This window comes from Pezoporus occidentalis, unplaced genomic scaffold, assembly GCF_034315485.1.
Source record: "Pezoporus occidentalis ecotype Australia unplaced genomic scaffold, CSIRO_AGI_Poc_V1 ctg230, whole genome shotgun sequence".
NCBI classification, from domain to species: domain Eukaryota; kingdom Metazoa; phylum Chordata; class Aves; order Psittaciformes; family Psittacidae; genus Pezoporus; species Pezoporus occidentalis.
Window position 1 is genome coordinate 785,130 of NW_026914181.1, and position 72,089 is coordinate 857,218.

The 72,089-nt window shown below is 40.2% G+C and overlaps 2 long non-coding RNA genes across 2 annotated transcripts; both read left to right on the plus strand.

Moving 5' to 3' along the window:
- The first annotated feature begins 1,573 nt into the window (after window positions 1-1,573).
- LOC134165164 (uncharacterized) lies at window positions 1,574-32,435 on the plus strand. The gene is made up of 3 exons (XR_009965409.1): window positions 1,574-1,868; window positions 2,722-2,843; window positions 32,282-32,435. It is a non-coding gene; the product is annotated as an uncharacterized LOC134165164 (long non-coding RNA).
- A 20,921-nt stretch (window positions 32,436-53,356) lies between these two features.
- Window positions 53,357-58,430, plus strand: LOC134165165 (uncharacterized). The gene is made up of 3 exons (XR_009965410.1): window positions 53,357-55,412; window positions 56,726-57,247; window positions 57,488-58,430. It is a non-coding gene; the product is annotated as an uncharacterized LOC134165165 (long non-coding RNA).
- Window positions 58,431-72,089: the final 13,659 nt, after the last annotated feature.

The window sequence follows — 72,089 nt, forward strand, 5'->3', positions numbered from 1 at the left end:
CAGGTCAGCTGGGGCTCCAAGCGCCAGGACTTGAAAAGTACATGAATCACAGACTCATTAGGGTTGGTAGGGACCTCTGGAGATCATCTAGTCCAACGCCCCCAAGGCAGGGCCACCTCAAGCAGGTTTCACAGGAATGTATGTTTTGAATGTCTTCAGAGAGGGAGACTCCACAACCTCCATGGGGAGTCTGTTCCTGTGCTCTGCCACCCTCAATGTAAAGAAGTTCTTCCTTATGTTGAGGTGATACTTCTTGTGTTTTAGTTTATGGCCATTGCTCCTCATCCTGTTGCTGTGCAGCACTGAAGAGGGTCTGGCACCGTCCCTCTGGCACTCATGTTTGAGATGGTTATACACATTGGGATCCCCTCTAATGCCTAGTGAACTTCTTGAAAAATGCAATTCTTGTATTCCTGACCTGATAAATAAAGGATATTGATGAAGTTCAGAAATTTATACTAGGTGAACTTTCATCCAAGTGCCTGACATATATTTCTTTAGTACATGAAGTCTTTAAAATGTTGGACTAGGTCAGGAGAATCAGATCACTGAATCAACACAAAAAGTTTCTGGTTGTGAAAACACCATTTGAAACTTCTACCAGGAATTTAGTACTGCTGCTCATTTGCAGCTGCTGGTTAGTCAAAGGACGTGCTTAGTCATGTGTCTCTGCTACTCTGCTTCAGTCCTGCCCTAAAATAGTGTGTCACAGGATCTAGTTCTGAATCAATGACAGAAGGCACCAAACAATCCTTTCAAATTATTCTGTTGACCAAATGAAGACTTAACTCCTCTAAAGACAAGAAAACCAATGTAATGTTAAATGCTGTAATTAGCTCCATATGTTTTGAGGCATTAGGGTAGAGTGAAATGACCAGAAATGTACTAATAAATAAAGACCATATCCTGGTATTGATCTGCACATGGAACTCACCTCTGAAATCAATTGGGAGCACTGAAAAAAATCAATGGCAGGATATGACTCTTAGATAACCTAGTTTCAAATCATTCTGTCTCTCTGCTACAAAAGGACAGGTTACTCCATTATCTAAGCCCTCAAAACATCCTCAAGAAGTTTGGGAAATAGGAAAAGGCCACACAGAAGGGAACTGATATAGAAGGATTTACATAAAAAGTACTTTGTGTTTTTAAAGACCTTGATTAGTCATTGCTTTTTAACATCATCTCTCTGGATGAAACATTTAAATGGTTTCTTGTAATTGACACTGAAAGTCTCTAAGAATACCCTACGGAAGAGTGAGTGATGCAGTAAAAGGAACCAGTGTTTATGTGCACTACCTACTAGCATTATCAGTAACCTTGCCCTGCATTATAACATGGGGAAACTACAGAAATGAGGCCTTCAGACAGTTGCTCTGTATGAGAAGTCAGCCATGTGTTAAAGAGAAAATGGAGATAGGAAGCTCAAGGGATACAGCATACCTTCTTTTCTGGAATAGGGTTTTGACAGATGAGCACAGTTTAATGTGGTTATTTTTCCTCAGCTGGATATCAAAAAGGCCTGGTTTTGCAACACATAAGTTTCTTGGCTCTATTTGCTTGTCCTAGGTCAGTGCCACATAGGGTCCTCTGAAGCACAAGACTGCAAACAGGAGCCTCACTGAGGCAAGTTACAGCTCCCTTCAGGCTCTCAAACTTGATTTCTTTCCTTCAGAAACCCAGGTGAAGGGATGGGCATATGAACACCTGGATATGGGTCAAATATGGCACCAAGGCTCAGCTGAAACTTACACCCAGACCCAAGTGTGCTGGTCCTGCACATACTTTGAAGCTCCCATGACCTGAATCAACAAACAGCTTTATGATAGCTGCATGGATACTCCTCTCTCTAATTACTTTTTACTGATGTGAGTATTCCAAAGTATTTTTATTTGCTGGGAGACAAAACCTCGAGCAAATGTTCCTGGGAGTGAGTAAAAATTATTTTTGATATCCCAGAGCTTTTGCATAGGCTTACTCTGATGAACATTATCAAAGTCTATGAATTTGGTACAAAGCATGCTTAATGTCGGCTGAAAAGAATTAGCATAATATGGAGAAAATTGTAAATTTGAACCTGGAAAACAATTGAACCTGAGGCATTTACCCAACAAGCTTCTATCTTCAGAATAGCTCTCTTTACTTGCCCTTGCTTGTGCATTTAATGCACTTGAAATGATTCATGTGTATGAAATGATTCAGACATGGTATAAGCCTGCACTCAAAGCCTTGTGGACTTCTTGTTCCTAACATTGGAAGATGTAATCTAGTCAAAATCCCCCCTAGATGGCTCCTATGCTTTTATTACATTACCAATCTTAGCTTAGATCCTTGTCTGACTCTTTTTTTCCCTATCTGTAGGTTTGCTCTCATTTAAAATTGTAAGTTTGAAGGTTCCTATTTCTTTTTATCCATGAATGAGATCTATCCCAATAATACAAGCTTTTGCATGCTGCCCCATTAGTGTCTCATCTTAATCCATGCCTTGAGGGCCCAAGTCTAGGGAGGATAGAAAAATTCAGTCTCCATACAGATGTTGGACTCTTCTCAGACTGTGCCAAAAAATGTGCCAATTAAAATTGTGTTTTCATGACATTGCAAGCCTGCCCATTGAAGAGAATGTGAATGGAGAAAATGGAATTATAATTTGGGTTTCAGAAAAAGAATGATTTTTCCCTCTAAAATTATCTGACTTGTATTGTGTCATTGTTCATGGTTTAGTCAGAACCTGGAATGCTACCTTCAGATTATGGAAGCTGGCAAAATTCAGAACCTGGCAAAATGGAAAATATTCACATAACTCTCGGCAAGAAACCAAATCAAACTATTCTTCTTAATTGCAGGTGAGTAACAGCACTCTCACATTTCATACAAATAACGTCAGCACTCTCCTGCTCTGTGATTGATGGGACATTTTAAGTGCAGTGTTTTAATTCAGCACAGCTGGATGTCTCTTTTTTTGATTCCCTTCCTAGTCTAAAAAATTCTGGGGCTTAGATGTATTGGCAACAACTTGCCCTGCTAAAGCTGAAAAATATCTGTCAAGAGAATAGATGTTGAATTCTTAACTCTGCTCGGTCAATATGTCTGCTAATGAAAACTGGGGATTATTGGTTGGTTGCTTGGTTAGTTGGGTTTTTTTGAACCACTTCTCTTGGTCTTCAAGGTCTTGTTTGAGCTTTTGGATTAAATTTTCAGGCAGTAACATGTCTGTAGCCTAGGTGCTTCCTCGTAGTACTTTCAAAACGAGTACTACTTTTCCCAGGATCTCTGCCATTTTGTTGCTTGCTTCCCGTGGTTAGGATCAAGCAGCTGGCTGCAGATTTAGGAGATGTTAGTAATATTCCCCACACTCTTTTAACCCACGTGCATGACAGCTGGCTGAGGAGGGTTCCTGTGGGAGTCATACGAAAGCACTGATAGGGAAAGCCACACATTTAGCTTACACAGATGCTCAAGAAACTAGCTTAAATCCAGTGCAGATTTGGAGAAGTGTAGCACTGGTGTACTGTCCATACCATGTGCGGGCCATAGAGCTTTGCAAAGCCAACAAAGGGTATCTAGGGAAGAAAAACTAGGTGTTTTGAGAACAGAAGACTTTAAGCCATTTCTATTAAGCTCTGACAAGGAAGGTCTGCCAACTGTTTAGCAAGTGGAGCAAATGGCAGGATTCTTTGAGGATCTTGCCACACTACCAGCCATGGAGTTCATTTAAACTAGACATATATCCACTTAGTGTATTAAGTTCCCTAGCATCAGCCTCACATGGAATTATTTACAGTCTCTGAGTAGAATCAACATGAGCTTTCAGAGCACTGGAGTACATAATAACAGGAAAATCATGGCTCTAGTTAAACACATCCCCAGGGAAAGCCTGGTAAATGTCCAGGGTAGTGATTAGGAAAGGTTAACTTATGATGTGACAAGGAAAGTAGTACAACTTAGATAACACTAATAAATGACACTAGTGCCGAAAAAAGATAGATTATTCAGATGTATTCTGTTAAAAAAAAATAAATAGACCAAGCAGTTTTTAGAGGAATATCCTGAATCTGCCACTATATACAATTAATTATTATTCTAGTATATCGATTTGCATGTCTATGTGTGGAAAATATATTACAGAAGGAATTATTTAATATATAAGGACACCTTATTTAATATAAAGGTGTGTTTCATGCAGGACAGGACATTATGCAAACTTCGAATTTGTGTAGATGTCATGAGTGAGCACCTATAATGCTGTTTATATTGCAGGAAAATACCACTAATAGGAAGTATTTACTGAATGACTGAAAGCAGATTTGCAAGGGAGAGGCAAATTTCTCTTTGCTTTGGTTGGTTTTATGCTCCATATAGTGTAATCCTTAGATTATGGAGTTACAAACTGAATTGTAGGGACTTTTTGAATAGACAAGCAAAACCTTAAAACTCCCAGCATTAAAACCCCCCTCTTTTTCACGGATTAGCCATTTTGTTATTGTCAATTTTCTTATGTTAGAATTTGCACCATAAACTTCTTTTCTCTGTTTCAGTTACAGGAATTCTTAATGCTGTATTTTTGGCAAATATGTACTTTAAGACTTTATTCCTCGTTGTGTTGCAAACTGTCAGTCTTTGCACAGCCTTTGATACTCTTTTCCTCTTATACAGTGATCTGAAATACAGATTTCATTGGGAAAGTTCATAATGAAAAACATTAAGCAATACTTCAAAATTTGGGATCCAAACAGTTCTGTCTTGCTCAGTAGTTGAATAATTGCTCAGTATTTACAACTTCCGGTTACTCTGATGGACTCAACTGTCCTTCAGTGCCAAGGAATATGGTGCACAAATATCTAACCTATCTGTGAGAAATCCTGGTTTGTCTATGCAGTGCTTTCTGGAAACTGGTCTCACAGCTCGAGCAGAGCCCTTCACTGGCACCAGCACCTAGTTTGGCAATTAGTTTGGCTGCTGTTTATTTGGATGTCACTGCATTATGCTCTACCACATTCTGTAGACATATTCAAGTTGTGTCTTTTAGGGGAGCAGATGGAGACATGTCTTAGCACAATGGAAAACAGAGATTCCTTATTGAAGCATTGAGATCTGTGTGTATCTGTAAAAAGCCCTTTTTGAAGGCTGAAACAGAGGTTCTATTACACTTTCACTGACTCTAAGGGAAAAATATCTTTCCCCTTCAGGAAGATGAGGCCTCCTGACAACAAATATTTTTGTTCCAAATAATATAATGTGTATACTATGGCACGTAAATAAAAAGCTACTTAAAACACTCACTAGGGAGATGCTTTCCCCACTTCTCCCACAATAGATAAACAGTATTTGCCTGGATGATGCTATTATAAATCATACATTTATTACACAATAATGTCAAAATGTTAAAACTTGAGTGTTTATGCCCAGAGTAAGCTAATGTTCAGGGAAGTCTAACACAGATACAGATCATATCATGGTCTACAAAATGTCTCACTGAAGCGTAAGCAGCTGACCACAAGGTATGTCCCAGACTCCCGTCCAGATTAGGCACCTCGTTTGATCTTGACAGTCAATGAGATTTAAAGACCTCAGGCCAAGTCTTCAAGACTTGCGCAGGCATAACAAGATTTGTATCAGAAGGAAGAAGCTGGCTACAAATGCAGTTACCAGTTGAGAAGGTCTCTGTTACATTAAAAGAGGTATGTATCTGTGGTTGCTTTCTTTCTGGCACAGTTTCTTATTGCTACTTTAACCCTTCTTTGGACACAAGGGTAAGGATTTCAGCATGTTTGCCGTGTTAATGGTGTTCTCAGTATTGCTGTATGAAGCATAAATAGGCACCTAGACCAGCCCACAGCCTTGTTAGGATCCCTGCCTTTCACACAGGCACTGCCTGAGAGGCAATGCATCCTGCTGCCATGGGAAGCTTCTGTCTTGAAGCTGCTCTTTGCCCAAGCCTCACATCCACCCGACACACAGAGAGCACAGCCAAGTAGTGTCTAACTGGGCTGCGGGAAACTAGGGCTTACCCCGTGGTAGTTTTTCCAAACATGCTCTCAGTCTATCCCCTCATGCCTAAAGTGCAGTCATTCCTCTGTTTCTTGAGCTATGTTGTCTGGACAGGGAAGACAAGCTTAAAAACAAGCTGGCTTCTTGTATGCACTCCAGGAGGCTGATAGTCTAAAATGCAAGAAGAACAAGAATAGGACTAGAAAAAGATGTGCTTTTCAGCCAACTAAAAGTGAACATATTTGCCACTGAGACCAAACAAAGCCTGTATGGTTTTTGTTTTGTGGGGCTTTTGTTTTGGTTTTTGGGGTTTGGTTGTTTGGTTTTGTTGTTTAGTTTTTTTTTAATTAGCTTTGATTACAGGATAAGTGAACAGGCTTCATTTACATAAAGGTGCAAAGCTGAGAACCAAAACCAAATCAATTCTGTATAAACTTCTTAGGAAAAAGATACCTTTTCACTTTTGCTATATGATGAGACACTAACTAAACCAGAGCAAAACACAGAAAAAGGATGCACTAAATGAAATCTGAGGACAGTTACTGTAATGCCCTAGCTTTTCCTTTAATTCATTTAATTAAGACAATGTTTGTAGTGTGTAATATGATAATTTTTTCCTCAGCTGGCTGCAGTCAGAGCTATGACTATGCAGTGAACTGAAGCTGGAATCCTATGTGGTTCAGCCAGTTAAAAACACTAAATTGCTTTCTTCCCTCCTGCTCTTCCAAGCTTTCTTCTTTGCAGATGGCAGAGGACAATATGCTGGGTCTGCAATAACACTGACTCAAAATTCCTTGCTAATTGTAAGATAACTTCCTAAAGACTGCAAGCAAAAGGAAGTCAGAGAACAAAGTAATGTCAAGTATGCACATGTCACAACACAATGTGCTGATTCCAAGCCTTTGGTAACATGCTGAAAGACATGTCTGGTGAAAAAAAAAAAAAAAAAAAAAAAGGAAGTGCTTCCAGACAGTTTTTCAGCATGAAAACAACAGCTGAATGTGCCTGTTCCCACCAGGAAAAAATACCCTGAAATAACAAAAGGTGCTGGAAAGCTAGAAATGAAATCATCAGATGGCGAGTACACTCTTTCATCTGTTCCTAAAATTGACACAGACTGTATTTCCACTACACTGTTAATCAAGGGATCAATCTGGAGTAGTGTTTGACTGTGAGATGCCAAGAAGACCAAGAAAAATGGAATGTATAAACACGTCTCCCTTTACAAGGAAGGACTAGTTGAACAAAACAGAAGTAAAGCAAACAGAGGGACACAGTTTCAGATAATGCATCTGGAGGAATGCAAACTCTGTGCATTCCTCATCACTCCTGTAGGTACAAAAGACACACTCTTGAGGAGAATGGCATACACAGTGTTTCTTTATGAAACAGAGTCTGCACACGTTCCCTTCATGACCACAGGTAAATCTTTGCATCATCGGTGTACTCTAAAGATGGAAGTGTGTTCAATTAGGTCTGTCACTGTCGGTCTGTCACCTTATGATCTAAGGGATGAGTAAATTCCCAGGGAAAATGATGGGATCTCAGTGAAAGATGACATGTACAACACAAGCAAAACACTGTCTGCATCAGACTTAAGATGTTACAAAATATTGCTTCCAAAACCAGATGGATAGAATATATAAATACAAATGAATGAAGCATCATTCTATGATGTCTATGAACATTCAGTAAAGAATAATGATGTGACTAGGCATTTTCCTTTCAAACATGACAGAAGGAAATAAAATTATCCCTAGTTTCTGCAGGCAGAAACAAATACTGAGATGAAAAGCAAGTCGCCTAATATTGCACATCAGCTCAGGAATAAATTTTCCATCTTTAGATTCTCAAGTAACTTTACAAAACCGTTCCTTTTAGTTAACTGCCGAGCCCTAAAGAGCTCTTGGAACAAGTGCACCTGAAAAGCTTGTTTTGATTCAGTGCTTCTAGTTGTGCTTCCAGGGATACATGCCATAAAATGACCCCAGAGCTTGTTAATGTTTCCTACATTGGGCATTAGATGAGTGAAAGTGAAAACCCAACCTTACTTTAAGCAAAAATTGTATAGGTACATGTTACCAATATTTTCCAGAGATACGTTAAAATCTAACATAAATGTTTCTGCCAAATACAGAAACATGAACATGAAATAAGCTGAGAAGGTATTTACTTCCCTTGGCTGCAAACTGTAGTATCTATCTCTCTCGAACCTATGTGTTAGATATTTCTTGTCAGTGTATTTCTGGGAATTCAGGCCTTGCTGATTCTAATTTGGACTCCAACTGTATGAAGCTGCCTTTAAATTGGTGGTCAGCTGTCTTCTCTACATTATAATTATCTTCCTTCATGGGCTAAACTGAGAATATCTGACTCTGAGTCTCACTATAGCGAGTTCATGGAAATGTGGCTTCATTTGAGCCACCATTATTTTTTAATTATTGTTTGTATAAACAAGAACATGACCAAACTGAGCTATGTTATTTTATTATTATTATTATTTATTTTCTCTGTTTGCAATACAAGCTAGTAGCTTACTTTTCTGAATTGTGGTCTGTAATGGCTCCAGGACCTTATGTCCACATTGTATCTATATAGACAATAAAATCTGCACCAGTTGCCAGTCGTGGGCAGGCACAATGCATACATAGAGGAGACTGGTGTCTGCACTGATGGATCACTAGTGCTCATGTGTGCAACTTCACCCTGCCATCACAAGGCAAAGAGCTTTGCACCAGCAGTGAACTTGAGAGAGTGGCAGAAGATGCCAAGTATAGACAACTGGGCGAATTTAAACCAAGAAGAAACCCTCTGCCACAATAAATCACTATTGTAGATGTCCTCTGAGGCTGAAACTGTGCCTGACTAACACAGCCAAATGAGGGAGTGAGATACTCTTTTACTGCTGTGCATGGCCATGTAAAACTGGGGAGCTGGCAGGAGCAGGTGGATAATAGGCACGTGAAACTGTTAGGCAATGAAAGGAGAGATGGGAATGCAGCTTAAAAGAGGTTTGGGGCTATGCTTTTGTTGGGCCTGCCTGAGGTTTTGAAATAATGCAAAGCATGAGCCTGTTGTCCCAGGTAGAATATAGTAGAAAATTACTTTTCCAGGACAAAGACAATAGTGTCTTTCATCATAATTCCTCTTCTCAGACCCCTGAATAAAGGAATTGATGGCTAACTTCAGCTTATAAGAAATCAGAATAATTCTTAATAAGAAAAAAGAAAAAGAAAAAAAAAGAAAGGAAATACAAAGGTTAAACCCAAGCATGACTATACTGCCCAAAAGGCTGAAGAGATTGTAGCAGGTGGTCCCACCACCTGTGCTTGTCTGCTGCCATTCCAAATAATCTCCTTATCGAATGCAGGGAGGAGCAGACACCCGGGAGGGTCCCACAGGAAGAGCACAGGCTGAAAAACAGTGACTAACCAGAGAGATAGGAACCTGAAGTGCAGGGAATATAAAACTTGAGGAAAGCAAAACAAAGTGAAAAACACTAGAGCCAGATCTTTATCTCATTTACAGCTTGTGTATCTATAGCAAAGCTGCTGGCTTCAGGGGCAGCCCTTCACATTCATGTCGTGTTGGTAATGGATGTGAGGTAAGAGATATTGCAATTCAAATCTGTAAGCTAGCATGTTCTAATGGCTTGCAGAGTGAAAGGCCAATCAAACAATGCTTTTAGAATACCAACTATTTTCTTTATCCTTCCTCAATTGCTACAGGAAATGCTTTAATTTAATAGAGTAAGCGGATGCATTGCATGAATTCCAAATGGCACACTAAGAGCATAATGATCCCTAGCCTCCGCATTGCAGGGAGGACTGTGGTTTGTTTCTCAGTGGGCTGCACCTAGAATAGCTTTTTATGACTGTCAGACTGACTAAAAGAAAACAAAGGGCTGGCTGATAAAGAAGTAACAATAAAACCCATTCCTGTCATGTATCTGAACATTCCCTTTCACTCATTTTTTCTGTGCATGAAATTCCTTAGGTAAATATAGCTATAAGGGAAAAGGTGCCTCAAAGTTGCCCGTTGTTGCCAGCATGTATCCTCACATTCAAGCGAGATCTTTTGAAGTGAAAGCATTCTCAAAGCTGAGGACTCCTGTGTCAAGCTGCCTGCTGGGCACAACCCACACCCTGAAGCTGACAGCTCTACCTTTTCACAAGCTGCTCTTTAGCAGAGTGAAGTTCTTGTTCTTCATGTGGCAGCCAGTATTTCCTTTTCATCTGGTCTGCTTGCTGTGGTGCAGCATGGCACTGACGTGGCTAAACAGCTTCTCAGGTGGGACCCAGCTTGGTACCCCTTTTGCCATCTTCCACTTTGCTCTTCGTGAATTTTGTATTTAGGACCAAAGGCTTCCAGAGTTTCCTCTCTGCACCATGTAATCTAGCATGCTTTGAGATAACCTCTTCTGAGACTGAGGATACAATCCTCGCCACTTTTCTTCCATCTGTTCCTCACTGACAGGACATTTTTCTGCCCTGTAAGGATCAGTTTGGTTACAGCGCTGTTGCTAGATTTGCTGTTCTGGGAGGTCCAGCTGTTAGTCCTGGACTTTTCCTAATCCCTCCTCTGTTTTAGTAACACAAGAAGATATGGACAAAATTGAGGCCTGTGGAAACACATCAGAAAGGTTGACTGGCACTGTGGGTAAAGGTGACAGGCCCCAGGAGCCACATTTTCCATCATGATAATGCTCCATTAAAATGAGCACTGTAGGAGAGCTAATCCCAAAACACCCAGTATAGCTTCTGCAAGCTTTAGTTGTTTGTCCCGTTGTAGCATTGCTTTGTACTGTTTTTTTTTCTTTTCCTTGAAGGTTAGTTCACTTTGGATTTAATACTGTAGTCTCAAAGTATTGTTCACCTTGATAGCTATTTGGCTGGTTCATTTTGAGATGCTTGAGTGAAATATTCTGAGTTAAAAGATCAGTATTGCAGTTTTCTTTCATGAATCAGAAATAATACTTCCATTTCTTGCATGACGTTGTCAAGACGACAGTGTCTTAATTGCACCTCTTTACTGTTTGCCACAGTATTTTGGAGGACACAGTGTTGGAGAACATCAATGTTTTGGAGCAACTTTGGTTACGGAAATATTTCCAAACGTGAGCAGCCATTTTTTTTCTTATTATTCTTTTTTTCTTTTTTTTTCCTTTTTTTTCTTTTTCCCTGAAGTATTTAAAATCTGAAAGTAAATATTTATTCCTGGTTAGGAATTACGTGACATTTACGATCTGGAGCAAGAGGCACTTTTTGTTCAGATGAATCTCAGAATAGACAAGCTTTATGCTAACTTTTCAACCAAAATGCCACATATGCAGCAGAAGGGCAATGACTGTATAATTTCATTTACTTACACAGTGCAGACATTTTTATAGTAACTTTTCATTCATCAATTTGGCACGTTTACAGTCTCAGCTAACATTGCACTTAACACACTTTTTTAATATTTGATTTTCTTGACTAAATCCATAAAACAAAGACAAGAATGATTGAAATAGCTAGAACTACATTAACCTAAATTGAAGTCAAAGTTTATGCTGGCCTCTGCTGTGTACTTTTAACAGAGAAACAAGAAGTTTGTTGGTGAATGAAGTAGTGGGAATACTTGTGCTCTCCATGACTTGTGAAAGGGTAATGTCAGAACAGGACAAGCCCAGAAGAACTCGGCATGAAGAAGTGGCAGCAGTTTTGGTGGAAGCTTCTTCACACACCAACCCCGCTTCCTGGAAGTCTGTAATCCTGTTGAATAGAAGGGCTTGGGTAGCAATACTTAAGGTTCTTGTCAGTATGAATCTTCCTTAGAAATTCTGATCAGGCTGTCAAGACTGGGTAGGAAAAGACAGTTCAAATGGCTGTGAATCTAGCCTAAGGACTTTGATAACTAGAGTAATTAACAAAAACAGAAAAAGGGGTGCAGTAAGATTCAGATCAGGGCAGCAATAATTTTTGATTCATTGTTGTTATTTCTATAGCGGTCACAACACTGGCCAGAAAACAAGGGAAGAACCACCAACTTTAGATAATGTTTCTGCTGACTCCACCCCAGGGAAACAGCGATTCTCCTCATTTCAGGAAGAGCAGCCTTTTCCAGATGGCTCCTAATATCCTTCTTTCTTCATCACAGGTAATTTGAAAGCTGTTCTGTAGAAATAAAGGCTCAGTAATTACACCAGCATTAATTTTCACCTATATTTAAAAGGCAGCTGCAGATGTCACCTGCCAGAAATTCTGTGCTCAGGCTTCAAAGCCCAGAACTTAAATGTTAGGAAATGCCTTATTCATAGCTGCCAACAGAACCTTTATTCAGCTCCTTTCTGTATTAAGATACAGTCTTTAATTGCATAATCACATACTATTTTTTCCACAAGACCTCTGTCTCACTCAGGGCACAGGACCTACCAGAGGGCTGAGTAGAGGTTATGCAGGCACACATAAATCTGCCACTTCCTAATTTAGCTGTTCTTGACTTCCCAACCTAAATAATTTTGTTTTCATGGAGATAGATTTTTTTTCCTTAAATCATGTTAGAGGAACATTCTGTAAGTGGTTTCCTTTGGTGGGATGTGTGACATCAGTTTGCAAAGGCTCTTAAAGGAGACATGGTTAAGAAATGGATAATCCAGTAAACACAGCCTCCATGCGTTTTAAACATGCACAGAGTAACACTTCATTTGCTCTCAGTTTGGAGTGTCACATGGTGTTTCAAGTGCTAAAGGATTTACTATGGTTTATGGCTCAAATATTTCTAACTCAATTTGTCGTTTAGCACCAAACTCCTCTGTTCTGCAGCACACTCAAAGGCTAAAGGGCATTGAAGCACTCTGCTGCCTAACTACCAATGGACTGGAATCGCTCTCATGACCTTTCTATTGCTCTTGGGCTCTTTGACGAAACCAATTATTTAAATACAAGGCCTCAGGTCTATCTGTGACAAAATGCTTGACGGTTTCAGTGCAAAACCAGATTCCCCCAGTCACAATAATTTTTACATAGTAAACACTTTCTGCCTGAAAAGAGAGGTCCTTCACTGCTTTTTTAATAAACCTTATTACCATTTTTTAATTCTGCAAAACACTATTAACAGAGTGCATTTCCATTAAATTTCAAAGTACATCTTACTCTTTATGACTGGATGGTACTTTTAAAACATGCCTGTTCTGGCAGGTATGACCTCGGGTGCAAACATAACTTTATTTGGTAAGAATAAGCTATTTAGCTATGTAGCTTTGATTATGGTTCCATAATTAAAGTGCCTGGACACTACTGCAGTGAATGCGCTGAAGCTACAGGTATGGTGAGCCAGAAACACACACAGATAAGAAGAATGAAACCTGAGGAGCCGGTTGTCATATCCAGTTCTGCTAATCTCATAAATGGCAGATCATCTCCTCATTCATTTTGAGTCAGCCTTATGACAGGTAAGTGAGGAGGATGTTACCACAGTGGAAGACTTGGAAAGAACAAGAAGTCTGAGCAGGGAGGATTTTGGAAAATACCAACCTTGACTTGCATTTAATGTTGAGTATAACTTAGCAGTTATTAGGAGTCTTTCAGTACAAGAGGCTTGAGTTTAACAGGTGGCCAAGTCAGCAGGTTTGTGATTTGTAAGAATTTGCTACAGAATTGCCTGTCTATTGGAACAATAATTATTGAGTGACAAATGCATTTAGTGGCAGCTCCACAACTGATCCTACAGATATCTATTACAATCCAGGTTTTCATGCCTTCAGCAAAGGCTGGTTTTGATTAAAATTCAGCTGTGAAACACTGAAAACCTTCAATACAGATAGGTGTGTGCTCTAAAACAGATGAGCAATCTGAGGCAACACTGAAAGAATCCTTCATTTTTCTCTTTCCAGTTTCTCCCCATGTGGGTTTACTAGATTACCCAACAAATATAAACTAATATTCTAGTCTTCAGAGAGCTCTCCTCATGTATGGAGGAACGAGGGATTTCATAACAGTTTTATGAGATGAGTTTAGAGCTGCTTTTTGGAAATGTGTTTTTAAACAGAGCATTAGTTTTATCTTTCTTTAGAACATATTTTCTTGATTTAACTGGTGGGGTTTCATATTTTTTTGAATAATTTAAGCTCCAGGGATCCAGGGCTAAAACTGCATTGACCTTAAATATAATCCTGGTGAAGAGAATGTCAAAATAGCAAAGAAAAGTTCAGTTTTGTGTTGAACACCAGGGTCAGTGAGTAATACTTCAGCTGTTAAGGCAACTGAAAGGCTTGTATGCATTGTATTGATGTGATGTGCCTGAATGAATGCAGATGCATCATGATCTGAAGTCTGTTAAACTCGTGTTTGGAGGGGTGTGGGTATATAAGAGAGTCTGTTTCTGGGAGAAGCCAACCACTGGTTCTGGAAAGTTCCCAGCAAATCACAATGAAGTTATGCAACTAATCTTTATTGCTATGATGCGGTACAAAATAAGTTGATTTATTGGTTTATTCAGAGTTTTTGAGCACGACGGACATTAGGAGTTATCACCAGTGTCAGGACAGGAACAGGGCCCAGAAGCTGCCCTAAAGCCTCAGGCAGAAGTGTTACATGCATACAACTTGTGGCCTGTTGCAGGAGGCACATTTTCTATTATATTGGATATCTGAATTTTCTGTTAGGCTGCTTCTTATGCAGTAGATGTAATAGAGAAGCGTATGACCAACCCCAGGCCTAACAGGGCACAATGACTACAGTATCTGACAGGATCTAAGACCTGTCAGGACTGGAGACAGTTTCAGGAAAGGCTGATTCCCAGCGAAAGCACATGCGCAGGCTGCTCCCCACGGGGTGAGCTCTATGCAACGTAGGGGTCAGCGCTACCGCGTCCGACTGCCCCTTCCTCCGCTTCTCTTCCCGGGCGGGACGAGCCGGACGGCAGGCACCAGGAGATCGGCTGGAGCTCAGACAGATGTGGGCGCAGCCGCTGGGGGGAGAGACCTCTCCCGCCCCGTCTTGTTCGCCACTGGCGGTTAACGGAGGCCTGGGGTGCCTGAGGCCACCCCGCCGGTGACCCTGGGAGCGCTTCTTAGCTTCCCTGCTTTGCCGTGCCATGCCGCCCAGCCGGGTTCTCCCTGGCCGGCGCTGGTCAGGCCCGGGGGCACAGCATGGGGAGCGGGGAGCGCTGTGGTCCCCGGGAGAGCTGTGGGGCTTAGCGCGGTGCTCGGAGGTGTCGCCGAGCCTGTCGCGGTTCGGTTCTGTTCAGTTGTGGGCTGTTTTGCGTGGTGTTCTGAGGCGTGCGGTGTCCGCGCTCTCCGGAAGAGCAGCGTACCCCGGCTGGAAGCACTCCCTGGGCGGCGTTTCCCCCTGCTTCCTACACACGTGCAGGAGCCAGCGTGTGTCGGCATCTAAACACACCCTTCCCTCCCCGTGCAGTCACGCGTCCAGCTGCGGGGACCCCAGCACAAGAGCGACGGGGACTTGCTCAAGCAAATCCAGAGGAGGTCACAAAGATGCTCTGGGGGCTGGAGCACCTCTGCTCTGGAGATAGGCTGAGAGAGATGGGCTCCAGGGACACCTCAGGGCAGCTTCCAGTGCCTAAAGGGCCTAACAAGAAATGTGGATAGGGACTTTTGACAAGGGCATGTAGGGATAGGTCAAGGGGGAATGGCTTTAACCTGAAAGAGGGAGATTTAGATTAACTATTAGGTAGAAACTCTTCACTATGCAGGTGGTACAGGTTGCTCCAGTAAGCTGTCACTGCCCCATCCCTTGCAGTATCCAAGGCCAGGCTTAATGGGGCTTTAATGGGTCATGTGCTGAGGTGAGTAGCTTGAGAGAGGACGCCTTCAACACCGGAGCGGGGGGGAGATCAGCGTCCAGGAGCCTCAACTCAGAGCAGCAAGAGCCACCGAGGGAGCCTCAAGTCCTCGACAGGACCTGCCCAGGAGCCGGCAGCTCAGCTGACGAGAGCGAGCAGCTGACTCACACGGGGCGGAGCCAGGAGCAGCGGCACCAGCCCTGACTGGGTAAAAACCTGCCCCAGGGAGCGCGGCGAACAGAGCGGGTGGAGGCAGTTTGTGCGGGCAGGATGGTGAGCGCTCGGCGTGTGAGCAGGGCCCGGTCCGGGAGCTCTGCTCTGGCTGCCCCGGCGGTGGCCAGCGTAGGCACCCAGACAGAGCCGGTGAGAGGGGAGGCTGCAGTGCAGAGCTCGAGGTGTAGAGAGGAGAGTGCCTGCACTGGTCTGGTGAGGGGAGGGTGCACAATGGGCAGGGCTGTACTCGGTGCTCCCTGGTGGAGGTCCTCCTGCAGCAGGGGCTGAGCTGCGGGATGCTGTTAATAGGCTGCGAGATGCCAGGGAAGCTGAGAGTAAGCGGGAATGCTTGCTCCTGGCACAAACTGTGCAGGGGCCTCGAGATTCACCTCTAGCTCATGAAGGAAAGAAGGAGGCCGTTAACCTGGGAAGCTGGGAAATAGTGAAAAAAAAAAAAAAAAGGAGGAAAAGGACAACCAAAAGCAAGGGGCTTCCCCCAAAATCCCCTGTCCCCACGCAGAACCGCTTTGCTGTCCTGCAGGGGGCTAATGAGGAGCCGCACTCGAGCCAGAAACAGCCGGCTGATGAGCTATTAAAGAAGATCTCTACTGGTGCTGCTAGGAAAAAGTGGTGGGTCATAGTAGTAGGGGACTCTACACTGAAAGGGACAGAAGCACTCGTCTGTCAGCCTGACCCAGTCTCAGGGGAGGTGTGTTGCCTACCGGGGGCACGGATCAGGGATGTGGCAGAGAGGCTGCCTGCTCTAGTAAGTCCCATGGACTATTACCCACTTCTGGTGATACATGTGGGTGCTAGGGATATAGATAGTAGTAGCCTGGGGAACGTAAAGAAGGACTACAGAGCCCTGGGGGAGATGATTAGGGGCTCTGGAGCTCAGATAGTCTTTTTGTCAATTCTCCAGGTACAGGGGAAGACCTAAAAAAAGCTAGGAGGATTAGCCAGGTTAATAACTGGTTAAAAGGGTGGTGTCATAGTCAGGGGTTTGGGTGTCTTGAACACGGGACCCAGGTTTGTAGGCCAGGTCTAGTGGGGGCTGGTGGAGCTGGTCTGATAAAGAAGGGGAAGAGCAATTTTGGTAGGAGGCTTGCCAGACTGGTCAAGGAGGCTTTAAACTAGATGTGTTGGGGAAGGGGGGCATCATTCCATCCCAACACACCCAGTCAGTTGCCAGCATCTATAGTAAATGCTCAGAGCAATGCGGAGATACTCCAGCCGGTCCAGCCAATGAGCCGGCTTCAGTGGGAGCTCAGCTCAGATGCCTCTTCAGGAACCTGCTTAGTAAGGTTCCATGGGATACAGCCCTAGAGGGCAGGAGGGCCCAAGACTCTTGGTTGATTTTCAAGGATCACCTGCTACAAGCTCAGGAGTGTTGCATCCCAACTAGAAGGAAGTGCAGCAGGAAGGCCAGGAGACCTCCTTGGATGAATAACGAGCTCCTGAGGAAAATTCAAATGAAAAAGAGGCTTATAATAAGTGGAAGCAAGGACAGGCGGCCTGGGAAGAGTACAGGGATGTTGTCCAGGAAGCTAGGGACCAGGTTAGGAAAGCTAAGGCCCAGTTCGAATTAAACTTGGCTAGAGATGTTAAGGATAACAGGAAGGGATTCTACAGGTACATAGCAAATAAAAAACAGACTAGGGAGAATGTAGGCCCCCTCAGGAAGCTCTTGGGAGAACTGGCTACACAGGACTTGGAGAAGGCTGAGGTTCTGAATGACTTCTTTGCCTCAGTCTTCACTGGCTAAGGATCTGACCACACCACAAAAGTCTTGGAAGGCAGACGCAGGGAATGTGAGAATGAAGACCTCGGGTCCACTGTAGGAGAGGAACTGGTTCGAGACCATCTTAAAAATCTGAACGTGCACAAATCCATGGGTCCTGATGAGACCCATCCACGGGTCCTGAAGGAGCTGGCAAATGAAGTTGCGAAGCCGCTGGCCATCATATTTGAGAAATCATGGCAGTCAGGTGAAGTTCCCGATGACTGGAAAAAGGGAAACATAACCCTCATTTTCAAGAAGGGGAAAACGGATGACCCGGGGAATTACAGACCAGTCAGTCTCACCTCTGTGCCTGGCAAAATCTTGGAGCAGATTCTCCTGGAAGGCATGCTAAGGCACATGAAAAACAACAAGGTGCTTGGTGACAGCCAGCATGGCTTCACTAAGGGGAAATCCTGCCTGACCAATTTGGTGGCCTTCTATGGTGGGGCTACAGAACTGATGGACAGGGGTAGAGCAGCTGATGTCATCTACCTGGACTTGTGCAAAGTGTTCGACACTGTCCCACACGACATCCTTGTCTCTAAATTGGAGCGACATCAATTTGATGGATGGACCACTCAGTGGATAAAGAACTGGCTGGATGGCCGCACACAAAGAGTTGTGGTCAATGGCTCAATGTCCAGTTGGAGACCAGTAACGAGTGGTGTCCCTCAGGGATCGGTGTTGGGACCGGTCTTGTTTAACATCTTTGTCGCTGACATGGACAGTGGGATTGAGTGCGCCCTCAGCAAGTTTGCCGATGACACCAAGCTGTGTGGTTCGGGTGATACGTTGGAGGGAAGGAATGCCATCCAGAGGGACCTTGACACGCTTGTGAGGTGGGCTGATGCCAGCCTTATGAAGTTCAAAAAAGCCAAGTGCAAGGTCCTACACCTGGGTCAGAGCAATCCCAGGCACAGCTACAGGTTGGGCAGAGAAGAGATTCAGAGCAGCCCTGTGGAGAAGGACTTGGGGATGTTGGTTGATGAGAAAATGAACGTGAGCCGGCTTCAGTGTGCACTTGCAGCCCAGAATGCCAGCCGTATCCTGGGCTGCATCAAAAGGAGCGTGACCAGCAGGTGGAAGGAGGTGATCCTGCTCCTCTACTCTGATCTTTGGAGTCCTCACTTGGAGTATTGTGTGCAGTTCTGGTGTCCTCAACATAAAAAGGACATGGAACTGTTGGAACAAGTCCAGAGAAGGGCCACAAGGATGATCAGGGGACTGGAGCACCTCGTGTGTGAAGATAGGCTGAGAAAGTTGGGGCTGTTGCGCCTGGAGAAGAGAAGGCTGCATGGAGACCTCATAGCAGCCTTCCAGTATCTGAAGGGGGCCTATAGGGATGCTGGGGAGGGACTTTTCATTAGGGACTCTAGTGATAGGACAAGGGGTAATGGGTTAAGACTTAAACAGGGGAAGTTTAGATTGGATATGAGGAGGAAATTCTTTCCTGTTAGGGTGGTGAGGCACTGGAATGGGTTGCCCAGGGAGGTTGTGAATGCTCCATCCCTGGCAGTGTTCAAGACCAGGTTGGACCAAGCTTTGGGTGATATGGTTTAGTGTGAGGTGTCCCTGCCCATGGCAGGGGGTTGGAACTAGATGATCTTAAGGTCCTTTCCAACCCTAACTATTCTATGATTCTATGATTCCATGATTCTATGATTTGTACAGCCTAGTCTAGTATGTGTCAGCGTTGGAACTGGATGATCTTTAAGGTCCCTTCCAATCCAAACCATTCTGTGATTCTATGATTATATTAACTCAGCTGGCCAATGAGACAGACAATGAGAAGGTAGGACCTAACCAGTTGCCTCTTTCTTTTCCTGTTCTGAGTTGGCTCCTTGTGTTCTCCATTAATTTCACTGAGAGCCCAGGCTTTTACCTCTTTGTATTCCATGCCCAAGAATGCACCTAGCAGACTAGGGATTATGTCCCCACATCTCTAGGCTTCTGAGTCCTTAAACGTAGTATAGCCCTTAGTGTAGGGATTCTGGAAAGCATAAGCTCTCAGAGAGTTGCTTCCACAATGTTTTAATTGGGTGGCAGTGTGTTCCTCATCAGAAGTCTGTTATTCAGAATTACTCTAGTACGTGAAAAAACATGTGACTGCTATTTAGGTAGTATTAGTCATTCATTTCCATTGATTATTAAAAACTACTCAACACAAATTGTTTTATTTTTCAAGCTGCTCTGCTGCTTGAAACAAAAATGGGTGTAGAGAAATGCTGAGATTTTTTGAAAGCGCTCTAAAAAACAATGGAGTCCTGAAAAAAATCAAACAACAATGCAAACAACAATGGAATTTTTTCAGTTCCTTTCGAAATCTAGCCTCCGCCTTCAGAGCTTTCTCAACAGTCCATATTTTTCCCAATCACTAGCAAAACAAGGGTAAAGGCTTTCCCAAGGGAAATCTGCTTAAGCCTGTTGCAATGTCTGTGAGGAGTATGGGTGCTGGTGGAGAGTGATACAGGGAGGAACTATGCTGTCAACAACAGGAAGCTGGTGAAAAATGAGCAGTGCCCCTGGGGAAGTGAATGCAGAGCAGATGGCTCTAAGTGTGAGTCACACTGTGACAACTGACAAGATAAATTCTGCACTCTTGACACTTTAAAGATACCAAAAATACCAGAGAGCACATTCCATGGCTTCTTGAAGACTTCCATATCGAGGTAGCTCTGCGGGGAGAGTTCCAGCTCCTCCTGTTTCCATCACTAAACAGCCCATAAAATTTGCCGTTGATAAGCTTCCAAGCAGCCAAGCATTCTAATGCTTAGATAAGTCACTAAAGTGAATAAAACCACTGAAGAAATAAGAAAGAAGAGGCGCAAAGGGAATTCATGTGCAGGGCAGCACTGGTTGCTTTAGATGCTGATCCTTTCAATTAAGGGCGGTGCTGGATAAGAAAAGGGAAAGTAACATCCTTGTTTATAAGCACTGATAGATTTTGAAATCTCTATTTTGTTTGGGTTTTTTTCTTCTTTTCCATCCAGAATGACTGCAAGCATTTTCTTGGTGTATTTCAATTATTGCCCGGATACAGGGTTGCAGATTTATATTGTGCTGTTTTAGTGGAATTACAAAAAGTCAAGACCAGAAACCATTCATAGTTGGCTGCCAATTTTTTATTTTGGGATGAATGCCTGGCTTGGGTGCGTCTGCAGATGTCAACTGAGCTATCCCACAAATAAGTTGTATTTGCTGTATTTGCTAGCTTGATGCAACTGCTTTAGTACCAGTAGTTTAGTACCATACTCAGGTAGTTTGTACCTTATGCAGAGCCTGGTTGTTTCACATGTGCCCAAATAACATAAATCGGGTCTTTTACTTAGATCTCAGTGCCTATGAATATTCAGCTGAGACATTATTGTTATTCTTCTGGTAACACGCAAAAATTTTTCCTGGATATTTGAGGAGGTTGGGGGCGGGGGGGGGGAGGTGAAGAGGGAGGTGCAGGGGGAAGAAGAGGAATTTCATTGCATTAGAAATATTTTTGGGAGTGTCTCATTCTGACTGGATTCAGATATCTGATGTTTTGTCATTCTCTCCTGCTTTTCACATTGTTGTTGTTTGTCAAAGTTACTAACAATGAAAAAGTGCAGCCAGTCACTTGGGAAGGCAGCTACGCTGCGCAGCTTAACAGCTGCTGCTCAGAGGTGCAGTTTGACAGCTGTTATTGAGTAAGTGGTCAGGCACTGATGTGGTGGGTTTGCTCAGGCAGGTTACACAGTTCAGCACTTCAAAGTTCAGTATTTCTGAATTGGAGCTATGTTTATAGAATCATAGAATAGTTAGGGTTGGAAAGGACCTTAAGATCGTCTAGTTCCAACCCCCCTGCCATGGGCAGGGACACCTTATGCTAAATCATATCACCCAAGTTTATCAGTTTTATTTTTATTATTAATTTGCTTTATGTTATATCAAAACATCAAAAAATTAAAACATCAGAAAATGAGCTGCTTTTTTTTTTTTTTCCTGTGGGGTACTTCTGCCATATAGAGATGCCCAAGATGAACTGAGTAAGTTACATAGGGTATAAGCAGTAGTGTAGCCTTATTGTGGTGTTCTGCTAAGGATGGCTAATTTGCTCCATTAAGTGTCTTTGTAAATTGCGGTACCTGTGATGGTCACAGCGCTTTGCATTGCACCATCTGGAAGTACCTTCCCCTCAGTACTGCAGTGTTAACATCCCTGAGGTTATGTCAAAGAATACTTCTGTTGTCGAGTTCTTTTTGGCACCAATGCAGCTTGAGATGAAAATAATTTAAATCCTTGGCCATTTTAGAACAAGAATTTCCCCTTGTAACTGCTGTCCTGAACTGACATTTGATTTACTTGCTAGCAGATATTTTATATAAGGTCAGCTGTTATTGCTACTTTTAAGATGTTATCTCTGTGAGCAGCCCAGGATTTATCAGTGATTGCAGTAAACCCACCAAAATTCTTGCGTTGTCATGCTTTAGACTTTGTAAGTTGTACAATACCCTTGTGCACTAGGGCACATTTTGTAAAATTGTCGACCTTTTTTGTATCTAACTCACAAATTGCTATGTAACAATCCTATGGGTCTCCTAAGACATGCAAAGCCCTGCCATCATTCTGTGCTATCACGACTGCTGGAGAAGACTGCTGTAATGCAAAGCCAACAAAGCCTGAGCAGGACTCGAGAAGCCCCTATTTTCATGTGTGGTGTGGATTTCAGACTTTGTCTTTTGTAGTGTTATTTTTTCCTGCTAATAGTAATGAAGAGGATAAGAAACAAGCACCATGTGATCTTCTGGTCTTGGACCCTTGGCATGGATTTTGAGATCACAGCTCTTCTGTCCTTTTACATGCTTTTGCTTGAAGAAGTTGTATGATGTGGTGGAATTTCTTTCTTCTTTGTATCTGTGTTGGCTAAAACAAGACAGAGGAGCTTGAAAAGGCTCACCCTCCTCAAGGAACGCTATCTGATTTGTAAGCATTCCTAGAGGTTAAGGCTGGTGACTATCAAGAAAGCAAATACTTCACGCAAGGGTAAGTCCTCTAATTGTGTTTGTGTTGAATAGCTGCCAGATCCCCATGTCAGGATGTCTGCAGTCACGGCTCTGATCTCACCATTCCTTCCTCTGCCATTGCACAACTGTGTTGCATGTTTGTGGTAGGGGAGAAAGTTGGAGAGCTGGACTATGAAACCATCGCAGGGAAGGAAGCCATGTTTTATTTTAGTTGCTTGGTTTGGATAAAAGCCTGTAGGAGATTGAATAACATAAAAAAAAAAACATAATGCAGCCCATTCATGGAAGCCAAACCTTGTCTTCTATACAGATATGTGAAATATGAGGTTTAATAGCCAGGGTGGAAAAGGTAATGTCAATGAAAATGTGTTTGCTGGTGTAGTAGAAATCCTAATGTATGTATGTGATAAGTTATTACTTGCTCTGCCCAGACTCTCACCTGTAGTTGCAGGTCTGTTCAGCTTAGGCTTGTAGATGAGGTGAGGCAGCTTTTGGGAAACTGGTTGTGAATCTACTCCTCTCATAGAGCACTTTAAGGATCTTTCTTGGCAGACAAGTGAGACAAAGCAGTGACAAATAACAGGCCATGAAAGAGGAAAGAAACCTAAAGGTACTGCAGGCCATGAGCTTAACAGTGAAGAGAGAAGGAAAGAATATCATAACTCCTTTCAGCCACAGCAGAAGAGTTCTGGGGACTCTCAGCACATGTAAGGGCTGAAAGCCACTCTGGTTACACAAACACTTAGTTCCTGAAAGAAGGCATCAGTTGCCTTAGCCACGGAAATGTTGGTTAAAAATATCCCAATTAGTCTCAATACCATCAGTCTTTCTCAGATGATAAAGTTGCATATTATCCTGAGCAAAGCAGATTTCACACAAGTTTAATTTTACTCCTGAAAAGAGTAAGAGGTTGGGTTAATCTATGACCACCATGTCGTCTCAGATAATAAAATCTGGTGAGTTGGAAGTGGTGCTCTAGGAGGCTGTCAGTTCCACTTCCTAAACCAGGAAGTAGAGAATTATCCAGAGCAATAAAGAGCTTGTACAAATAATACTGGGGAAATCATAAATTAACCTGAATACCAGCTCACTCAATCTAATCAGTATGAATAATTCCCTGCCAACTGCTCCATTACCTGAAACAGGGGTCAACTGATAAACATCAGTCCTCTCATTAAGAAAAAAAAGCAGAAAACCAACAAAAGACTAACAACCCCCCTTCATCTCAGAATCTCAAATTCCATAATCCTTGATAAGCACTAACCAGTTCCTCATCTCTCATTTGCAGTTCATATCCTGAGCTACATGGATTTGCTGTTAGAGATAAGGATATGAAAAAGTAAAGTGATATTAGTACACATGTTGCAACCTGTTAGCCTCTCTCAGGCTGCTGTGCATTTGAAAATAGAGGTGGTCAGTAAGTCTGCACAGAAACTTGGGAACTGGCCACATGCCATTTGTTTAACAACATTAGCCCAGATGAGTGTGTTCAGGGGAAACAGTAGGAGTCATCTGAATGGAGAAACAGATGATTGAGAAAAGAGAGCAAGCAAGATGGGAAAGAGACGAGTAATTTCAGGCTTTCCAAAGAGGTCACCCAACTGACATAAAACTGTATGTTTTGATTCTTACACTGTGCTCACCGCTGCTGGATATTTGTCAAAGTTACAGCCAAGACAGTCTTTTCCTGACTTTCTCTTTTAGCATACACAAGATCTTGCTGTCCTAAAAAACATGACACTCATCAATAGTGGCAGTAAAATACCAGTCAGTCAAAGGTGGTTCCTGAATTAGTATTCTGGTGTTTGAATCAAACATTTATCTTCAGTGATTTATGCAGTATTTTTCTACATTTTTTTGGAAGGTACAGGAATTGACTTTTTTGCTTTTCTTGGTAACTGAGAGAAAGCTGAGTGTCAGCTGCACTATAATCCAGAATTATTTCTTTGCAACAGTTTAGAAGCTTCCCAGAGAAAATAATTCTTTTCTGTTCTACAGAAGGTTTTTTCTCATGTGTTTTATATTTACAGATAAACTAGTCAAAAAACAAAGTAGAACACAACCAATATAAAATCCCCAGGTATGCTTCGAAAGATCACTGACACAACTATATTTAAATACGTTTTTTTATTTCATTATGTAATAAATAAGTAGAGATTATTTCCTCAAATAAACCAAAGTATTCTTAGCTTGGTTTCTTGACTTCAGGTTTAGCTGAAAAAATTAACTGTAATCATGTGAGAACAGTATGTCTTTTTTTATACTCTAATTGTTATTCACTATAACATTACCTGTTAGGAAAAAAAGTAAAGCCTGTTTGAGTGAGCCACAGGTAAATGAATTTTAATGCAAGTCTGTGATTGAGGGTAGAAGTCTTCTGGAGAAGAGCTGCCTGTAGCAGCTTATATATGCTGATATTTATAGTAAGTCTACACACAAATTAGAAGTAAGTCAAAATTATTTTAGTGAGATGTTTTCCTTTTAAGAAACGATACTGCCATTTTTGTCAAAGTGAAAAATAGCAGGAAACCTATTGTCGTGGTTTAAACCCAGTCAGGTAACTTGTTCACTCACTCCCAGTGAGTGGTGCCGAGCTGACAACAATCGAGGTCTGTGTGTCCCCCCCCCCCCCCCGGGGCTCTCCGCTTCCCCGTTCCCGGAGGAACGGGGAGGAGGATCGAAAGAGTGCAACTCCTACGGGTTGAGACAAAAACAGTCCAGCAACCAATGTACAACACAAATCACCACCGCTACTATCAACTACAACAATGATAAGGGAAAATAACAAGGGAAGAGAATACGATACCACCGGCCAAGAAAACGAGTTCCACCCAGAAACCCATGTCCTTCCGGGTAACTCCCAGTTACCCCCCACCCCGGGCATGACGTGCTGTGGTATGGAATACCTCCCTGGCTAGCCCGGGTCAGGCGCCGCGTCTCTGCTTCCTCAGAGCTTCCCCTCCTCCCTGGCAGAGCATGAGCCTCACAAAGTCCTTGGTCAGGGTAAACATCACTTAGCAACAACCAAAAACATCGGCTTCACCAACACTGTTCTCAGGCTGGAAGTCAAAACACAGCACTGCACCAGCTACCACAAAGGAAAAACATGACTGCTACTGCTGAACCCAGGACACCTATAAAATTGATTAATTTAGGTCATTATTTGTGGTAAACAGAGTTACTCTTTCATGTTATGTGTCTCTGTGAGTTATCATTCATTTTTCTTTCCGCACAGATTGTCCTTACACTCTTTAATTTCAAAGTGGGAAAGGAAGATGAGGTGTTTTGTTGTTTGGTGTTTTTTTTTTTCATTTGAAATGACTAGACCATAATGAAATAAAATATTCCTTGCATCCTTAAAAAGCCAGACACCTGATATTGAAGGGGAAATAATGTCACCACCCCAAAAAAAAGAAGAAAAACCCAGAGAACAGATGCTGTTAATGAGCCAGACTATAGTATCATGGGAGATTTTCAAAGCAGCAGATGAATGTAGCTGCACTGCTTCCGAGGAGTATAAATGAGTGTTGTTTACTTTGGTCTTCTGAAGTTTGAAATTATCCTCCTTAATGCAGGCTTTGGAGGGAAGTCCACTTGAAATGATTGTAGACACTTGAAATGAGCATGTCACTGCCATCTTATATGACAAGGATAACTGCCACTCATACACTGATTTTCCACAGACAAACAGTATGCCAGAGAATATTACCAAACACTGTGAGCAAGGAGGAGGAACAGCCTTGCCTTACATCTCCACTTTTTATTTCATTACTTTAATTTCAAAATTGTCTTTGAGCGGGCAGCAAGGTCTGGGCGTTCGTCCCAGGCAAGCATATTATCTCTTTTTTTGATTTGGGTCTAACAGAACCTTTACTCCTACCAACACTCCCTGTTCCATTTGTTTATCTAAACCTGTGCAGGGAAAATTACGAGTTTACAAAAATGTAACAACACTTTGCCTTGATGCATGAAATCATTGTTAACTAAAAAGTCTTTTAATCACACATACCCCTCCTCCAGAAATACACATTCATTGATACACATGCATTGATTCTGTTAGAAAACAACTTTCAGGATGTTTCAGAATTACACAAAAATTTGACATCACCGTATAATTGAAAACCTGTATCTTATTAATGGATAACTGTTGCTCGTCTCTGGGCCTAATTTACATGTGCTGATCAAAACAACAAATTAATTCAGGCAAATGATATCTGTCCTCTTATTCTAAAGCCTTTGTTCAGTGTAAGGTCTACTATTTTGTAAGGTCACTGTGGAAAGATGGTAAAAACTTTATTGATGTGATTGTGCCTTATTGTTATAATGAGAGGTTTTTTCCTTATCTGTTCTACCCTCAGTAGATCATCACCTTTCTTTGCATTCAGTATTTAAAATTGTTTTTGGAAAGTGCCTTTTAGAAAGTAGTCAGAAATGCAGACTGCTTTTCTTGGACTCTTTTTTTCGTAGTTTTACTTCCACGAAATACCTCTCATATATTCTTCCTGTACAGTGACCCACTGCATGTAAATTCAAAGTAATAACCGTGTTATTTCTTCTGTTCCAATGACTCACTTTACTTAGGAGTGAACTCTGTTGTGTTATTGTTACTTCTAAGATTATATCATACATAGCATTCCTACATAATAATGGATTTTAACTTGAAATTACAGTAAAACAAAGTGATTGAAAATAACATTGGTGATTGAATGTGCTGTGTGCAGAATCATCCTCAGGTCTGGATTCATCTGTTTGTCTTTTCTATAGATCAGGGTTTTCTGGGGGTTTTTATTTCCTCTGCGTCCTCCCCCCCCCCCCCAGTTTTGAATGCTTGAACAAATCCCTTTTTCTTCCCCTTGGTAATGTGGTTAACTGTCTGGAATGTGAGCCACTGGAAATTCTTCCCCACAGAAGAATCTCCATTAAGCTTTCAGAGTTACTTCATCCTCACAGCTGCATGGCTAGAAGACTTTCTAGTGCCTAAATGCTTACTGTATATGTCATCCTTAAATTTAATTATTTTTTTTCCAAGCCAGAGCAGGTGCTACCCTTTTGCTTCCTTTCTGCTTCCTCTGTGGGGAACGAGCTGGAAGGAGCCAACTAATTAGAAAATTCTACAGGGAAATTAATTCTGCAAACAGCTGAGGAATGGCATTTCAGTATAATGCTCACTTTGTCTGTCAGCAGAGTACTGATTGGCTTGACAAGTGGCAGTTCTCCCAGATGTTACACATGAGATGAGACCAGAACTGCATCATACATTGCCTGTCTACTAAAGACATGATGCTCTAGAAAAGTAAATACCCTAACATTTAGGACATGCTATGTCGCTGTCACAAGGGAACAGCATGGTATTTTTACATATGCTTGAAGTGTAGCAATGAACCAAATTGGTTTTAGTGAGCTCAACTGCAAATGTTGCCTTTGTTTTCATGTGGGGCTGATGAGACATGGACAGAGGGTTGAAAAGAGACATGTGACACTACTTGGTGTGAAAAGGCTGAATTGTCAGAATTAGGATTGCATATTGAGCACTTCTAAAAATACATGCAGATCTGTAACATGTCTGAGCAAAACAGTTATTCAAACATTTGGCTGGTTACATGCAAATGAGAATAGTCAGATCTGTATGCACAGGCTTCCCTGTTCAGAGACACCAGTGACTGGAAACTGTTAAAGGAGGTTTGCTCTGAAGGAGCCTGTAGTGAGACGTTTAGGGAAACAGCTCTGTCTTAGCAAAGATGATAAGAGCCTGCCCATTTCTCAGAAATATCACCACTACCAATTTTGTCATCTTAGTACTTCTTATAGACTAAAACCCATTTTGCCACTTACCCAATCTGCAATCAAGTGCAGGTTCTGTGCTTGCTTTGTGTGACAGACCCTTTGTGACCCGCAAGCCAAGAACAGTGTAAAGCTCCCAGTCCTCTTCCCAACCACATTCTTATTTGTTCCTTAAAAAAAACACCACATTTTTTTTCCTCAAGCTATTTGTAAGATGAGATAACCCTCAGTAACAAACTTCTTGTGTACACTGTTCTCGGATTTACTTGGCATCCCTTGCTTCTGTCATGCCAGGAGATGGCCCTGGGCTTTCCTTACGTGTTCAGCTGTGCAGAATTGTCCCCCACACTCCAGAGGTTTAGGAATTTGCCCTGGACTTAAAATAGAAGAAAGGACTTGTGAGTCCCCACTGAGTAATGTAAAACTGTTTTTCTTATCTTTTGGTCCAAACTTGATGCTGAAGCTTGCAGTGCTATGAATAATACCTCTTTGTATGGCAGCTGGTTCAGTTCTTGTATATCTAACTCTCCCTCAGTGGGTCTTGTATACTTGAGCTCTTTTTTGTACTCTTTTATCTCTGTTATGAGTATCTGAATGCTGTTCCTTACTGTGTCTAGTAAGAACTAATTTGTCATATATAAGAATATAAAAAAGTAGTACATTCATGTAAGTCCCGTGGAGATATTCTGTAGCTGAGGATTTTCCGAAACATTTTCCTTTTTCTCGTATTTGCTCTACAAATCTTGCTTTAAAGGATTTTTGATTTTTCTTTTTTCTCCCTCCCTTCTTCCCCCCTCCACCATGTCCTATGCTTCACAAATGAAGTAATATTCCATATTCTGTCTTGGTCAAAAATCTCATCCTTCCTTATTTTCTTATCAATCTGTTCTCTACAGCATAATTACATTACGTAACATATTACACAGTGTTGGATTTGAAGACTGTTTTTAATAGTGAACAATCTATATCCTATTACCAGTTCAGAGTTAACATGCAGACATTATTTGAGAATTATTTGGGTATGAACTGGTTTTAATAAATCAGATTTTTGCTGTGCTCATGCTGAAGCATGATCATCTTCCAGCACTAAATACTAAATAAAGGGGTTTGACGTAAAAAGAGTAATTTTCACAGATTGATATCATTTTTGCTGATGGAAATAATAGCATTCCATTCTTTTTAAGAAAAATCAAACCACTTTCTATACTGTCTGAATTTACTTCACCTGACAACAACTATAAATTTGCTAATGAGATGTAGTTGCTTAAGAAACCACTGAAATTAAATCACAGCTAAATATGGACACCTTCCCATTATCTAATTAATAAATTAAAAGAATCTCTTTGCATGTTTTAATTAATTCCTATATTTGCATACATTAACAGACTGGAAGTACTAAAAGACTTCTATCTTTGAAAGATAGGTGCGTGGATTCTCAAATACAGGCAACTTGATTCTAAAGTTGCGCTACAGAGATCCTAACGTCCATATCTAGAAGATTTAGTCTGCAGTTACCTTTTCTGAATTAACTGACTTCTTAATTTTGAGGTTAACTGCATCACTACTTGGTGGTTTTCCAAATTGCATTGTGATATTATCTAATGCATGTATTATGGAAATTTGTCAAGTGGCCCATGCTTAACACAAAGACCTGTTTGCATTTAAAACAAGAACACAAATAAATTATTAAATATTATTATTATGACACATTTTTCCCAGAATTACATTTTTTTTTATATTATGGAGGGCTTACCAACTACAGGAACACTGTCAGCTGAAAATTTTTAAGTGACTGTCAGATGGGAAATAAAATGGAAAAGTGTGCTATTTATTGCAGGTAAATGTCTCACTAGGTTGCCTTTATATGCTATCTAGATACAAGTTGTTAGTGGTTTAATTTTCTATTTATTGTCATGCAGATGTTCAAAGCAGTGACCCATCTGGCATGGAAATCTAATTTTTTCCAACTTATGATAATGGATTAAATCATTAAAAAAAAAAAAAATCTGTATTACATCCATGGAGATTCACTAGGATGATTTGCACTAAAGAGATTTTTATATGGGATTAATAATTTTTTCCAAAGTTCAGTAAGAGTCAAGATTATATCTGTGTGTGTTCAAGAACCAGAAAGGGTAAGCAAAGGGGGAAAACACATCTGTAGAAGGTATTGAGTAATTGCATGCTTGCAGTATTAGCCTAATACGATGGATCTTTACGAGTACTCCTATAGAGGATAACAGAGGTAGAGCTGCATGAATCAGGCTGTTCTCATGTGATGTAATGGTCATCAGAAAGATCAGGCATGGTTAACCCAGAAGGAAATACATCCTTGTTCTGGAGGCATGGGACTGTGTGTAGATGTGGTGTAAGGACCCCGGGGAGTTGAATTGAGGAGTGAATTTAAAAAATAACACTTTAAAACTAATTGAAATGTTTCGGTGTGTTTGAAACACAATGCTTGTTTCTTTTGGGGTAAAGTGAAATGATTTGTATGTGTGTTCAAGACAACTGAATTTCCATTTTGTTTCCAAGAGATATACTCTTTAAAAAATCAAATTCTATTTCAAAATGGTAGTACTGGTTTAAGAAATCAAAACTTTTCTTTATTTGCTTATTTCCAGTTCAAAGCAAAGTAGTTCACTTGCCCCAATTTTAGGAACAATGTTACTCACTGAAGTTGCTCTGGGTTTGTGAAGGCTTTTAGTATGACCCACACTCAATTTTCCAATTAATTTTGTATTAATCAAGAAACTTCATTTATCTATAGCACTATTGTATATATTGTTTTGCAATATTTTTACTTGGTTTTGGTATGTGTTTGCCATACATATTGCAAGAGTTAATAGATAAAACCAATTTATGACTTGTTTTGCTTGGAGAAGTTTATGAATAACAATGTTGTATATGTTTTTCATTAAATTCTTTCTTTCCTCCAAGGATGTCACTTTCCAAAACATATTGAGAATTTTGTTTAGAAAGTTTACTAACATCTTGTATTATTATGTGTATTCTTGAGACAAACTTGCATCTGGGGTAGATATTTACAAGAACGGTTTCCTAACTTTAGACTGGAAAGTTTTCAACTTTCATGCTGTCCCTGAATTTTAATATATGCCTGTCTTAATATTGCATTCTAATATTAACATAAATTCTCTGTTTTGCACAATAGACATGTCTGCAAAATGTAAACCTTTTCTAGATATATTTTTGCAATAGCTGTAGATAACATTCCTCGCTGAATTTCTAGATTGTTCAGTAAGGCCAACATTCATAAAGCATTTTATCTACCACACTTTAAAAATTTTCCTCTGTCTGCTCTGAAAAGGTAAGTGTTACTCTTTTCTCTGAAATTCCATCAGTTTGTCATTTGTAGGCAAGGCCTGGAAAGGAAGGAAGGATAAGGAGACAGTGGGAGTGAATCAATATTTTATCGTTGTGACACTCTTGTGTTATTCCAGCTAGTCAGTTTTACTTTTAACCTTCTGACTGCAGTAGTATCCATTGCAGTTGCTCAAAAATGAAAGGCTGCATCTTCTTTGCTTCTAGCTCATGTATATAGCATGGGTGAGAAAGCAGGTAGATACTTATGCCAGCTTTATTATTTAACAGAAGGCTTTGACAATCTAAAGCTGTGCCACCTTTCTCAAAGACCATGCTTGTGGGCAGTGCACCCGTGTACCAGGCAAGACATACTGACTACCTTCTTACGGTGCCTGTCCTCTTCTTCCTCTTGCAGAAATGATGCCTGCCTCACACATAATGTCTCGGGGACTTTGGTGACTTTGGAAATTTTGTGGGTCTGCTGATCTGAGCTACTGAGGAGACTTTTGCAAACATACCTTCAGATGCACATATACAGAGTAAATCCCTTCAGAACCTCACTGTTGCTCTGAAAGCAGCATGAAAAGACATGGGTCAGTGGTACAAGGAAATTAGGTGGAAGCTGAAGAGCTAGGCTACCCATTTCTGAGTCAGGTAAGCAGACCTTAGCAAACACCACACTGTTCTTGCATCAGTTTGTGGGAAGTGTCTTGTACTACTAATATCAATGCACATTTGTTAGCCTTCAGAGCTCTCTTTAGATACAAGATTTGGCACTTGTAGCTATTGGAGACTCTAAACGTTTAGAAACAACTCTAAATGTGAACACGAGATGATAATATTTAATATTACTTTGTGTTTATATGATGGTGTCTGACAATTAGGTTATGCAAACATTCTTTATTGAAACAAAAGCAAAAGGGTTTTACAGAAGAATTTTTACCTTGCTTCCAATTTTTCGTAATTTTAATTGATCATCTAATCATTCCACTGTATTTATGAACAGTACCCAGAAACACAAGAACTTAATTGTGCTAAAGATGAGTCTAAGGATGCTATTTAAACATCTGCACGTTGTGGCCAGAAAACTATTCTATTAAACTCATCTGGGGGCCTGCTGTTGGTATAACAGAAGTGTGTTGGGCTGGCTAAGGCTACCAAGTCAGGTCCTTCATGGCTAAAAGAAATTAAATCATGCATGTGGGTAAAAATTAGATTTTCAGATTTCCAAGGACCACGATTCTTACACTGTTGGTCAATAACATTTTTACTGTTGACTCCCACAGAAGCAAAGCTAGATCAGTACTGGCTGCTTCTGAAATCCCACCCTTAATACCAGCTTTCTTAAATACTTTATTTCCAAATGTTGGGAAAAACCCTGAAATCTCTGCCTCTTGGCTGCACTGAAATCAAACAAGAAGTGAAGAGGCTAGGCGGTGGTTTTTCTTTGGTGGTGGTTTTGGGGGTTATTTTTCTGTTAGGCCATCCAGAAGAAAAAAAAAAAAGGTGGAAATCAGATGAACATAAAATGAGTTTTGACACATTTGGCAAATGGCAGTGTTTTCAGGAGTTTGCTAGCAAAAACTGTTGTGTAAGCATCCAGTTGCTCAGTTTGAGAAAGACGGTTTCTTGCCAGGAAGGGTAAAAAAAAAGATCACCAGTTGGCAATATTAATCTTTTCCACTCATATTTTCTTTGCCTATGATTCCCAAAGCGTTTGGTGGAAATGGCTTGCATGTTGCTTGTGTTTTTACAACTAAAGCACAGGAGATTAAAGATAAGAAAACAGGACTGCCTGAAAAGCTACATTCCTGGAAAAGAGAGACACAGAGGAGCTGACAGAGAAACCTGATGCTCAGAAGTACTTGAAGAACCTTTGGATACTCAGCATTTATAAGAATAAAAACACTTATTTAGGAGCATAAGTTTTGCACTAAGTGACTGCCCCAAACTCTCATAACATGATATGAGAAGAGCAAGAATAAGATGAAGGTAAAATTTTCATAGTCATCTATTCAAACTACTAGACTATATATTATATTTTTTGTCTTTGATTTGGGGAAAAAAATGTGTGGCTTGATTTCTTTTTTTTTTTTTTTTATCATAATCTGACAAACCATTTTCATGCTGGGTTGTTTTTTAACTGGGTTATTGTTGAAGAATTAGAAAAATCTGCGAGACTCAAGTTTTGCTTTACACAGTCATTGTTTCAGTGCCTGTCCAATTATTTATAATTCTGTTTCATTGATAAGATTATGCCATATACAGTCATGTAAGATGTCCAGAAGTTAACATGTCCTTTCATTGCTAAAAACTTTGCTCTGGAATAGAATGAAATGAAGTCATATACAGAAAGGAAATTATTTTGGAAACTAAGAATTTGAGACCTCAGCTATCATCAGACACAACAAAACATTTCCTCTTTTTTTTTTGAAGGCATGTAAATACTGATCAGACAAAAATTGCAAAAAAATATTTCAAGAAGGTATTTGGTTTCCAAAGGCTAATTCTGATGTCAGAGTACTTACCAGACATAAGCAGAGCATCACCTTGTGATATTTTTTCTTACGTGAAGAGACGTTACAGATGTGGAAAAGGTAACATTTTGGAGCTGAGGCTGTTATTGTTTGTTTCAAGGGACCTTACCAAATGACTTTACACTCTAAAAAGCTCCTTTATTAAAAGGAGGATAAGCTCCAAAGAATGTTGGTAAACAACTTTTTTTTTCTCTGAGGTGGCTAAGATTATAGTGGATACACCTGATTATGTTATCAGAGTCTAGGAATTTTAAAATAAAATCAATTTCCAGGAAAATTCAAGCTATTCACAAGTCAAAATAACTTTCAAATACATCCTGTGAAAGGCAAATAGAGCTACGCATATGATGCTAATGCAAAGAATTTTTCAAATTAGTTGGAGATATAGAAACGTGGCACTAATTTTGTGAGTTTAATCCTTGCACGATAACAGTGCTGCTTTCAGCTAGAAACTATGAAGTCGTGCATAAAACATTTGCATATCTAAAACACATTCATAAACTAGACTTTACTGAAGCCATTTTCAAGATTTGATTGTCATTTTTAAGTTAAAATGATACATTGTGCACAAGAATATCAGAATATCAACAGTATTCTTTGCATGGATAATAGTTATGCAGAAAATGTTAGCATTCTGTTGGATTGTGGAAAATGATAATCATTTTGGCAATGATAATCATCTTGGCTATTCTTATCTGTGATTGCAGTGGAATTGTGATTTTTACCTGCATCTTCATATCTTAAAATTACCTTTAAGAATAGAATAGAGATGGTTGTTATTTGTACCTGCATCTTCATATCTTAAAATTACTCTAAAGAATGGCAAGTGAAAGCTAATTCTTAACTAACCACTATTTAACCAGTTAATATTTGAAAGGATCAGCTTTGCTTGGAAGAAGTACAGGGCTAAATCTGCAAAGAAAACAGTGCTGGCTAGTGCAACACCTAACTTTAGGGCATCCTGCCAGCTCACGGGAATTTTTGCTCCATGATTAGGAACATCTCTTCCTTAATGAGTGGAGGGGAAGAGCTAAGTCAGCTCAGAGTAATGTCACTGGAGACCAGAGAGCTGAACTCTTCTAGGTAAAAACAACAAAATCTCAGCTGTATCCCTTAGAGTAAGGCATTTAATTCCACTTAAGTTTCTCTACTGTGAATCTGGTCTTTTAATTAAACATCTCCAAACTGGTCAAAGGAAATCCCATCCCAGTATTTAAAGCGTTCACCTGACTGGTGAGCTGGTTTCAAAATTTCCTTCTGCTTTAGCTTGAAAACCTATTTCTCAGGCTTCCAGGTTCTCTTGGCTGATTTATTTTTACTTAGTATATATTGTGTACTTTGAGAGGTATGGAGGAGAGTGATCAGTCAGTTTGACAGATAGATATCCCTTGGCACAGAGGGAATGCTTTTCAGATTGCTGGTATAATGAACATTTACCTTTTTTTATGCAGAGAAGTGCTTCGGTGAGAGATGCTGGTATGTGATTGATAGTTATAAACTGCCAGAATTACTGACGGGCAGCTGTGTCAAGTAAATCAGTGCAACCAGTATTCAAACACAGTCACATATATATATGGAGACAGAATATTCAGCTAGAGACCTATGAATATCATCTTTCTTCACGTACATGACAACAAAAACTTATCTCAGAATAAAGGATAAAGTAACAGTAAGTACTTCTGCCTTTTCAGAGCTTCTTCTGTGAAATTCTGATAAATCATGGAAGATGCCATTGTCTGATGATAAAAACTTTAATAAGATTAATAAAAGGAAAAAGGTAAAACCAGCAAAATCCTTTCCTCTGTGTACTTCTTAAGGGAAGGATAGAGAAATCCACATGTGCAAAATGGCAGAGAGTTCAGATTGTTTTTTCTGTCTCTGCAGTATGTTGAGCTGTAGCCTCCTGACAGTGGGAAATTGCTGCTTAACCATATCCTTCTCACACGGAGAGGTAGCACTTTCCTGCTATTTCATGACAGAGTAAATAGATCAATATTTGTGTGAAAGTGTGGCTGGAGGGGCACCCTGTTTACAACAGACTATGGATGTCTGTGGAATGTTGCCCTGGAAGAGTTTGCATTATTTCCATCAGGAAACCCAAATGCTAAGAATATGCATTTTCTTCTAGACCTAAACTATTGTACTCTTTGGTTTAGGTTCAGACTGGCAGAAAATTTTCACTTTATTAATATTTTTAAGACAATAGTCAGAAAACAGTGACTTTTCAGCCTGGAAGCCACTGGGAAGGCCATGCAGATCTGTGTTTCTTGGAGGCACGCAGACTGCTCATTAAATGTGCTCGGTTGTCTCATTTATGCATTGAACTTAAAAACTCAAACAACAAGAAACCCAACCCCTAAAAGCAAGCATCACTCCTGCTCAGAGGATGTTTGAGGGAGTAATTCCAACTTGACTTTTCTCACATATACCCTCTATGGGAGGAAATATTTTTGGAGGAAATAAAATTAAAAAGATCACAAAGATCCTGCCACATAGGTTTCCTGGTGTTATTTTATAGAGGAAGAGGCAAAAGTTCTTTCTTCAAATTCCTTTTCTCATGTAAACAGGGGGAAGAATATTGTCTTTTGTCAACACTTTGTTTTGCTCATTTGCCATTTTCTTCAAAACATGTTCTATGACGACGCAGTTTATTAATAGTGACTGTGTTGTGTTCTATACAAGAACTGATCTTTTGGACCATATTTGTAATGCATGCTGAAACGTACTGTTTGCTAAGTGGCCTTATCTATAATTTCAATGGCCTTTACTTGCTTTGGAAGACCACTTGGCAAACTCTGTGTGAGGAAGTAATTTAGTTATATGGCTGTGTGAAGGATGAAATCAATGTAAAATTAATTAGGACTTCTAGAAAAGCAATATGAAAAAAAAATAAAAATAACCAACCAAAAAGCCAACATAAGTTCTTGGCTTTGGAAGAAGTAATTAGCCAGTGCTGCAAGAGCCTTGGTGAACATGCAATCAGATATCTTTTAGTGGATCTAGAAGAGCAATTTAAGAAAGTATTGTCCCCAGCTGGTTGTTTCTTTCTCAGCAGTTTAGATGTTGTGTGTACCCTAGCAACTACTTCTAGCCCGTTTCAGTGACAAAACAGATTAATTTAAATCACTGTTTTAGATTATTTGACGGGGGACAGAGATCAAATCACTTTCAAACAATGTGAGACTTCATTTCAGTTTGCGTCCCTGTCTCTTCTTGTTGTTGCTTCATGGCCAGAGAAGTGTTGTAGAAGGGATGTTGCAACTCAAGTACCTACGTGAAGGCAAAGCTCCAGCTGAGACTGACTTCAGTTCCAGAATGTTCATAGTGTGAATTTAGAGATTGTTTATTGCAAATGCACTGTTAAGTCTTTCTAACTGAAGATACATTCACAAGCATTTATTGCAAGTCATTTGCAATATAATGATAAATCTGTGCAATTTTATTTCCAGCTCAGCAGGACATTGGACATTGATAAACTGTTTAATGCACGTAACATGATACTCTATGATAAAAATGATGCATTAGTGAGCTAAGAGACAAAAAAGCATGTCTAAAAGAAATCCTGAAGGGTAGGCCAAGATAGTTTGCATTTATTTTAATGATATCCAAATGGTGTTCTAACTAAAGATGTTAATAATTATGATAAGCAATAAAATTCTAGAAAGAGTTAAACTTACTGGCAGGCTTTATTCTGCTACAGTGTTCTGTTAGACATAACCCCGTAACCTCTTCCTTTCAATAAATGTCAACTACTTTGTTGGTTTTTTTTTTATTTATTTCTTAAATGTCTTAGCTGTGAAGAGACAGAGCATGAAAATTGTCAGGGATAGATCACATTTTGCCTTCACATGCTCATGGTTTTTGTTAGGGTGACTGAAAGGCCAGAGAAGATGCTGCAGGAAGACTTCCAAGACACAATAAATGTGGAAGTTGTTTCCAACTCTATGTTTTGAAATGCTTTAAAAGCTGTAATCAAAAGGCTTTGCTATGATCAACTCTGGTAGAGGAATAACATCATCTAGTTCCAGCCCCTATTTGCATCAAAATCAGAATATTTCTTCTGGAAATATTCTGGTTTTGATGGTACTTTCTCTGAAAACCACGAATAGGCAAGGGCTGGATTTGATGACAACATGTATTTTAAAAATGGTATAAACTTACCTAATGGCAGGAGATTATGACAGTTTTTGAAGATCACTAACCAGTCAAGAACTGCTGGAGGCAGATGAAAAACCTCTACTGTTTTTACTCTAAAGCTCGATCAGTTAATTAGAAGGTCTGTATGATACAACAGTATCTGACACAGGAGAACAGCCTTTAGAAGGCAGAATAACATGTTTAAACAAGATCTTTGTGGTAGGTCTGCATCATCTGCAGGGACCTCTCTACCCTTAACCATCTGGCTTTAAGTGCTACTCTCTGTGGCTGGATTGAGAGTTTAGGACTGGTTTTCTCTGTCTGTGGTACTAGAGAAGCTTTTGCAGACCATGTGATTTGTAAACCTTATGAAATAATTGAATCATAATGGCCTAATCCATCTCCTATCAGGAAAACTGAAAGACCCTTAAATCTCCTCTGGGGCTGGTCAATACTCATACCCTACCTCACAATGTTTGATACAGGAGAAACAAAAAAAAGGGAAGTGAAGTGGGTACTTAGAGTTATTGACACAGATGCAAATTTGGTCTTGAAAAACTGTTTATTTTAGAGTGTAAAAAAATGGAGGTGGCCCTAAATAATCCCTTACCCTACACATCTTGGAAGAAACTAAGAGAATAATAATCTGCCATTTTGCGCAAGGATGAACAGAGGTCCATACAGAGAGTGAGTTGCAAATGAAGCTCATTGTAATCAGTGAAATCAGGTTAATGACAAAGCTATCCCTGCATGTCTTTCTCCTAAGGTCAAGACCAACAGAAATAAGTGAAGGTAACAAATTTAATCCTCAAGACAGTTTTAACAGTATTTCCAAAGGCTGTTTCAGAAAAGTTAGACACATTAAAGAATAGCCAGAAACTAATCTGCTCAGCAATCACAGATTTGTCAGTTGTGTGTTGAAGACATAGCAACCTAAATTACCCTTGAAATGACTCTGTTTCAAGTCATATGCTATTCTGAGCTATATTTGTAGAAATCTTCATACTAGTAGTACAAAAACTTATTCCAGACAAGGACTTAGCTTGGGTTTATATTAACATATAATTTGTAAAGCTTTGTAATAAACATGCCTCACTGAGACTGGCAGAAATCATAGGAAGGAAAACATCACTACTAACTTTGGTCTACTTGCTTTGATTCAGACCTCATTGTGTTATGTTTGTTATGTGAGCTTCAAAACTGCAGAGAAGTAATGAGTTGTTGTGTCACTAAGACCAAAATTTCCAAAGCAGCCTCATCTTTTTAGAAATTCTCTTTTGATTAAGGATTTTTACTTCCAATAAAAATATTCAGCAGAGGTCTGAGGCTTAGATGCACTTAGGGAAGTGCACTAACAGGCTTTCATTCAGATAAGAAGAAATAAGCAATCTGTAATTCAAGACCATAGGCCTGAGCAGGCATCCTGTTTTACACCTACTGAAGATGAAATTTCACTGTGTGCAGGAAGTACCAACTGAAGCCTTACAAGTAAACATTAGTGAATATTTATATAAATATGGTAAAGAGAAAAGAAAAATACCAGTGCGTATGCTGGTGGTCAGTCTGAAATTACTACTCAGGCCAGTTTTTCTGTCCTTTAGGATAATAGGGCCATGATTATTTTTCCAATGTTTTTCAACTCTTGGTAAGAGAGAGTTTCCCCTCTGTTAGTCACGCAGACTAAAAGCAGGTTTGTAGTCCCAGTTTAGCTGCACTTGGAAACTAATCTAGTTTGTAAATAATGAAAGGAAGCCAGGCAGGAACCTATTTACCGAGTTTCTCTGTAGAAGTATTCAGTTCTTCCAATGTCACTCCATACTAACCAGCATCTCTGCACTGGATAAAGTTTTGAATCACTGGTGTCATTGGTACAATTCAGGAGTTCAAAAACTAAAGCATGAATCAATATCTTTGAAAGTATGTTTTAGAAACTTCTCTGATATTGCACTTTGTGTGTGTGACTATTTTATTATTTAAAACAGGTGTAGATGGCTTGGTCAGAATTGCTCATGGCATTGTTTGAGACATTGAGCAACCTCAAAACGGGAGACTCCATTGCTCTGAAGAGCCAATACTTTAAATAATCTAAAGCTATGTTTATCATTCTTCTAAAATGAAGCTTAATCTATTATTTACCTAACTGTCCAGGAAGCTGCTGTTCAAAGGTGATGGACAATCTTGAATTAAGTGTGAAAAAGTTGTCAGGATAAATTAAATAAATATTTAGATATAATAAAAGGTGGCATTTTAATAATTAGAAGTCTTTTCTTTATAGATTTTTCATAGCGTACTATATAATATATAGTATAGAAGTAATGAAAGCAAAACATTGATTGTTCAACATGCAAAAGCCAGTTTTAGAGGTATAACAGATGGAGAGTGCCAGAGCCAAAAAAGCATGAATGTTTCTTAAAAGCTGGATGACCATGTAATTACATTGAGTGAATTACATGTGAGAATTCACAAACATTCAGGTGAGTTAGGTTCTGTTCTCATTGACACAGGCAAAATAATGAAACTTCTGTTTTTCTACATGTACATGTTGTTTGGAAAACTATTTATTAATGTTAAAATTAATAGCATCATGTGCATACATTCAGCAAGCCCAAAACTGTAACATGACTTGAATGATGAATTACATCTAATAAAGTTATTATGGAGGCAAACAGAACAGCAGTTCTTCCAAATTGCTGAAAAATTACAAGTATTACCTTGTTAACATTTCTCTCATAGGCACAACCAAACCAGTAACACCAAGGAATGGCAGGAAGGAGTGGGACGAAGAGGTAATGACTGACCTTCTCATGATTATAGTGCTTGACAAAGCTGGAAATAGTTCCACCTTCTCCAAGTCATTAGTTTCAGATGACTAAATTCTCTCCTTAAAGAAACAAATCAATTTCAAAAGCCTTTAAGAATAGCACCAAGGACTGTGCATGTATGTGTGTCTCTATAGGCCAGCCAAACTGCTGCCACTTTGAGGTGTTTCAGAATCTTTGATGCTGGATACTGCTATGTTTTAAATCATCTCCACTATGGGTTTTTCAATCAAATCAAGACATTTATTTTTAAAGGTGTTTTCTACTAAATAGATAGGTGAAAGCTATACCACAAGCAGAACTTGCCTAAAATGTGCAGGGCATACTTTTTTGCTGGTGCTTGTTCTTTGGTTTGCTTCCTGTAGCTTACTAGATAAAGACCTGGCTGTAGTCAGCTTTTCCAACTATGGTCTGAGAGCAGTAACTTCATAAATTCAGGCAAAATGAAGTAACCAAGAGTAATCTGTAGTGTCTTTTCTGGTGATAACTATAGTGAGTCTTTTCTTTTTTTTTCTTTTTCCCCAGAGGTGCCATACATACCTGTTGAACCTTCTCGTATCTTCCTGACTGGCTTTACTGATTCCTGAGGTCATACAGTACTTGGTTTCCTGTTTTAAGGTGAGTTCCCTTTTTTGTATTAAGGTCATCTATAAATGGGGCAGCTTTCATATGTTTTTGGAAGTATGTGACCAGCCATGCAGTCTCAAAGAAACAGTCAATTTTCTTTTGGGTATATATTGCTATAGGTCTTTATTGGCTTGACTATCTTCCTATCAAAGAAACAGAAGACAGCTTTCGTATTCCCCAGCCATCCTTCAAAGTCTTGCATGATGTAAGACCTGCTTACAGGTCTTACAGCAGTAATTCAGTCAAGTGCACAAATCCTCTCTAGCCCCTGTGTTTTTTAGACTGATGCTGACAATCTCTTTGGGGAGATTGCATAGCTCAAAATATTATTGATGGGCTGATGAAAATCTGGCTACTGTTTTTGTATAGTCATGAGGGAATTGACCATGCACTATTAATCTTCTGTTAATTCATCATCCATCTTGTTGCTGAATCCCACAGCTAACATCGAAGGTTTCAACCCTCCATTTAGCCAATTTGGTCAAAGGCAGGCCCGTGGTAGCTGAAAGCTATGACCAGCTGGTGGCTATATTCAGTGTTAGTCTGTGAAAATTGCTTTTCTCATTTTACTGATAAAATGTCATTGTCTGTCTCCAAAAAATGTCTCAAAAATAACTGCTAGCTGAAGATTAAGGGGCAACCAAGAGTTTAAAGAAAAGGAAGGTGAACTTGTCTCATTCTTAGAAGTATTATCTGTATGCCATATAGTGCAAAGGGGCACATTTATGTTGGCACCACCCAGGTTGTCCATAAAGAACTTTGGTCCTCAGAAATACCAAATTGAATTCATGTGAATTTCTCACCCTTCAAAACCACTTTCCCACCAGGCAGAAGAGATCACAAAATTAAACAGCATTCCCTCCTTCTCACTTCTCTGCAGTCTGTAAGCACTCTGCCTCTGGTAATGTTCCCAGGGGGTTTCCTTAACCATAATGTCTCATCTGTACAAGCAGCTGCTTCCTTTTTGCATAAGAGTTCTTGGAGACTTGCTTCACTTATCAGAACTGAACCACTGAAAGAAAAGCTAGTAAATAACTAAGTTCTATTAGGGATCTATTAAGATCACATCCCACTGCAGATGGACAGATTTGCTTAACCTGTAAAATAATTCTGGAATAACTATTGTTTTGGCAAAATTTAAAAATGTAACAAAATTTGATTGTTCTTGGCTTCTCCTAAGTTGCTTACTTTGGGGTTTTAGCTGACCTTCAATATGCACATGCTAGTACCATTACTGTTAACAGCAGTTAAATATACACAAATATCTGAGAGGCTTGACCATTTACTCTCAGTGTTCCAAGGTCAGCTGAAGTCTGGACCTTTTACTTTCTCTGTGCTTCACCAATTGAGAACAAAGCTTATGCAAGACTTCCCTGGGGGAACATAGGGTCTGAGTTTTTTACAATCCACAAGGCTAAAATTCAAATATGAACCACAGCTGTTTGGGTAAGAGTCTTGGACCTCTTTGTTTTGAACTGTAGTGACCTGCTCAGCCTTACCAACACGTGAAACTGAAATCACTGCACAGCTAATGACTGGGATGTGAGAACTGTCTGGCAGGCAGACCTGGGTAAAGTGACCAATTTATGGTGCTCTGGGATTTGCAGGTGGAAGGGCTGTTCTTTCTCTTTTCTCCCTTCTTCCTCACCCCCCACCCCGCCATTTCTATACGCATAATTTCATGCATATATACCTATGCGTGTATGCAGATGTGGATCTATGTTTACATCTAAACAGGTGACCTGATGTTCTTCTTGCAGGTGGTAAATTTCTTCCTTTCTGCCAAGTGCAGGTGTTTTTACGAGTCCCTGGCAAGAGGTAAAATAAAAAGAGAAACAGTGTGGGATAAAGTAGTCTTTTAATCTAACTAATGATAGACCTCCAGTACCCTAACACTTTTAAATACATTCTATATACCCATGGTAGTGCATGTATTTTGAAGTATATAATCCTTAGAAAAGAGCCAACGTGATTTAACTCTGTTTACACAAATATTTAGAATATCAGCAGTGAGTAATTTTGCAGAACTGAGACATGCTGGGTAGTAGTTAATACATTGAAATGGACTGTCAGCCAGAAACTTCCAGTGATGTGGATCAGGTGGTAATCCCAGTGGGGTATGCTTGTCTGATTGTATTTTCCTTTAAGTCAGTGATAGATATTCTTATACCCCTTTTATTATCTAATTCCAGTCTCCCCCTAACCCAATTCCGTTATCTTCTTTGCAAAAAGTATATGTATTCTCTATATCAATGCTTGGCTGCACCAAGAAAAGTGTATTTTTATCTGGTTTGGGTGTCTGAGTTGTCACACGCGTTCTGCTGTTGCAAATCAAGTCAAATATCATGGAAAGAATGTGAAAAAAAAAAAGGAATTCTTTATGTAGTGAAATAATGAATATCTTTGTACATCCAAGATAATAGGAATTCCAGTATTCATACTTACTATTAAATATAGCAATCGAAGACTAAGTTAACTCTCTTTAATACAGATATAATTTTGACAGCATCTTTGGCTTTTTATGACATGGAAACTGGTGATTGTTTATGCTTTGCTACTTTTTTTGGTCTGCTTTAAAATCCCACATGAGAAACAAATCTTCCTCTAGGAACAAAATGTTACTTTTTTGGGTCTGAGTTCTAATTAGTTGGGTAGTACGTCTGTTTCTTTTCAGCTGGGAAAACGCAATGCATATAAAATCCAGATGGATAGCACATGATGCTGGAACCAGACCTGGCCTATGAGCCACATCACTTGATTAAAAGAAACCTATAAGAATTTAAGTAAAAAAAACAAATCCAACAAGATAGCAAGAGCAGCAAACTGGCTGCACCAGTTTCATCATCTCCCTCAGGTACTGCTTTTCTTTTGCTGGTTGTCCTCCCACCTTAGTAAAAGTTAACCTGCAGTTGTATTTAATTTAAATGTCTGTATTATTAAAACACCAAAGGTTTCAACAGATTTGAGACTGGATTTTTTGGAGGGGACTAATGTGGGCTATGAAGTTGGAAGGAGAGGCAGGCAGGCCTTGGGGAGTGAATGGAGCAGCATCTGGAATCCCTATGGACAACTGGGGGAATGTTTATTATTCTTTGTTTATTATTTTGAGTGTCTGCTCTTTTCCCTCTTCCTCTCTTTGTCTCCCTTTGTAATTTGTGTAATAAAATTCCTCTAGGCATGTTAAACTAAGTCATCTGGAATTGTGCAACTCCTTCTGCCAGGAAGCTGGAAAAGCCCCTTTCCTGTGCAGAGAGAAAAATACAGATTCATCTCAACAGCTGAGAAACTGCAGAAATACAGCATTCATCTTTGGGTTACTTTTATATAGCAAAGAGCTGTGGCTAATAATTGTGATTCTTACTGTTAAAAATTCTACTTTTATCCTGTCTAAGTTGTTATGTTTATTTAAAACTTGAGAAAATAAAAATGTACATTTAAAAAAAAGAAACCATGCAAAATATCTTAAAAGGCTCAGTGTCAAAGTTGGTTTTACTGCCAGAGAAGGAAAAGGAAATGAGCAAGGAGGGAGGAGCATCTTTGCAGCCACATGGCTAGTGAAATTTTCTATTTATTCTTTGGGGAAAAGGCAATGTTAGCTGCATAACTGCTAGTTGGATAGATGCCGGTACTATTTTTATTGGCAGGCAACTCTGAGTGGCTGAAAGGTGGTCATTAACACTCTGACACAAAGTGCTGACAGAGCGATTATAAGATTAACACCCTCTGTTATATTAACAGTGTCAAAACCTCCCCTTACCTGTCAGTGAGAAATAATGGCATGAAGGAAAACATTATAGACAGACTGAGATTTTAATATGAAAATGCCACACAGCTTGTTCAAATTGGTCTAAATATCTAGATTACCTACTAAAGTCCAATAAATTATGTTTCACAGAATAACAAAATGAACGCCTAAACTAAGCCACAAGCTTTGCCAGTGAGATTTGGGTTCCCCAAGCTCTGCTGAAATTCCCCAGCCCTGCCCAAATACGCTTGGCCACCTGCCTGGCCATTTTTATTCCATGTTTGACCCCTTTCCGATGCGTGTGCTCTGTAACATCAGTGATGTGCTATATGGTTTCTTTACCTTCAGGTCTCCAGGGAACCTACCTCCATATTGTCTGAGTTTTGCCAGCTCATGCCTTTTTTCTATATAGTTTTAAAATTATATTTCATATTGTATACAATTACAGTATATTCTACATGCTATATATTTTTGTCTGTAAGATCTAGAGACAGAATGCACAATGCATATTCCTTATATATACTTCAGTGTCTAAACAAGATCAAGATAGAGACAAAGCATCCAAAATGCCAGGAAGTGTTCATGGGTTGCATAGGAGAAGTTCAGTAGTTTTAAGTAAGATTATTTTGGGTTTTCAGAGAGTTGTAGTTCCACCATTTGACAGCTAAAGTTTATTGAAACCCCTTAACAAAGCATTTGCAGTTAACCTAGGACTCAGTACAAATTATTAAAATGCCATCTGAAAAGTTCAAATGTCTCTGAAACAGATTCAACAGAAATATTTAATAACTAAACAAGGATAAAGGATGGATTTACGACTGCTGAATAGTTTGGGGGCTGTTGGAAGACAATGGAAAAAAAATTCACACTTTCAGAGCTTCTGTTAAATGAACACCGTGCCTGCAGAAAATTGAGTATTTATTATCAAGTGTTTTCATTTACTTTTTTTTACTTCAAAAAATGAAAGGTATGACATAATTCAGAGAAAATTATTTAAAATTATGTTTTATTAATTATATTCACACAGTTCTTTCATGCTGACAAGAGTCTCAGAATATTTTCTAAAATGTTAGAAATACTTCCAGAGATTTTCAGCATTTCACAAAATTTGAGTGATTTTTTCAAGACGAGTCGAGGAACACTATCAGATAACTGGGTATTCAGTGGTCTGATTTATTAAGATCAGGTGGCCACCAAAAGGACACTTAAGTAATTGAGATCTGGCATACATTACAGTTTTCTAGGAATTTAAGTAACATAAAGGCTGTGTTTACCAAATGAATGTCATTGTATTCTTCTTCTTTGACTTCAGCTGTAAAATGCTGTTTTAGCTTTCAGCAAAGGTATATTTCAGCTTGCTTTGTTTAAATTAACAACCCTAAGTTATTTTATGGGAGCTCTGTGTCCTATTTATCTGTCTCTGGAAGTAAGCAAAACTCCTGTTTCATAGGAAAGGAAATTGTGCAGCTTTGCTGTTCAAAGTGGCTCTCTGCTGGGTGAGACAGAGATGAGCTTTTCAAGTGCTGCTTCTGCTGAGAAGTATTGAGGGATTCTGGGCTTGGTATAGCTAAAATCAATGATCAGTACATGCCATAGATTCGCTGGCTCTGAGGGCTGAATGGGAGTGGAACAACAGGCTCTGTCTGTTAATCCTCATCCCTTTCTTTGCGCACATATTTTGTGTGACAAAGAGAGATCGTGGGTCACATTCTGCCCCAGCCCCATCCCTTGCTTTCACACTTGCGAATCGAGACACCCTTTGGCAAACCCGGGTTGGTAGTAACAAAAAAAGCACAATGAAAGGCACCAAGTATTTAGTAAACTATGAAATCATGTGTAGACATGAAAGTGGGAGGAGAACTGCCTAAGACTTCATTTGCAAAGGAGTAAAGACATAGAAGATGACCTTCTGTGACCACGAAAGGCACAGCTTCATCTGGATCTGTTTGTGCCAGAACACGAACAGACTCTTGCACATCAGTCATGCTGAAGTGCCAGAAACTTAACTGTAGTCGTTTGCAAGGGGGTTTAAATTAACAAAGTGAGGTGGAGTTTTTTTTTTGGGGGGGGTCAAGTTTGTTTGGTTGGGGGTTTTTGAGAATGGTATTTCTCTCTGGTAGGCAGTTTGTGAACACTACTAACTGAACATTGTAATCCTTAAACTCAGGTTCCTCATTTTGGATCTGATGCCGTTACGCACCAAGAAGAAAATCCATATACACTCACGAGGTAAGGTTTGTGGTCCTGTAACTGCTGTGAAGCCAATTAAAGAAAGAAAAAAATCCTTTTAAAACAGCCAGTGCAACTGTGTATTGTTTTAGCATTATGTGACAAGCAGTAAATTATCTTAATACTTTTTGTGTCCATTGTTGGGTACAGGGAAGTCACATCCTCTGCAATCTCTCTATTATTCTTAATGTGAGCTATATTTTCTCAGCTATAGTAAGTGCATATTGTCCATGCTCTCTAAAAGGCAGACTATCAAAGGACACAGTAGAATTTTATTCTCAGCAGGCTGCAACATGAAATATGGGAGCAGGTTCACCTATAGACATTAAAAGAAGCAGGGGGAGGAAGTGGAAGAGATCCCACTGCTAAGCCACATTCTAACTCCGGAAACTGTTGTCTCCCTGTATGTCTTCTCATCTACATTGCTTTGCTTCCTTGTGGCTAGAATGTTTTTTTTTTGAGGCATTTATAGCATAGTATACAGAAAAACACTCCCTCCCTTCATTTCTCTGAAAAATATTCCAGTACACTAAAAATTTGGGGACACTTTTATGTAATTATTAACATATAATTTGCATCAGCACAGTATTCAATAAAAAGGTGCTATGAAAGAAAGTGAAGCTAAACACTATGCACTTTATCTCCATTAGACAGCCCAAGTGGTCATAATTTAGGCAGTTCCCTAAATAAAAGCACTAGGGGGAAAGAAATGTGAAGCAACACAGAAGATTTCTCTGCATCCTCAGTGCATCACAGTATGCTGTTTGATGTCAATGCTGTCGCAGGTATTACCTGGAGTCTCACCACCATTAAGCTGGTCTAATGGTGCGCGGGCTCAGGAAGCCTAGTTATTGGTGGTGTTTAATGGCCCCCTCTTAAAACATAGCTAGCTCACTGAATCTTTAACAATACTTTGTGAAATGATCATCATGCTAGGAGCCATGTATATTCTTGCAGGCCTAGGATGCAACGTGTGGCCATTGCGTCTGCGTCTCCAGCCTTTGATAGCCCTTTTGGAAACAGGAGAGAATTCATATTTCTGCCTGCTAAATGATTTCTCCTGAAAATGAGAAAAGCAGCCTTTCTTGCCCACCATCACCAACAACTATACTCCTGCCTATTTTCTTGTCAGCACTAATAATGGCACTGTTGTGGCTCAAGAAAGAGCAGAAAATATGAGGACAAATGCACCACTAGTGTACTGCAGACAGCTACTGAACTACCTCTAGTCCTTGTTAGTCAAATTTATGTGATCTACATGCCAGTGTCTAATGCAGCCCCATCTGACTGCAAGGGATCATAGCACATACATACAGCAAAGACAAGGGAAAATTGTTTCAGCATCACAGTTGTTAGACTAATACTAGCAGTAAGAAAATAACTGAATGAAATTAAAAAATTCTTATTTAACACATGGTTAGATAGCAATCATTCTTTTGGGCCAATATTTCAATTTGCCTCTTTCTGTCTGAGGTCATTCATTACACAAGTCAATCTGTTTACCTGAGCAGGATGAAGTCTAGCTTGTCAGTGGCAGCGAGGGGTTTACAAACACTAGATGAGACAAAAGGATTCCTCCCATCAGCAGCTTGTTAAGGTACCCTGGTAGAATATTTGCACAGACAACACACTACAGAGAAAGGCTGAAGGCAGCAGGTAACCACCCAGCTTTTATCCACTAAGTGTCTCCTGTTTCCTGTGCTGTGGACCAGGAAGAAATATTGCTTTATGATAAAAAGAAAAAGGAAAAAAGAAGCAATCTAAGGACAGGGATTTGCTATAAACATAAGAACGCCCACACTTTTAAAGGCAAACTTGCCCTGTTTTCATTCTTCAGAATAAAAGGGCAATTCGCTGTTTCATCCTTATCACAAGTGCTAACCCTTGTTCTGCTAAACTGGATCAAGCCAGTATGGATTCTACCCTGAGAATGACATAGCTGAACATTAGATGTTTTAGACATGCACCAAAATAAGTAGTAATAATGAAGTTGGAATAGTAAGGCTGAGTCTTAAACTAGATTTGTTTTATACCATGAAATCATCACAAAGGTTGGACCTCTTCATTACCTGAATGGAAGACTTTACAACAAGCCTCAGGAGCGCTAGAGGTACTTCAGCTTGAGACTGACACAATGGTGTGCTGTTTGTTGCTTGGGTGTCCTTTGGTGCCAGAAGTGAGTTTCAGAAAGGCTTGTACACTTACCGTCATTACAAGCCCTGCAGCAAGAGCATCGCTGCATCTCACCAATGCTCAGCCTACACTTTGAAGAAGATGCGTTCATGAAGGAAGTCATGAAGCTGCACAACACTTACAGGAAGGAAGGAAAGAATGGAAATAATTACCCGTTGACTTCTTCCCTGCATGCCATTTACCTCAGGGTTGTGTGTTGATGGCATAAAATGTGCTGTAACTGGGGAGAAGGAGTTCAGCAGGTGGCCAGTCAGCTTTTCCATGCATTTAGCTGTTCCCATCTTTCCCCTGTTCCTTCTCAAAGCAAGATTTAAATGCCTAACTTGCTTTGTCTTATCTCCTTATAAATTAGTGTTCATGTTGTGGACCTACAGCTTCTTTCAGTAGCTGCAGGCATGTGACTCCCTTAGCATGGGGCCTGGTGGGACCGCTGGTAGAGGTAGACATGCCTCAACCCTGCCTTGCCAAGTCTTACAGTATGGGGAAGCTCCCATAGCTGCAAACAAGTGGGAGAAAAACTTCACCTGAAAGACAGCAGGGTTTCCTTTCATCTACTGCACTTGCTTTTTCATTGAGGAGGAGGCAGCTGTACTCATTTCTATGAATGGATTCCACCCATTTCAGAGGCAGAGGTAAAAGATACTAAGTGAGAGAGCAGGATCCAGAGGAAGGTGAACCTGCTCTGTGTCTTTATGGAATCTGCCTCAAAGTGAGGAAAGCGTGACGTACACGTATTTGCTGACCTGACCCATTTCATTCCGCTGGATTGTCCCCTCTGCTCTTGTCATAGAAGTGCATGCTGCAATTAACAGGCACGCTGCTGTAAATAAAGATTTCTCCTCAAACAAATGAGAGAAGGGTTCTGGTTTTCAATATATTTCTGATCACCCACAATCCTACAAAGTTTACTGAAGTGGTTGGAGGGTTTAGTATCCTTTCATCTTGTAATTACATGTCGTGTCTCAAGAATTATGTTAAAGCTGGGGATGGAAGCTTCTTAGAAGACTTAATAAATAACTGAAATGTGTAAGACTCTCTTTATTCAGAAAATCTGCCTGGAAAGCTCATAAGAAAAGGCTTTCCTGCAAGATTTTCTATACTTCCTACTTGAAGACAGGCTGGAAATCTGAGAAGAGTCTTTCTGTTCCAGCTAAAGTGGACAGGTGCCAGGGTTTTAGGAGGCTGAGGGAGAGGCAAGGGGAGGAAAGGGGAGTTACACTGTTTGCTCAGAAATTCAGGTTCATCTCGAGTTTTCGGAAGAATTTAGGATACATTTTGTTTTGTCTGAACAAATTTCTTCACTTTATTTTGTCTAAACCACCTGGCTGAAGTGTGGCATGGGCTTGGCTTGCCTGAGAAGTCACATTGAATTATTAGGTCTATTCACAAAGTGTAAGTTGAAGTCTGTTTGTAAATCTCTGCCAGAGCTAAACTGCTCTATGCACCTCTCTAGGCACATGAGAACCTATTCTGTGCTGCACTTAAGACCAGCTCAGCCCATGTTATTTGAGATGTGCTTGCACTGGGCTTGACTCAAGTCCAAAACTGAGCTCCGCTTCCAGAGTGGTCTTTGACCCAGGAACATCCATCAATATGAACTTATTTTGATGTGGGGTGTTATATTTTCCAATAGAACAGACTTGATATCTCTCTGCTAATGTTAAGACAACCGCAGTTCAGTTTTTAAGGTGTTGAGATAGACTTCATAACTGATAACAGCTTTGAAACCATGATCTGAAACTGGTTAGCTCTCAAATGGGAGAACACCTGAAAATCTTAAGCAGAAATTATGGCGCCAAAGGCAAAGAACCTGTCAAATCCCTTACTGTGTTTTCACCTCTGAAGAGGGACACACACAAGTATAGCGGAGTGGGCACAATGTGCTTAGTTACATGTGATACAAGTAAGATTTGACTGGAGGAATAGATGTGCAGCTACAGGCGCAATTTGAGTAACCAGATAGATACATGAGCATGTAATGGTCTAATCATAATCAAAACAATCAGTTTTATTCATAGATAATTCTCAAAGACATTTCAAGCACAAAATTCAAGAAGGGACCTAAACTCCACATGATTTCTAAGCCATCCATTTTTTCCCAACCAAGCTTTGGAGCTAACTTGCCAATAGCAAGAGATGTAGGTTAAGGATATACAATGCCAAATAGCTCAGAACTGCAATGTTTTTCCACAGAGAACGGTGCCATGATCACAAAGGGTAAGGGGTGAACAGTCAGGACATCTCCCCAAAGCTTCAACCCATATTACTTTTCAACCAGAGGGCCCAACTGCAACCACTCAGTTATACAAGGGTGCAAATGCCAACCCTACAAATCAAAGTCACACCTGTTCCCATCCCAAAAAGCAGCACCAGTAAGACAGCAGCAAAAGCATCATTTGTAAGAAAGAAGTTACAAGCTATCAGATGCTTCAATGTGACTATGGTAAATGACACAAAATGACTTCTACCAGCAATCCACTGTCACCCTTCTCCAAAACAGTGATGGGTGCTGCATTTTTCAAGAGTCTGCCTTGAAATAAGGCTTTTTGTTTTTTTTTCTGCCAGCCCCCTAAATGGTTCCTCTCTCAAAGCGAGACATGTTTCACGTCTGACAACCATGGCAAGGCTCTTTCAGTAGAGTAGCTCTGTTCTATACTGTGCTACCAAGAATAAACACACTATAAGTGCCAAAAGAGAAAAATAAATCCCTCCCTTTCATTTTTTTTTTTCCTTGCAAGGCCAAACATGCTGTCTTTGGACAGATTTCAATCCTGCTTTAATTCATTAAAAAAGTGAAACAAAATCACCATTTACATCCTTGACAGCTGGCAGGTTTTATGTGTTCTTGCTGCTCCTGCCAAGTCAAAAAAAGTTTTCATTCAGCTCTGTCATGGATCTTTGGAGTGCTGGAAGTGTGAGAGATGTCAGAATGTACTCATAACAATGACAAACAGTACCTGAAGGCAAGGTATTATGCTAATGTACTAGTGTAAAGGAAGTTACAATTCTCCTTTTTACTTAGAAAAAAACCAACCCAAACCAATAAAAAATGCCATGACATCAGATAACATACCAGTCCCGAAAGAGGGAGCATTTTTCTTTCTACAAAGCCATCTGACATATTTCAAGAGCTTTCTGTTCATCAGAATGCATTCCAGCATATACTGGGGGAGAGGGTGGGGAGTGGGGGGGTGGAAGCCAAAAATCTGGTGGTTTATTAGCTTTTCTTGATTCCTATTGCTTCTGTGAGATGGGAATGGTCTTGCAGGTCAGGTGACATGGAGGAAGACACTCACTCACCAAGCATCAGGGCCCTGGACAAGAATACTTTTCACTCCTATGTGATTACATCTGCAATATGCTTCACAACAGGGCACCGAATAGGGACATTACAGTGACTGTAAATCAGGAATAAACAGTGCCTTGCAAGTACTTTGTCAGAAATCAGGAACAGAAATGATCTCCAACTTACATTTTCAGCAGCTCTCCTATGGCCCTTGTAAGGCAATAACAGAAGGAAACCCGTTTCCAAATAAAAAGCAAACACTCATGTAGCAGAACTGAGGCATGATGCAAACCACCAGCATTTTATGCCACAATGCACGTAGACCACAGCCTAGATCACGTTGCACAGAATATAGAACTTGGAGGCATATGATCCAATCCTATGCATCCAAGCTGTATACACTCGGTGTGTTTGCCAGAAATGGGTTGTACAGAAAAGCTTGGCAGCTGTTTGAACTCTGTGGCATTAGGTAACATTATCTAGATTACAGTCTAAAAAAAATCTTAGTTGCACTTGAATTTTGATGGGGACAAAGATAAATTAGAAATTGGAGCTGCTGATATTGCATTTCCTTGTCTCACTACCCACCCACCCCAAGGAAATGCAAATGTAAGTTAAGTCCACCCAAGCACAAGTGTAAGAGGCAAAGCCTTCCATTTCCACCCTGCACAGCTGTTTACATTAGAGAAACAATTTTAAAAATAAAAAAGAGAACCCCATGATATAATTGCAACCCATGAGCACACCACTGCTATCACTTCTAGAGACATTTGTCTGGGAGGGAGCTGTTGCAATTTTTAGAACTCAGAAAGGACAGATGCCAGATCGTTATTCTTGGCTTTACGATAGAAAACAGCTTATAGACATAAGATGCTATTTACTGCCTACTGTACATTTCAAAGAACAGATATCTTGTCAATCATACAGTCTTTGTATTACTTGACTATGCCATTTTAATTTTGCTGTGGTTAGTTATTTTAAAATCAGTGTTACTCTGTGATCAGCTATCCCTTATCTACGGTGGTGAGAATAGCTTGGGGTTGTGACTTAAAAGACTGCAAATATGACTAGTCTCGGCTGTGAAACTTTGAGACCCATAGGCACAGTCTTTTCTTACAAAATGCAATCATTACAGCATGCATATAGCCCTGAGCCGTTTTACTTATTAAGCCAAAAACTGCTTAAAATGGCAATCCGCTCTTGGAAAAAACAACTTGCTGCTTTTTGCCTGTACAAGATCCCTTTTGATACACATAAATTTTTAGAAAATCTAAGCCTAGGTCAATTGTCTATCTCTGAGGTAGATACAGTCACAAGGGGATAATAAATAGATGCTCAGTTACACTTCTGTGCTCATTTTTACACACAGTATTGTGGATGCAACAAGCACACATAATTTGTTCTCCTCAAGAGTTACTTTAAAAAACCCAAAACACACCAGTGGGAATGTGGCATTGTGTGTGCAACTGGTGGGAGAGAGATCAAGAAAAACACTAGCCTGAAGCAGCAGGAGCAGTGCAATGTCTTCTACCAGGACTGGTTCTGGGAACATTGGAAATGCAGATGTCTAAGATGTATGCACATCAAACCTCATAATCTCTTGGTCACTCCATTTTAGGAACAAGTCCTCCAAGGCTCAGCTCACAGCACTCCGTGTAAGGTCCTCAAACAAGTGCCCATGACCACGGTGTGAAGCTGAGGGGATGAAAAGAAGCAGCTGGAAAAGCAGGGATTGCAGAATTTTATTTCTTCTTTTCCTTCCATTGCACTTGTGAAAGTTGTACATAGCAATAGGAGAATAACCTGGCCACAAATAATGAAACTCCTCAGTGAAAGGAAATCTGAAGCATCACTATGAATCACTAACATTAATTCTTAATAAATTTTTTAATTCTTAACTACGCCAAGCCAAGGCTCACCAAAGACCTTATGACTACACTGTTGTGACTGAGATGAGACTACCTGCTCTTCGGGTAAGGAGCCTAGCAAGCTGTTCTCTTTCAATAGAGTTGTAGAAGTGTATTTTCAAAGGAGGAAAAGCAGAGGTGCAAAAATATGGTACTGTAATGATGCTCTTCCAGGATGTTGGCTTTGGGGCTCTGATCTAACAGAGTTAGATGATCTGCCCATTGCTTTTTGTATGTTAAAAATAATTAAGAGGGCATATTTTAAATCTGAATATATACTTCATCTCTTACAAGGAAATAAATCTTGAAGCAAGTAAAACATTTATTTTTATTACTTCTAGATTAAGTGATAGGTTGCAGATTTCTGTAGCCCTGTCAGGTTGTGACGGTGAAGTTGTATATGGTCTATAAAAATGAGCACCCAAGAAGTCTTCATGTAGAGGCAAAACTCTGGATACTGATCAACAAACACTATATCCACATGTCACCTTGCCAGTGGCTCTGGTTGTAACAGCACATCACATCATTTCTGGAAAACAGCATTGATAATAGTAATGCGTTTCCTGTTCCAAAACTGGATTTCAGTTGCCCTTCCTCAGCAGGTGAAGCACATACCAGGCTGTGGGGGCTCTGGAAGCCTTCAAGATAAAAAGCACTTTCTTAAAGTAAGATCACTTCTATTACTGAGATGATGTGAAACTATTTATTTTAATTGGCATCTTTTCAGATCATTTAATTATCATATTAGCTCTTTTCCTAGCTTATATTCTAAGGGCACAATTGTGCCCTTCAATTGTGCGACTTAAAGAAAGATTGCCTCCTGCCAATCTCATTGCACGAACAGCCTGGAGCTCTCTCTGCCTTAAATACATATCCAGAAGCAAGCTGAATGTGTGTGGGAAGTGGAGATAGACTTTGGAAACAAAAGGAGCTCTTACCCAAGTTCTCTTTTTAAGACTTCTGTTCACACATTACCGTTTTCTAAAATAGCCAGTGATACTTGAAGACTTGAAAAAAAAAAGAGTACAGAGTTCCATACTCTGCTCAATGCTGATCAAGTGAGCTCACATTTGTTTACAATCAATAAAACCTTGTTTTGGCTATATCAGTGTAAAGATCAAAAATCACAACATTTTGTGAGTGCACATCTGGGAAAGTTCTGTTTTTCCACATGAAATATAATGCAACCCTAGAATACTGGGACTGCCAAAAAGCATATCACCATGCCATATAAACAGTGCTGTTGCAAAACTTATTAACCTATGGAACTTAAAGCCAGCAGGGCTATAGTAATATTATATAATGATACAGAGAACTTGGTAAACAGAATTGTTATCAAGCAATTTTTTTTTTTTTTTTTTTTTTACATACTATTGCAGATTTGCTCTCCTTTTGGATCAGGGAGTTAAAAACACAATAGCACAAAAATTCCAAAATATTTCTAGAAAGGAAAAAAGCAACCTTTGGAAGATGCAACCCACTACAGAACAGATCTGTATGTCAAAATTATACTCTTCCTTGTCCTCCTTCCAAAGAAGAAACCACATTGTTCCATGACAGTAAGCATTTTGGTCACAATACAATTGCATTTTTTCAAAACTGCATTTTCTAGGTGAAATATTCTTCTCACAAGAGGTTCGGTCAATCCTCTCCCCTTTTCCTCAGCTGCTGCTATATCACAGTGGCAGGAAAAGCATCTCCAGTGTGCTGGCAAAACCTGTGACCACCACATGCTCTACTCAGAAAGCCCTGGAGGGTGTCAGACTGATGAGCTCCATATTCCCAGCCAGATGTTCCACACAGGGTGTCACCACAACAGCTGGCTACCGTAAGGCACCTGCACAGAAGCTGCTGTGCCTACCTCATCGACCACAGCTGGAAAAGTGTTGCTGATTTCTGAGGTATGGTACTGTCCCTCCATCCAGCTGTGCTCCACTGGACACTTACTAATGAAATGAAGGGCTGCTGATAGAACGGTGACACCAACATTGGCCAGCTGACAACCAAAAGCTGTCTGCACACACACCCTTGATTGGACTCGCTGTTCTTCCTTTGACCCTCAGCTCCTCTCTCTGACTTTGAATAATGAGTGTAAGTACTCCCAGCTATTTCAATATATCTTTCTCCTATTTTTTTTCTAGCAGAGAGGATATTCCTCCTTCATCACTTATACTCAGATTTGCCTACTTTCTGAAGAAGTGAACACAACTTGAGTCTGAACTCATCCATTGGGAAGGGTTCATGAAATACTCAGTACTGCTCATCATTCTCACAATTTGTTGAAGGTTTGTCTTCACAACAGCTGAATAGAACATACCTGCTGAAAAGCCAGATTTTAAACTTGGACAGCCTGCAAATTATTCTTACGTGGCTAGAAGGACACATTCTCAGGGCTCATCCTCTTGGGAAAGAAAAAGGAGAAAAAAGCCTCACCAAGGACTGAATTCCCCAGGACAATATGGCTGAGCTTATCTGCAACTAAGTCAGAGTCAGCCTAGTTCTTCTGCCTTAAGTTCACTAGGTCCATCTATGAGGATTATGCTTCCCACAGTTGTTTGGATGGTCACATCAAATATAACATAATTTGGGAACATGGGATGCTTATTATTCCAGGATCATCAGTACTTAGTACATCAGCAGTGTGTTTTTACGTTTGACTGGATGTACTGGAATGGTTGATGGGTACCTGAAGCTGATGGTGAGATAGCTCCTGTGCTCAGCTGAAGCCACCCAGGATGAGGCATGAGCAAAGGAAGCCATCCATCAAAGGCCTGGAACAAGTCTCCAGCTACCCAAGCCAAAAGGGTTTGGGAGCACTGTGGCAAGAAAATCATATAGAATCATAAACAGTTTGGGTTGGAAGGGACCTTAAAGACAATATAGTTCCAACCTCCTGCCACAGGCAGGGACACCTTCTACTAGCCCAGGTTGCTCCAAGCCCTGTCCAACCTGGCCTTGAACACTGCCAGGGATAGGGCACTTACTTAAAGTAATCAATTGTATACTCTTTGAAATATAACTTTTTGCTCTTGTGCCTTCCTGGGGCTCCCACTGCCAGCACTGGAGAAATCAAGAATGGCAGTAGAAGACAACTGGGGAGGGGGAGAGGATGGGGGGGGAATCAGGGATGGGCGTCTGCCACAAAGTTCCACACACTATCATCAATATACAGCAGCAAAGTGCTCCTCCATGTGTCTGCATGGGAAAACTCTTAAATGCAAAGCCAGAAGCTGCTAGACCTTTGATAGAAAGGTATGATAGACCAAGAAAACTTCACTAAATAATGAAGGGAGCAGATAGAAAGGAAAAGTTTCTCCCTGAATGTTTCTGTCTGAACGACAGCAGTGAATGAGAGTAAAGCTGAAGAGGTTAAACGCATAACCTCAAAATTCTGACAATTCTAGGTTTCATCAATGTGGGGCCAAAGTTGCACAATGGCACATACAATCAGACAAAAGGCAAAGTATCAGATAAAATTACATTGTGAGAAACAGAATCTTAATTATCTTTTTAAACTGATGATGGTTCGTTACATAACAATTTTTCAACGATGCTGCTTGGAGCACCTCCCCATCCCCAAAATTGCTGCATCTAAAAGCCTCAGGGTCAGAATGGGAATGCCAGTGGTGGCTAAAATGGAAGGATTGTTCTCTTTCTCAGTTTCACACCATGGAAAATGAACTAATGAACATAAAGAGCAAGGCGACAGCTTGCAAAAATGCAAAGTCAAGCTTACATGCTGCCCACTTTTAAAGCAATCTTGTTTAGCCATCAACACCTCAGAAACAATTTATTCTTCATTCACATTCCTCAACAGCAGACTTTATTATATGGTGTACCACATCCTAACATTAATTAGCACTTCATTGGCACTCTAAGTATCATTTTTCAAAAGGACTGCAATTAACAAAATAAAACAAATCCCTTTTTAGTTCAAGCAACATTGCTTCTATCCCTCACTTCAAAGTGATGGTGTCAAATTGTTGCTTTCCTCTTGCAGCTTGCTGCAAACCAGCAAAATATTTTCTAATGTGTAATAGTTCTTACTTGCCTACCACCTTTCACCTGAATATTTTTTAAAACACTTAGCAAAAGCAAGGGGTGGGGAAGGATATTGATTTTCTTTGATTTTTTTTTTTTTTTTTCAGTTTATATGGGGAATTGCAGGCTTCCCTCAGGTTATGGAGTGGCTCATGAGTAGGTGGTAACAAAGACTGGCTTTCTGGACTCCCTGATTATTCTCGTCACAAAATAATCCAACAAATGCAATGATTTCACTTCAACTCAAAATCTGGTAATGTGCCTTTCTTGGGGATACAAAACAAAAAGTGTCCTGTTTGTGTTGGGGAAGCATCCTGGTTTATTCTGTGTGTTCATACAATATATCAACAGCCCATCCAGCCTTTGAGACCAATGCATACGACAATGGTCTGAGAGCAGAGCTCTCACATAACCATCAGCTTGAAAACTGTCTAGCAAACTCACAACTGTGAAACTGTAATACTACAGCAGTATTAGTCTGCAACAGCTGGAAACCATACAGGTTTTACTGGCAATGATCAGAACATAATCAGATTAAATACTCTATCTCTTTGGTGGTTTGCAACACGATCTTTGCTCTGTGGAGAAAATCCTTAATAGATGCAGCTTGAAAGTTTACTTTCATATTTTTTGAAACAAATTCAGTGAGGAAAAAAAAGAATTGCTCAACCTGAAGCCTTGTATATAAAACCAGCTTTAATTTATCATTAAAATACCATGGCTGAAAAGTGTCAACAAAACATAGACATATCGACTGGCAATGGTAATCCAGCTCCCTTAGGGTCAGCCTGAGATCTTTACGGCGCCCTGGCCTCTAGGCAGGATTTTCTGGTTGGATTGTCTCTTCTATTGATGGCATCAGCTTCCCCTTACCACGGCTGTTGCAGGAAGGAGCAGGGAGGTCTGCTCCTATGGAGCCCCATGATGTTTTCTGGTGTTTTTTGATTTCACTGGGTGGGCCTTAGCAGTTCATGTTATACTCAGAGAAAAGCCAAGCTTAGAAAAATACAGCATTGCCTCTGGATGCAAATTTCTCTTCCGGGCAATTTTTTTTATCTTAAAGGAGAATCAAGCCCAGTCATCTCCCCATGTGTCACTATAGGGTCAGCCCCTTCCTCCTGAGGGAGCTAACATGGCCGTGCCTTCAATGACTTGTCCTCACAAGCCTTAAAAGAGACTTCTAGAATCACCCTAAACAACTTCAGAAAGGAAAAGCTAATTTGTTACATTCAGTGCAGCCCTATTTTGGGTGAAACATGGCAAAGCCACTTGGCAACCAGAACTGTGAAGCCCACTCCCATGACAGCACCTTTGCAACACCTCCCGACACCAGCAATATGCGTGCCTTGTAGCAAACTTTTAGGGCCTCCATGTGGAAAAAGCCATTGACAAGCACCGTTCCCTCCCCATTCAATACCCCCATGCTCTGAGACACTACAAGTCCTAGTGGTTTTTAAGCGCCTTGTGGGAAGGGTGGTGCTACATTTCTGTAGCAGATGGCACTGGTCTCTTGGGAAGATCTCGTGCTACCCACCTTGGAAACTGTCCTGACTTTTTGGGACCCAGACGTATATGGCACAGCTGGGATTTCATGAACCCTGTCACACAAATCTCTTGGCTGTGCTTCTACCCCAGAAAAAAAAAATAAAAAGGTGACTTGGAAGAGCTGTCACAAAGGGACTAAGAGATATACTGGAGGTATCTCCCCTGCAGGCATTATTCCTCTGAATAGGCCAGAGTTTAGGGCAGCTCAAAAGAAAGCTGCTGATCTGGAAATAAAGGTGCATACCAGAAAGACCCCCCTGCTGTGCCTGTCCCCCTGTCTGTGCGCCCCCTCCAGCCAGCACAACAAAGGGAACATAAAGATTAGCTGAAAATTATTATTATTGTAGCTCCTTGGAATAACAGTAACAACAACAATAAACCAATAATAATTATTATGCTCAGGTCGTTAAAGACTGCAGTTTAGCATCAGAGAGGTGAACCACGCTCAAAGCCCTCCCATCCTGGGGCCTCTGCTAACACAATTCTTAGACCTCTAAATACATTTCAAGTCTGCTTGCACCAATACACCTGTACTGTACTGTGTGACTTTCTCACCTATCAGCCAGGTTGCTTGCCAGGCACAGGAAAATAAATCTGTCTATAAGGATGACTGTTGGCTTTTATGTGGATCCTAGAACAGCACAACCAGGAAAGTTTAGGCAAAGGTGTCTTAATGCTCCATCAGGAAAGCTTGGCATGTATCTACCCACAATTACAAAGACATGATGCTGCAGAGTATGACCAGAGAATAGCCAGACAAGTTACCATGGAAAAAAAAAGCTTATTAGTCTATAAATATTGTTTCCAAGGATATTCATAATCATGGCTGCTTTCCCTGTGTATACAAAGAAACTTTAATAAGGCTTTCTGCTCCTGTTGTCTTTTTAAAGACGTGATAACTTTGCAGAAGTGAAGAGCCTGTTCATAAGGTGCATCACCTAAAAAACAAATACACCTCTTTCAAATGCAAAATGTTATTGTCATTATTGTTGTTGTGAACATTATAACATGTGCTGCCTTCTCAGACACTGGGAGGACTCAGCCAGTATGACTATAAAAACAAATACTTTTGCTAGCAAAATCATGTGCAGCGATTACAGGTACACAAGGTTGGGGCATTCACTGCTTTTCTATACACCTTCAACCTCCAAAAGAAAAACAGGCTATAAACATCCTGGGAAGTTTCCTCCAGACTGAACATGAGGGTATACAGCTTGGCAGTCATGGCCATAGTGAAAGATCTGTATTTCCCTGGCAAATACACTTCCTGCAGTACTCTCGCCTTCTGGATACATTTGAAAAAAACATGCATGGGAATGGTGCATCCCTTTGCTTTTCACATTGACAATTGCCAGAGCTCAGGTTACAAGTCCATCAAGTCCCCTGTAAGAACACCAAAGAGTAAAAATGTGCTACTTCCAATTGAATGTGGACTTTCCAAAACACTTGCGCTACTCCTACCTGGCACCGTGTTTCCCCCAGCGTCATATTCTCCCTTCCATAAAACTCTGGATTCTCTCAATGAGTGAAAGAGGGGGATGATATGTATACATTCAGGTAACCCTCTGCATCACTGAGGGTTTCAGTGCACTGAGTTGGGGGGCACTGCGTTTGGTGGCAAACATGGCTAAAGCCAGTCTTGACAACTACTGGATTCCTGTTCGTGTTTCCTTTCAAAGCAGCCCAAGGCACATCAGCCAACAAAACCAACCTAGCCTTGTTTCTGTATTTGATGTATGTTTAACTTTCCATTACATTGGGAAAGGTATTAATTCAGTTATGTCAAATTAACTTGTTTAACATTAAGCAAGCCCAGTAATTCCCTTCAAACCTAATGTGTTAATAAAGATACAATTACACATACTCCCAGTCTATACCATTTTAAGCTCTAATTAGAGCACAGGCATTAACAGCTGGTGATACTCCATGCACTACAGCTGTCTCACTACATCCAATGCACATCTGAAACACATTCAAAGACATGGAGCCATGTTGCAGCCAGCAGATGAAACAGGAATGTAAAAGACAGTCCTACAACAGTTGTATTTTTATGAACATTTCCACCCCTTTACATTTAACTGTAATTTCTTTGATTACTACAGCTCAGATAATTCTTCCCCAAACCCCAGTTTTGTGGGTTTGGTTTGGTTTTTTTTTTCCATTTGTGCTGCTGAGAACTTTACTCACTGTCACTGTTTCCTTTGTACCACCAATTAGTCAGCCAGCCCCCCTAGTTGTGTGGGGTTTTCATGCGAGTGTGAGAAAGCAGGCATGAAGAAACCTAGGAAAATATGAATGCAAAGCCACACAAAGACATGCCAGATATTGCCAAGGCCAGGTGCAGGCTCTGAAACTGAATGTAATTTACTTCCAAGTCATCTGACCAGAAACTTGTGGTTAATATTGTCACTATTTTTTCAGCAGTCTCATTATGCTCTGAACTCAGGGCATTTATTTTTTTAAGGTACATCCTAAGATATTCAAGTTCCACCTACAGAAGATATTCAGAAGAAAACATTTAGCTGTGAAATTTCATTGGGAACTAGACCCTTTGGTGCCCTTTTTGAACTTATGGTTGGGAACTGTACCCAGACAGAGCAGTTGCCAGCAGCAATCCCTTTTGTGCTCCCTCCCTCCCTTTTGCTCCAGCTGCTGGAGCTATTATTCCCCCTTTCTTTCCCCACCTAGGCATTCAGGGCCACAGCTGTTTGATCAGGTCATGGTCCCATTCTCTCATAATGCTGCCCCTGCAGAGCCAGTGTGATAAACTGCTGGTGGAGAGATGACATTTTTCCCTTTTAATTTCTTTTCCACCAACAAGAAACTCTCCCCTGTTCATCCAAGGGTACAACCATCAAAGCTGTATGGCAGCTGCTGGATGGCTGGGAAGACACACACAGGCTACAATCAACATATCTGATACCCCTTTTCAGTTAATTTCCCCTTCCTATTTATCCTTGCAGGTGTACAGAAGAGCAGGCAAGCAAAGCCACAGAGTGCTTGTCACATTGCTGTTTCTTCAATCATATAGTGAATTATAAAAATGGATCACTTTGATTTACTGTGAGGAACCAGAAAACTTTTGGATGCCACTGCTGTATGATCTCATGCAGACAAACCACCTGTTAGTGGGCTGTAGCAGCCATAAATTGGTCCTGGGGATGCTTGGATAAAGAACTGTCTTCTCTGTTGTCCCAGGAGAGTGGATTGTCTGTATAAACTATCTATTTGCTCTCCAGAAATTGCCATTAAAAGACTAGCTTAGCAATTTTTTCCATTAGTGATTCCTGAGTTTTCTGTGCTCCCATGTGTGAGCAGATGTGTGTACCTACATTTGCACACACTTCAGTCTGTTGGAAGAAATGCAAGTATATATAACACTAAAACATGTTATGAATCTCTGTGTGTGTATATATATATATATAAACAGGAACTGTTAAGGTTCAGTGGACATCATAAAAGGTCGGAATGGTAGAATGAATTCTTATTAAAAAGCCAACCAAACAAAAAAAACCAACCAGCATCAGAAATGGATAACAAGGAACTTTAAATGTCAGTTTTATACTTGCTTATGATTCCAGGTCAATTCCTTTATGTTTTTCATGGATAAGATAAATTTTGAAATCTAACTTCCAGAGTTTTGAATTTGATATACCTTTAATGACGTTATTAACAGATTCTATAGGGGATCAATGTTTTTATTGTTTTAAGTGCAAAAATGGGCTTTGCCATAGTGTTTTCTGATTTATTTTTAACTCTTTATGGATCATTTTTGGAAAAGAAGTATCAATAGTTTAACTTTCTGTAGCAGAAAACCTAGTAGGTTTGTACCATCTTTTTCCTTTTCCCACTGTGTACTTTCTCATCACTTCAGGTTTTGAAAATCCAAGAGTGGTAAAAAATGGGATTTTTCAAAAGCCAGTAAGCTGCAGAATGGCTCAAGGAAAAAGCAGAACCCCATTCTGCCAGGTGTTTTTCAATTCATAGTGATAAGAAGCAAAGAGAGTTGAAGACAAGTAGTAATGATAATGCTGCAGCTGCTGAAGTAACTCACTCTTGAATATTGACAAATGAAAATAACTGCAGTGGTTCAGTGTTTCTCACAAAAAATATTCCTTTTCTTTTGTCAAACCATAATTCGTGCGTGAAGAATTAAAATCTGGCTTCTGCAAAATAAGTGTGTTTCCCTGGAAAGATTAAGAAGTCTCAATAATAAGACCATACAGTGCCTTTACAAAAACACAGGCCAAGAGGCATGCCTGCCAGAAACAGGAACCCAAAGCACCTTTCAGCTACCAGAAAGGTCTGGTGCTGTTAGAGCATATGTGTGCCAGAGAAAAAGTACACCTGACCCTTTTCTAGCTTCACCAACTTTGTGCTGCTTCCGCAGAGCACCTAGGGGTTTTACAACATGGCAGAATTGGGGAAAGGATTTAAGTATGTGTGACAGCAAGAGAAAGGGAGTGAGGGGAATGGACCTTTCCGGACTGCTGAAACATCTCCATTTTGCTGCTCAAAATCAGGAGCCTTTTATTGCACCTCACCCCAAACCTAGGAGAAAACCTCTTCCTCAGACATGGGTCATGTGCCAGTTTCAAGACAAATATTCCATTTTGTGTTGGTTTTGGATGGGAAGCCAATATTGGCCTAATCATGGAAACTGAGTTGCAGCTTTAAATTTGGAGAGGCCACTGGTTCTTCTGCATGTTTTTAAACACTTTCAGCCCTTTGAATGAAAAATGCTCACTCCTGTTTTACTGTTAGTAAATGGTAAAATGGTCTTTCTTTGAGAAAGACCGCTGGCTCTGAAGAATCAGCTATACCCTAGTAGATACACAGTTGCTTTTTGAACACCCTTTATATCACATCAAATAGCTAAAGAAAAGGTTTTTATACTAATGAGTCCTGTGCCAACTGGCATTTTCTTTCTTTCAAAACAAAGATGTGAGGCTTACATATGTAAAATGCATAATTCTATGCGCCATACTTTCCCCAGTGCATTTTCAGGCAAAGTAACATGCTAGATGCCAAGACTACAAGTTTAACAGAAAATCCAGCTATCATTAATGCAGGTATCTATCCTTCAGTAGAAACAGTCTCCATCAACAGCTGCCAGTCGTGGCTTTTAATGTAATTCAGTGGCAGATAATACAAAGCAGTACTTTTACAACTGGAGCATGAATGAAAAATGACACAGTCCAGGAACATAACAAGTAACAGGCCTGTGGGGTGAAGTTTTGACTGGCTTTAACTGGAAAGCTTGTTTTCTCTCGAGCACACGTTTGCCAACTTCAAATGGCACTTACTATTTTTGGTAAAGTTGTTGCAAGCCCTCACACATGCTTCATCCAGCACCAGTTCAATAGTATATGATGATCATTTGGTATAAAATGCTGGCAGCAGAACCAGAAGGTTTCCTTCATGCATCTTCATACTACTGCCAAGGCAATCAAATTAATTCTGTTAACAGCCTGCCAAGTCAACTAGCCCACTAAACTGTCCCGTCTTAAAAATGAAATCGAGACATTCATATCAAACCATGCCGTTTCCCCACTGAGTGTGACGGCTGGAGCCCTGCCAGGGGGAATGACTGCTATCATCAGACGATGCCATACTATGGCTCTAATGAGCTGACATTTCCTGTTGCTAAATTGCCACATCTGAAAGCCAAACCAAATAGTGTTCAACCTCTGTAGAAACCAGACGATGGTTTCTGATTTTTCCTTCTGCCTTCTGTTTCCTCACTTTCGATGTTTCTCCATCCAAACCTGCCTAGATAGAGAGGTATGAAGCAAAAAATTGCTCCTGCACCATATGGAATATATCAGTCTGCTCTGCAAAAATGAAGCTGTCTCACATTGCCTCCCCAGCCTTCGTAGTCTGCTCTGCAAACTGAACCATTCCTCTGTTAATTGAAAGGGAGGGCTCCTGTGAGTGAGCATTGTGGGCACAGGTTGCCCACACTGGCCTGGCTATACCATTTTTCCCTGGGTTGACACCTGAACCTGGTTTCCTTCCATATATTTCACATTTTTCTGGCTCCTGATTTCAGCAACAACCAACAGCAGTAGCAGAAGGGAGATTTCAAATACCCATTCTAGGATCTCTAGGGAAATAGTGCAGAGCATTAAAATTGCTGTCACTGTTACATCTTTTGAGTCCCTCCTAATCACTATTTGGCACTGTGAAATGTTAATGCTTCCCTTCAGAATAATTGCCTTAAGTTTTTCACCTTAAGTTTTTCACCTAAAGGAATACCCTCTGGGGGGTCAAAGCGCCAGTGAGTGTTGAAACCACTGTGGCCTTAAGCCCAGCAGTGCTCATGGATGTAGCCACTTCTGGAGCAGGGACACAACAGGTACACCAAAGAAATATTAACAGGAAGAAAAATTACAGGCTTAGGCTTCATACGGCAATACAGAACTAAAGAAACAGCCAGTGATCCTCCGTGATTCTTAACACACATTCCTCAACATAGTTAATGAGCTATCAGACAAATTGAGTTGAATAAGCAAAAAAGAGATGTTTCGCTAGAAAAATAATGGAAAATGGGAAGAATGGCAGAAAGACTTTTTTTTTACCATCTAGAGAAGACCACTAGGTACAAGGCAGTATAATTTTTCTACACTGTTATTTGCTAGGCTAGGATAGAATTGAAGAGGGGATTTTATCTATTTGCACCTTGATCTCGCCCTATTAAGATTATGAACTAAATAGGGGCCTGTTTAGCTGGCACCATAGTTTTCTTCATAGCCTTTGCTTTTGTTCTCCAACTGGTATATGAGTTTCATAGATCTTAAGCTGTACTTGGAGACTTCCTTAATCCACCGCACTGGTAGTCTTGGCTATCTTCCATCAACTTCACTACTAAGTCTCAAGTCTGTTACACATTTTATAGACTTGGGGGAAACTCATTTTGCTAGTGTTCAGGCTACTTGCAAGGGGCTGACACTCTGTTCACTTTGATTTGCTGTAACCAAAAGCTGTTTGGTTGTGTAGTAACACATTTCATGTTAGTGGTACTAATCATAGAATCATAGAATCGTTAGGGTTGGAAAGGACCTTAAGATCATCTAGTTCCAACCCCCCTGCCGTGGGCATAAATAATTTAAAATTATTCTACCTATTTCTTTGGATTAGGTTGAATACAGGGAATGAAAACTATCTACTACAGTAGATAGTGGCAGCAATGTGCTTTTTACAGCAGAGACATTAAAAGTTCAACAGCACTGGTAAAATCTGAGTGTGTGTCTACAATTTCCAATTTTCTATGCCATGAATTAAGTCTTCTCTTTGGGAATGCATGAAGTGACAAGGAAAGACCATCAAAAACATGAACATTAGGAATGAGATCTCTTCAGATTTTGGTAGTTTAAGAGGTTTTCAACAGAGGTCTTTTCTCAGAAATAATATAAGAAAAACTGATGTTTATCTTAGGTGCTGATCTATTTTGTGTAACCTGGCCAAAGGGTCATTGTATACAAAATAGGTGGAATGAACTGCATAGTTTAAATACAGCTATATATTGTGTCAGATGATCAGGTCAATAATATTTGTATACAACCATCACTCCTTCGAGCTTTTCTTTAAAAAGCTTTCTATAGGGAAAAAAAAACCAAACACAACAGCAGCATCATTACAATATTGTGCCAGGTATGCAATGCAAATAAGCACTGGGTGAATTCTGTAATGTTCAATAAGAACTGCCCCAAATCTCAACAGGGAACTGAAAATCAGTTCAAGGCAAGTGTGCTCCACTTAGCCAAACTTTTCCTAAGGAAAAGTTTGGATCTTGGCAGAATAAATGTGTACATGAAATCCCCAACACATTGACTTTGAATAGTTCGGAAATACCACCAGGGTACAGCATTACATATGGGGTTAACTTGATGGTTAGTATTTTTGCCTCAAAACCCAAGCACGAAAGGGCTTCAACCTCATGTGAAAAATTAGTAAGTACTAATTGAACCCGTCAAATTATTTTCTCCATGTTTAGTTCAAGATCCAATGAAAGCTGGCTGAGTGCCACCATGAGCACTTGATCTGAGCCATCTGAAAATGGTATGGTCCACAGATGGTACTCAGCACTTGGAAAAAAGCAGTCACTCTCTCAGATGACTATATATGAGTTCAGCTCCTAAAAGTAGGTACCAAATTGAAAATTACCTAAGAGTACTAGATTCATAAGACTGAGATACACAAACAAGCAAATAATATCTGCAAACCTCATGTGTTCCCCAGAACAAATCTCATCCCCATCAGGAACAAGGTGGACTTTTCCATACAATGCAGATTTTTCTGCAGTTCTTAAAGTGCATGTATAGAAGTGATTTTCGATTTACAGACCTTCTTAGGAGTACATATACGTGTCTCATTTTCTACCTACTTAGTAGATCATAAAATCTTGTCATTTCAGTTTAGAAAGAAAAGATCACATTCCCATCACATCCAAAGCTCAAGGTTTTGTTCTATATGAGATGCTTGTATTAGAAACTTTCTGTCTTTGAAGAAACTGTGTTGTTTAGTTTCTGGCATATGTTGTGCTAGACACCATAACAATTGGTTTTGGATGCTAGAAGTGGCAAAGGACATTTAACAACTAGCCTCAGTGTAGAGAGGCAATACCACGTGAAATCTAAAAGTCAGTATTTAAAATAAAGGAGGAATTATTTATAATTATTCTGTTAAGAGAGTGTGTTTTTCAGCAAGTGTGCTATCATACATTTTCCTTTCTGTTGACACTTTGTTTTCTGAGGCAACAGCTGGGTTCATTTGAGTTGTGTGCAATTACAAGAGGTGATCTTTCAAAATACAGTTTCACATAAAAGTACCAGAGAAGAAAATGGGACATTTTGCTAAATAAATGGCCAGGATCATCTCTGCTTTCTTCTGATCAAAAGGAAAATGCAGGAAGGAAAGTTCCAGTGACTTTCCATTCCTATTTGCACAATACTTGCTTTCATTAATGTAGGCACACTGACCTGTTTGCTGGAAGGGCGAGAACATTGAAAAGAACAAGAAAAGGAAGGTTACATCCTGAGATGATGATGTGTGTTAATTGATTAAGAGAACGTCATGTCATTTCTGAATAGGCTTAGTGTCAAACTCATGCTTTCCTCAAACTCCGGCAGCATTAACAGCCTGCTGTTGATAATATAACTCAAGGTCTCACTAACTTTGACAGCTCTGCTAGGGTATTTTGGAAGGATTTAGTGGTTTTGAATAGCTTACTTCACTAACCCATAAAGAAACACTTTCCTTCAACACAAGCACGAGTGGTTATTTTCTATACTTAATAGGGCCAAGGTAAAGAAAACCCAACTGCATATTTTAAAGTATTTTATCTTTACACAAGCCTGGGTTATGCAGAGCACAGAGCCATATGCATACTTTCACAGAGAAGGTAACAGTATCTGACAAAATCCCAAGAACTACCGAACTTGCACGTCAAATATTTCAAACAGGAGGACAAAATTAAAAAAGAAAAATACTCACAGCAGAAGTGTTATTAAGGATAGGAACTGATAAGAAGCTGCAGCTCTAGGGATACAGAAGGTCAACAACCTCTGTGCATTTCCTACAGTACTGCAGTAGAACATTAAACAACCATTCTTTCTTTAAAGTGTGTGCGGAAGATCTGTATTTATAAATGGTTCTGCAACCATATATAGGGCTTATCTATTTCTCCTAGAGGTTTCCTAACTTACAGGATCAGACTGTGGGAAAAACAGAGAGGGAGAGCTGAGGGAGTCAAGGAATTCAGAATTTTCTCTCTACTCTTCGTAAGTTTTTAGATGCCCCTGTTCTGTGGTGAACTTGTGATAATGTACTGAAGTCTTTTTCTATCCATTGCAAAAATCCCATGCAAAAAGTGTTGCAAAGTTAGGTTTAATTTATTTTCTGTTATTGCTATTGTCATTATTACTACTGAATATTAGGTAGTTTCAAAATCCCTCAGTGTTTCACATAACCTTTCTCACATGACAAGCAAAACACTAGCAGGCTGAAGACGGTTATCAAGTGTGCTACTACAGAATGGAATTAATATCTAAAATCTCTGGCTCATCTACATGAACAGTCTAGGGGAAGAAAGAGTAAGAAGCAGAAATAATTAAAACTAAAATCATCTACCTCCTTGTGAGTCCCTGTTTCATTAGTCACTGATTTTTTTGATTGTTATTTCTTCAGCTTGTTTAGATTAAGGGCCGTGGTGTTGTCTGGTCATCACCATAGTACCGTGCATATGCGCCTCAACAACTCATCAGTGTACGTAGGAAATTAATTAAAAATACAGTCATTTACTACCAGCTTTGGATTTCTTCAAAATTGACCCTGATCTCCAGAGCCTTTAAATGCTTTGATTAGCAGCCAAGGCCTTTTCCCTTTTCTTGCTGGGTTGGTGGTGATGGTTGTGCCCCCCTTTCACTGGGGCTAAGAGTGGTTTCAGATGTTCCCTTCTTCATATCCTGCCTCACACTGTCCTAAGTAGATCTGCGATCCATTTGGAGCCCTGCACTTACTCATCACATTAGTCATAGATGACAAAAACATTCTGTTCCTGTTCGCCAGCCAAACACTAAGTCTCTGCCCTGGAGGATACGCAATAGAGGCAGCACTCTTGTGTGCCAAGAAAGCCCAGATCATTTGGGTAATGCAGGAAGCTGCGCTGGTTTTGTCTGGGATAGAGTTAATTTTCTTCAGAGTAGCTAGTATGGGGCTATGTTTTGGATTGTGATGGAAGCAGTATTGATAATTCAGGGATGTTTTCATTGTTGCTGAGCTGTGCTTAAACAGATTTTGGCTCTTTTCTGCTTCTCAACCCACCCCACTAGCAAGTAGGCTAGGGGTGCACAAGAAGTTGGGAGGGAGGACAGGCAGGATAGCTGACCCCAACTGACCCAAGGGATACTGCATAGCATATGACTCCATACTCAGTGTATAAAGCTGGGGTAAACAAAAGGAAGGGGATAGAGACATGGAGATTGATGGCATTTGTCTTCCCAACTAACCAAGACGTGTGATGGAGGCCCGCTTTTCTGGAGATGGCTGAATACCTGCCTAACCATGGGAAGTGGTGAATAAATTCCTAGTTTTGCTTTGCTTTTCCTATTAAGCTGTTTTTATTTCAACCCATGAGTTTTCCCACTTCTGCTCATG